Below are 66,910 nucleotides of genomic sequence, written 5' to 3' on the forward strand. Positions count from 1 at the left end.
GTCGAGGGAGCCAAGCCGCGTGCGTCTGCAATCCCTGCTTGGGCCGAGCCGAGTGTGCCTCCAGTACGGCAGAGCTCCAGCTCTGCTCAGGGGCCGGATCTAGTCAAGTGCCTTGCGCGAGGCTGCTCAGCCCTGGGCGAGCCTTGCCCAGACTTGCCTCGCTGCTAGGCTTGCTGCCCAGGAAGGAGCAGGCTGTGCGAGACAGGCAGACGCTCCTGGCGCCTTCCTGGCCTCAGCTCCACTCCTGCCTTGCCTTTGCCCCTACTCCCCAGGCGTCCTTGCGGAGGGCTTAGGGGCCGGTGGGTTGCACGCTGCCAAGCCCTCCAGCCTTGAGAGCTCTGTCATAGGTAAGGGAATGGCAAGTGCAGGGCTCCTCCAGCCGTCGCTTGGCCGCCCAGACTCAGCACAGCACGGAGAGCACCAGGCTCCCAGGGCCCCTGGCTCTGGTCTGCAGCCCCACACACCCGGAGGCTGACTCCGTGGCCGCCCAGAATGTCCCTGACAGACGTCATTTCCCTCGTGCCCTCCCAACCAGCAGAGACGTGTGCAGGTGGTTGGGGCCTGCGCCTGCGTGTCTGGGCTGCCGCCCACAGCCTCCGCTCAGGGGAAGCAGCCCCTGTGCCAAGACTTGCAGGAGGCGCGGGGCGTCCCTGCCTGGAAGCCAAGTGCACAGTACGCTTGGAAGCGAGCCTCCTTGGGAAGAGTCGAGGGAGCCAAGCCGCGTGCAGCTGCAATCCCTGCTTGGGCCGAGCCGAGTGTGCCTCCAGTACGGCAGAGCTCCAGCTCTGCTCAGAGGCCGGATCTAGTCAAGTGCCTTGCGCGAGGCTGCTCAGCCCTGGGCGAGCCTTGCCCAGGCTTGCCTCGCTGCTAGGCTTGCTGCCCAGGAAGGAGCAGGCTGTGCGATGCTGGGAGTGGCCACTGGCGCCTTCCTGGCCTCATCTCCACTCCTGCCTTGCCTTGGCATCTAGGCCCCAGGCGTCCTTGGGGAAAGCCCAGGATCCGGTGGCTTGCCCACTGCCAAGCCCTCCATCAGTGAGGCCTCTCTTTAGAGGGGAGGGAAGGGCAAGTGCAGGGCTCCTCCAGCGGTTGCTTGGCCGCCCAGACTCGGCGCCGCACGGAGAGCACCAGGCTCCCAGGTCCCCTGGCTGTGGTCTGCAGCCCCACACACCCGGAGGCTGACTCCGTGGGTGCCCAGAAGGTGCCTGACAGACGTCATGTCCCTAGCGCTCTCCTCCCCAGCAGAGACGTGTGCAGGTGGTGGGGCCTGCCCCTGCATGTCTGGGCTCCCACCGGCAGCCCCACCTCAAGGGAAGCAGCCCCTGAGGCAAGACCTGTAGGAGGCGCGGGGCGCCCCCGCCTGGAAGCCTAGTGCACAGCATGCGGGAAGCGGGCCTCCTCGGGAGAAGAGGAGGCAGCCCAGCTGCGTGCGTCTGCAATCACTCCTTGGGCGGAGCCCAGTGAGCCTCCAGTAGGGCAGAGCTCCAGCTCTGCTCAGAGGCCCGATCAGGCAGAGTTTCTGGCGTGAGGCTGCTCTGCCCTGGGCGAGCCTTGCCCAGACTTGCCTCGCTGCTAGGCTTCCTGCCCAGGAAGGAGCAGGCTGCGCGAGACAGGCAGACGCTCCTGGCGCCTTCCTGGCCTCAGCTCCACTCCTGCCTTGCCTTTGCACCTAGTCCCCAGGCGTCCTTGCGGAGGGCTTAGGGGCCGGTGGGTTGCACGCTGCCAAGCCCTCCAGCGTTGAGAACTCTGTCATAGGGAAGGGAATGGCAAGTGCAGGGCTCCTGCAGCGGTCGCTTGGCCGCCCAGACTCAGCACAGAACGGAGAGCACCAGGCTCCCAGGGCCCCTGGCTCTGGTCTGCAGCCCCACACACCCGGAGGCTGACTCCGTGGGCGCCCAGAAGGTGCCTGACAGACGTCATTTTCCTAGTGCTGTCTCCACCAGCAGAGACGTGTGCAGGTGGTTGGTGCCTGCCCCTGCGTGTCTGGGCTGCCGCCCACTGCCTCTGCTCAGGGAAAGCAGCTCCTGGGCCAAGACTTGCAGGAGGCGCGGGGCGTCCCTGCCTGGAAGCCAAGTGCACAGTCCGCTTGGAAGCGAGCCTCCTTGGGAAGAGTCGAGGGAGCCAAGCCGCGTGCATCTGCAATCCCTGCTTGGGCCGAGCCGAGTGTGCCTCCAGTACGGCAGAGCTCCAGCTCTGATCAGGGGCCGGATCTAGTCAAGTGCCTTGCGCGAGGCTGCTCAGCCTTGGGCGAGCCTTGCCCAGACTTGCCTCGCTGCTAGGCTTGCTGCCCAGGAAGGAGCAGGCTGTGCGAGACAGGCAGACGCTCCTGGCGCCTTCCTGTCCTCAGCTCCACTCCTGCCTTGCCTTTGCCCCTACTCCCCAGGCGTCCTTGCGGAGGGCTTAGGGGCCGGTGGGTTGCACGCTGCCAAGCCCTCCAGCCTTGAGAGCTCTGTCATAGGTAAGGGAATGGCAAGTGCAGGGCTCCTCCAGCCGTCGCTTGGCCGCCCAGACTCAGCACAGCACAGAGAGCACCAGGCTCCCAGGGCCCCTGGCTCTGGTCTGCAGCCCCACACACCCGGAGGCTGACTCCGTGGGCGCCCAGAAGGTGCCTGACAGACGTCATTTCCCTCGTGCTGTCTCCACCAGCAGAGACGTGTGCAGGTGGTTGGTGCCTGCCCCTGCGTGTCTGGGCTGCCGCCCACTGCCTCCGCTCAGGGAAAGCAGCTCCTGGGCCAAGACTTGCAGGAGGCGCGGGGTGTCCCTGCCTGGAAGCCAAGTGCACAGTCCGCTTGGAAGCGAGCCTCCTTGGGAAGAGTCGAGGGAGCCGAGCAGCGTGCAGCTGCAATCCCTGCTTGGGCCGAGCCGAGTGTGCCTCCAGTACGGCAGAGCTCCAGCTCTGCTCAGGGGCCGGATCTAGTCAAGTGCCTTGCGCGAGGCTGCTCAGCCCTGGGCGAGCCTTGCCCAGACTTGCCTCGCTGCTAGGCTTGCTGCCCAGGAAGGAGCAGGCTGTGCGAGACAGGCAGACGCTCCTGGCGCCTTCCTGGCCTCAGCTCCACTCCTGCCTTGCCTTTGCCCCTACTCCCCAGGCGTCCTTGCGGAGGGCTTAGGGGCCGGTGGGTTGCACGCTGCCAAGCCCTCCAGCCTTGAGAGCTCTGTCATAGGTAAGGGAATGGCAAGTGCAGGGCTCCTCCAGCCGTCGCTTGGCCACCCAGACTCAGCACAGCACGGAGAGCACCAGGCTCCCAGGGCCCCTGGCTCTGGTCTGCAGCCCCACACACCCGGAGGCTGACTCCGTGGGCGCCCAGAATGTCCCTGACAGACGTCATTTCCCTCGTGCCCTCCCAACCAGCAGAGACGTGTGCAGGTGGTTAGGGCCTGCGCCTGCGTGTCTGGGCTGCCGCCCACAGCCTCCGCTCAGGGGAAGCAGCCCCTGTGCCAAGACTTGCAGGAGGCGCGGGGCGTCCCTGCCTGGAAGCCAAGTGCACAGTACGCTTGGAAGCGAGCCTCCTTGGGAAGAGTCGAGGGAGCCAAGCCGCGTGCAGCTGCAATCCCTGCTTGGGCCGAGCCGAGTGTGCCTCCAGTACGGCAGAGCTCCAGCTCTGCTCAGAGGCCGGATCTAGTCAAGTGCCTTGCGCGAGGCTGCTCAGCCCTGGGCGAGCCTTGCCCAGGCTTGCCTCGCTGCTAGGCTTGCTGCCCAGGAAGGAGCAGGCTGTGCGATGCTGGGAGTGGCCACTGGCGCCTTCCTGGCCTCATCTCCACTCCTGCCTTGCCTTGGCATCTAGGCCCCAGGCGTCCTTGGGGAAAGCCCAGGATCCGGTGGCTTGCCCACTGCCAAGCCCTCCATCAGTGAGGCCTCTCTTTAGAGGGGAGGGAAGGGCAAGTGCAGGGCTCCTCCAGCGGTTGCTTGGCCGCCCAGACTCGGCGCCGCACGGAGAGCACCAGGCTCCCAGGTCCCCTGGCTGTGGTCTGCAGCCCCACACACCCGGAGGCTGACTCCGTGGGTGCCCAGAAGGTGCCTGACAGACGTCATGTCCCTAGCGCTCTCCTCCCCAGCAGAGACGTGTGCAGGTGGTGGGGCCTGCCCCTGCGTGTCTGGGCTCCCACCGGCAGCCCCACCTCAAGGGAAGCAGCCCCTGAGGCAAGACCTGTAGGAGGCGCGGGGCGCCCCCGCCTGGAAGCCTAGTGCACAGCATGCGGGAAGCGAGCCTCCTCGGGAGAAGAGGAGGCAGCCCAGCTGCGTGCGTCTGCAATCACTCCTTGGGCGGAGCCCAGTGAGCCTCCAGTAGGGCAGAGCTCCAGCTCTGCTCAGAGGCCCGATCAGGCAGAGTTTCTGGCGTGAGGCTGCTCTGCCCTGGGCGAGCCTTGCCCAGACTTGCCTCGCTGCTAGGCTTCCTGCCCAGGAAGGAGCAGGCTGCGCGAGACAGGCAGACGCTCCTGGCGCCTTCCTGGCCTCAGCTCCACTCCTGCCTTGCCTTTGCACCTAGTCCCCAGGCGTCCTTGCGGAGGGCTTAGGGGCCGGTGGGTTGCACGCTGCCAAGCCCTCCAGCGTTGAGAACTCTGTCATAGGGAAGGGAATGGCAAGTGCAGGGCTCCTGCAGCGGTCGCTTGGCCGCCCAGACTCAGCACAGAACGGAGAGCACCAGGCTCCCAGGGCCCCTGGCTCTGGTCTGCAGCCCCACACACCCGGAGGCTGACTCCGTGGGCGCCCAGAAGGTGCCTGACAGACGTCATTTTCCTAGTGCTGTCTCCACCAGCAGAGACGTGTGCAGGTGGTTGGTGCCTGCCCCTGCATGTCTGGGCTGCCGCCCACTGCCTCTGCTCAGGGAAAGCAGCTCCTGGGCCAAGACTTGCAGGAGGCGCGGGGCGTCCCTGCCTGGAAGCCAAGTGCACAGTCCGCTTGGAAGCGAGCCTCCTTGGGAAGAGTCGAGGGAGCCAAGCCGCGTGCGTCTGCAATCCCTGCTTGGGCCGAGCCGAGTGTGCCTCCAGTACGGCAGAGCTCCAGCTCTGCTCAGGGGCCGGATCTAGTCAAGTGCCTTGCGCGAGGCTGCTCAGCCCTGGGCGAGCCTTGCCCAGACTTGCCTCGCTGCTAGGCTTGCTGCCCAGGAAGGAGCAGGCTGTGCGAGACAGGCAGACGCTCCTGGCGCCTTCCTGGCCTCAGCTCCACTCCTGCCTTGCCTTTGCCCCTACTCCCCAGGCGTCCTTGCGGAGGGCTTAGGGGCCGGTGGGTTGCACGCTGCCAAGCCCTCCAGCCTTGAGAGCTCTGTCATAGGTAAGGGAATGGCAAGTGCAGGGCTCCTCCAGCCGTCGCTTGGCCGCCCAGACTCAGCACAGCACGGAGAGCACCAGGCTCCCAGGGCCCCTGGCTCTGGTCTGCAGCCCCACACACCCGGAGGCTGACTCCGTGGGCGCCCAGAATGTCCCTGACAGACGTCATTTCCCTCGTGCCCTCCCAACCAGCAGAGACGTGTGCAGGTGGTTGGGGCCTGCGCCTGCGTGTCTGGGCTGCCGCCCACAGCCTCCGCTCAGGGGAAGCAGCCCCTGTGCCAAGACTTGCAGGAGGCGCGGGGCGTCCCTGCCTGGAAGCCAAGTGCACAGTACGCTTGGAAGCGAGCCTCCTTGGGAAGAGTCGAGGGAGCCAAGCCGCGTGCAGCTGCAATCCCTGCTTGGGCCGAGCCGAGTGTGCCTCCAGTACGGCAGAGCTCCAGCTCTGCTCAGAGGCCGGATCTAGTCAAGTGCCTTGCGCGAGGCTGCTCAGCCCTGGGCGAGCCTTGCCCAGGCTTGCCTCGCTGCTAGGCTTGCTGCCCAGGAAGGAGCAGGCTGTGCGATGCTGGGAGTGGCCACTGGCGCCTTCCTGGCCTCATCTCCACTCCTGCCTTGCCTTGGCATCTAGGCCCCAGGCGTCCTTGGGGAAAGCCCAGGATCCGGTGGCTTGCCCACTGCCAAGCCCTCCATCAGTGAGGCCTCTCTTTAGAGGGGAGGGAAGGGCAAGTGCAGGGCTCCTCCAGCGGTTGCTTGGCCGCCCAGACTCGGCGCCGCACGGAGAGCACCAGGCTCCCAGGTCCCCTGGCTGTGGTCTGCAGCCCCACACACCCGGAGGCTGACTCCGTGGGTGCCCAGAAGGTGCCTGACAGACGTCATGTCCCTAGCGCTCTCCTCCCCAGCAGAGACGTGTGCAGGTGGTGGGGCCTGCCCCTGCGTGTCTGGGCTCCCACCGGCAGCCCCACCTCAAGGGAAGCAGCCCCTGAGGCAAGACCTGTAGGAGGCGCGGGGCGCCCCCGCCTGGAAGCCTAGTGCACAGCATGCGGGAAGCGAGCCTCCTCGGGAGAAGAGGAGGCAGCCCAGCTGCGTGCGTCTGCAATCACTCCTTGGGCGGAGCCCAGTGAGCCTCCAGTAGGGCAGAGCTCCAGCTCTGCTCAGAGGCCCGATCAGGCAGAGTTTCTGGCGTGAGGCTGCTCTGCCCTGGGCGAGCCTTGCCCAGACTTGCCTCGCTGCTAGGCTTCCTGCCCAGGAAGGAGCAGGCTGCGCGAGACAGGCAGACGCTCCTGGCGCCTTCCTGGCCTCAGCTCCACTCCTGCCTTGCCTTTGCACCTAGTCCCCAGGCGTCCTTGCGGAGGGCTTAGGGGCCGGTGGGTTGCACGCTGCCAAGCCCTCCAGCGTTGAGAACTCTGTCATAGGGAAGGGAATGGCAAGTGCAGGGCTCCTGCAGCGGTCGCTTGGCCGCCCAGACTCAGCACAGAACGGAGAGCACCAGGCTCCCAGGGCCCCTGGCTCTGGTCTGCAGCCCCACACACCCGGAGGCTGACTCCGTGGGCGCCCAGAAGGTGCCTGACAGACGTCATTTTCCTAGTGCTGTCTCCACCAGCAGAGACGTGTGCAGGTGGTTGGTGCCTGCCCCTGCGTGTCTGGGCTGCCGCCCACTGCCTCTGCTCAGGGAAAGCAGCTCCTGGGCCAAGACTTGCAGGAGGCGCGGGGCGTCCCTGCCTGGAAGCCAAGTGCACAGTCCGCTTGGAAGCGAGCCTCCTTGGGAAGAGTCGAGGGAGCCAAGCCGCGTGCGTCTGCAATCCCTGCTTGGGCCGAGCCGAGTGTGCCTCCAGTACGGCAGAGCTCCAGCTCTGCTCAGGGGCCGGATCTAGTCAAGTGCCTTGCGCGAGGCTGCTCAGCCCTGGGCGAGCCTTGCCCAGACTTGCCTCGCTGCTAGGCTTGCTGCCCAGGAAGGAGCAGGCTGTGCGAGACAGGCAGACGCTCCTGGCACCTTCCTGGCCTCAGCTCCACTCCTGCCTTGCCTTTGCCCCTACTCCCCAGGCGTCCTTGCAGAGGGCTTAGGGGCCGGTGGGTTGCACGCTGCCAAGCCCTCCAGCCTTGAGAGCTCTGTCATAGGTAAGGGAATGGCAAGTGCAGGGCTCCTCCAGCCGTCGCTTGGCCACCCAGACTCAGCACAGCACGGAGAGCACCAGGCTCCCAGGGCCCCTGGCTCTGGTCTGCAGCCCCACACACCCGGAGGCTGACTCCGTGGGCGCCCAGAATGTCCCTGACAGACGTCATTTCCCTCGTGCCCTCCCAACCAGCAGAGACGTGTGCAGGTGGTTGGGGCCTGCGCCTGCGTGTCTGGGCTGCCGCCCACAGCCTCCGCTCAGGGGAAGCAGCCCCTGTGCCAAGACTTGCAGGAGGCGCGGGGCGTCCCTGCCTGGAAGCCAAGTGCACAGTACGCTTGGAAGCGAGCCTCCTTGGGAAGAGTCGAGGGAGCCAAGCCGCGTGCAGCTGCAATCCCTGCTTGGGCCGAGCCGAGTGTGCCTCCAGTACGGCAGAGCTCCAGCTCTGCTCAGAGGCCGGATCTAGTCAAGTGCCTTGCGCGAGGCTGCTCAGCCCTGGGCGAGCCTTGCCCAGGCTTGCCTCGCTGCTAGGCTTGCTGCCCAGGAAGGAGCAGGCTGTGCGATGCTGGGAGTGGCCACTGGCGCCTTCCTGGCCTCATCTCCACTCCTGCCTTGCCTTGGCATCTAGGCCCCAGGCGTCCTTGGGGAAAGCCCAGGATCCGGTGGCTTGCCCACTGCCAAGCCCTCCATCAGTGAGGCCTCTCTTTAGAGGGGAGGGAAGGGCAAGTGCAGGGCTCCTCCAGCGGTTGCTTGGCCGCCCAGACTCGGCGCCGCACGGAGAGCACCAGGCTCCCAGGTCCCCTGGCTGTGGTCTGCAGCCCCACACACCCGGAGGCTGACTCCGTGGGTGCCCAGAAGGTGCCTGACAGACGTCATGTCCCTAGCGCTCTCCTCCCCAGCAGAGACGTGTGCAGGTGGTGGGGCCTGCCCCTGCGTGTCTGGGCTCCCACCGGCAGCCCCACCTCAAGGGAAGCAGCCCCTGAGGCAAGACCTGTAGGAGGCGCGGGGCGCCCCCGCCTGGAAGCCTAGTGCACAGCATGCGGGAAGCGAGCCTCCTCGGGAGAAGAGGAGGCAGCCCAGCTGCGTGCGTCTGCAATCACTCCTTGGGCGGAGCCCAGTGAGCCTCCAGTAGGGCAGAGCTCCAGCTCTGCTCAGAGGCCCGATCAGGCAGAGTTTCTGGCGTGAGGCTGCTCTGCCCTGGGCGAGCCTTGCCCAGACTTGCCTCGCTGCTAGGCTTCCTGCCCAGGAAGGAGCAGGCTGCGCGAGACAGGCAGACGCTCCTGGCGCCTTCCTGGCCTCAGCTCCACTCCTGCCTTGCCTTTGCACCTAGTCCCCAGGCGTCCTTGCGGAGGGCTTAGGGGCCGGTGGGTTGCACGCTGCCAAGCCCTCCAGCGTTGAGAACTCTGTCATAGGGAAGGGAATGGCAAGTGCAGGGCTCCTGCAGCGGTCGCTTGGCCGCCCAGACTCAGCACAGAACGGAGAGCACCAGGCTCCCAGGGACCCTGGCTCTGGTCTGCAGCCCCACACACCCGGAGGCTGACTCCGTGGGCGCCCAGAAGGTGCCTGACAGACGTCATTTTCCTAGTGCTGTCTCCACCAGCAGAGACGTGTGCAGGTGGTTGGTGCCTGCCCCTGCGTGTCTGGGCTGCCGCCCACTGCCTCTGCTCAGGGAAAGCAGCTCCTGGGCCAAGACTTGCAGGAGGCGCGGGGCGTCCCTGCCTGGAAGCCAAGTGCACAGTCCGCTTGGAAGCGAGCCTCCTTGGGAAGAGTCGAGGGAGCCAAGCCGCGTGCGTCTGCAATCCCTGCTTGGGCCGAGCCGAGTGTGCCTCCAGTACGGCAGAGCTCCAGCTCTGCTCAGGGGCCGGATCTAGTCAAGTGCCTTGCGCGAGGCTGCTCAGCCCTGGGCGAGCCTTGCCCAGACTTGCCTCGCTGCTAGGCTTGCTGCCCAGGAAGGAGCAGGCTGTGCGATGCTGGGAGTGGCCACTGGCGCCTTCCTGGCCTCATCTCCACTCCTGCCTTGCCTTGGCATCTAGGCCCCAGGCGTCCTTGGGGAAAGCCCAGGATCCGGTGGCTTGCCCACTGCCAAGCCCTCCATCAGTGAGGCCTCTCTTTAGAGGGGAGTGAAGGGCAAGTGCAGGGCTCCTCCAGCGGTTGCTTGGCCGCCCAGACTCGGCGCCGCACGGAGAGCACCAGGCTCCCAGGTCCCCTGGCTGTGGTCTGCAGCCCCACACACCCGGAGGCTGACTCCGTGGGTGCCCAGAAGGTGCCTGACAGACGTCATGTCCCTAGCGCTCTCCTCCCCAGCAGAGACGTGTGCAGGTGGTGGGGCCTGCCCCTGCGTGTCTGGGCTCCCACCGGCAGCCCCACCTCAAGGGAAGCAGCCCCTGAGGCAAGACCTGTAGGAGGCGCGGGGCGCCCCCGCCTGGAAGCCTAGTGCACAGCATGCGGGAAGCGAGCCTCCTCGGGAGAAGAGGAGGCAGCCCAGCTGCGTGCGTCTGCAATCACTCCTTGGGCGGAGCCCAGTGAGCCTCCAGTAGGGCAGAGCTCCAGCTCTGCTCAGAGGCCCGATCAGGCAGAGTTTCTGGCGTGAGGCTGCTCTGCCCTGGGCGAGCCTTGCCCAGACTTGCCTCGCTGCTAGGCTTCCTGCCCAGGAAGGAGCAGGCTGCGCGAGACAGGCAGACGCTCCTGGCGCCTTCCTGGCCTCAGCTCCACTCCTGCCTTGCCTTTGCACCTAGTCCCCAGGCGTCCTTGCGGAGGGCTTAGGGGCCGGTGGGTTGCACGCTGCCAAGCCCTCCAGCGTTGAGAACTCTGTCATAGGGAAGGGAATGGCAAGTGCAGGGCTCCTGCAGCGGTCGCTTGGCCGCCCAGACTCAGCACAGAACGGAGAGCACCAGGCTCCCAGGGCCCCTGGCTCTGGTCTGCAGCCCCACACACCCGGAGGCTGACTCCGTGGGCGCCCAGAAGGTGCCTGACAGACGTCATTTTCCTAGTGCTGTCTCCACCAGCAGAGACGTGTGCAGGTGGTTGGTGCCTGCCCCTGCGTGTCTGGGCTGCCGCCCACTGCCTCTGCTCAGGGAAAGCAGCTCCTGGGCCAAGACTTGCAGGAGGCGCGGGGCGTCCCTGCCTGGAAGCCAAGTGCACAGTCCGCTTGGAAGCGAGCCTCCTTGGGAAGAGTCGAGGGAGCCAAGCCGCGTGCGTCTGCAATCCCTGCTTGGGCCGAGCCGAGTGTGCCTCCAGTACGGCAGAGCTCCAGCTCTGCTCAGGGGCCGGATCTAGTCAAGTGCCTTGCGCGAGGCTGCTCAGCCCTGGGCGAGCCTTGCCCAGACTTGCCTCGCTGCTAGGCTTGCTGCCCAGGAAGGAGCAGGCTGTGCGAGACAGGCAGACGCTCCTGGCGCCTTCCTGGCCTCAGCTCCACTCCTGCCTTGCCTTTGCCCCTACTCCCCAGGCGTCCTTGCGGAGGGCTTAGGGGCCGGTGGGTTGCACGCTGCCAAGCCCTCCAGCCTTGAGAGCTCTGTCATAGGTAAGGGAATGGCAAGTGCAGGGCTCCTCCAGCCGTCGCTTGGCCGCCCAGACTCAGCACAGCACGGAGAGCACCAGGCTCCCAGGGCCCCTGGCTCTGGTCTGCAGCCCCACACACCCGGAGGCTGACTCCGTGGGCGCCCAGAATGTCCCTGACAGACGTCATTTCCCTCGTGCCCTCCCAACCAGCAGAGACGTGTGCAGGTGGTTGGGGCCTGCGCCTGCGTGTCTGGGCTGCCGCCCACAGCCTCCGCTCAGGGGAAGCAGCCCCTGTGCCAAGACTTGCAGGAGGCGCGGGGCGTCCCTGCCTGGAAGCCAAGTGCACAGTACGCTTGGAAGCGAGCCTCCTTGGGAAGAGTCGAGGGAGCCAAGCCGCGTGCAGCTGCAATCCCTGCTTGGGCCGAGCCGAGTGTGCCTCCAGTACGGCAGAGCTCCAGCTCTGCTCAGAGGCCGGATCTAGTCAAGTGCCTTGCGCGAGGCTGCTCAGCCCTGGGCGAGCCTTGCCCAGGCTTGCCTCGCTGCTAGGCTTGCTGCCCAGGAAGGAGCAGGCTGTGCGATGCTGGGAGTGGCCACTGGCGCCTTCCTGGCCTCATCTCCACTCCTGCCTTGCCTTGGCATCTAGGCCCCAGGCGTCCTTGGGGAAAGCCCAGGATCCGGTGGCTTGCCCACTGCCAAGCCCTCCATCAGTGAGGCCTCTCTTTAGAGGGGAGGGAAGGGCAAGTGCAGGGCTCCTCCAGCGGTTGCTTGGCCGCCCAGACTCGGCGCCGCACGGAGAGCACCAGGCTCCCAGGTCCCCTGGCTGTGGTCTGCAGCCCCACACACCCGGAGGCTGACTCCGTGGGTGCCCAGAAGGTGCCTGACAGACGTCATGTCCCTAGCGCTCTCCTCCCCAGCAGAGACGTGTGCAGGTGGTGGGGCCTGCCCCTGCATGTCTGGGCTCCCACCGGCAGCCCCACCTCAAGGGAAGCAGCCCCTGAGGCAAGACCTGTAGGAGGCGCGGGGCGCCCCCGCCTGGAAGCCTAGTGCACAGCATGCGGGAAGCGGGCCTCCTCGGGAGAAGAGGAGGCAGCCCAGCTGCGTGCGTCTGCAATCACTCCTTGGGCGGAGCCCAGTGAGCCTCCAGTAGGGCAGAGCTCCAGCTCTGCTCAGAGGCCCGATCAGGCAGAGTTTCTGGCGTGAGGCTGCTCTGCCCTGGGCGAGCCTTGCCCAGACTTGCCTCGCTGCTAGGCTTCCTGCCCAGGAAGGAGCAGGCTGCGCGAGACAGGCAGACGCTCCTGGCGCCTTCCTGGCCTCAGCTCCACTCCTGCCTTGCCTTTGCACCTAGTCCCCAGGCGTCCTTGCGGAGGGCTTAGGGGCCGCTGGGTTGCACGCTGCCAAGCCCTCCAGCGTTGAGAACTCTGTCATAGGGAAGGGAATGGCAAGTGCAGGGCTCCTGCAGCGGTCGCTTGGCCGCCCAGACTCAGCACAGAACGGAGAGCACCAGGCTCCCAGGGCCCCTGGCTCTGGTCTGCAGCCCCACACACCCGGAGGCTGACTCCGTGGGCGCCCAGAAGGTGCCTGACAGACGTCATTTTCCTAGTGCTGTCTCCACCAGCAGAGACGTGTGCAGGTGGTTGGTGCCTGCCCCTGCGTGTCTGGGCTGCCGCCCACTGCCTCTGCTCAGGGAAAGCAGCTCCTGGGCCAAGACTTGCAGGAGGCGCGGGGCGTCCCTGCCTGGAAGCCAAGTGCACAGTCCGCTTGGAAGCGAGCCTCCTTGGGAAGAGTCGAGGGAGCCAAGCCGCGTGCATCTGCAATCCCTGCTTGGGCCGAGCCGAGTGTGCCTCCAGTACGGCAGAGCTCCAGCTCTGCTCAGGGGCCGGATCTAGTCAAGTGCCTTGCGCGAGGCTGCTCAGCCCTGGGCGAGCCTTGCCCAGACTTGCCTCGCTGCTAGGCTTGCTGCCCAGGAAGGAGCAGGCTGTGCGAGACAGGCAGACGCTCCTGGCGCCTTCCTGTCCTCAGCTCCACTCCTGCCTTGCCTTTGCCCCTACTCCCCAGGCGTCCTTGCGGAGGGCTTAGGGGCCGGTGGGTTGCACGCTGCCAAGCCCTCCAGCCTTGAGAGCTCTGTCATAGGTAAGGGAATGGCAAGTGCAGGGCTCCTCCAGCCGTCGCTTGGCCGCCCAGACTCAGCACAGCACGGAGAGCACCAGGCTCCCAGGGCCCCTGGCTCTGGTCTGCAGCCCCACACACCCGGAGGCTGACTCCGTGGGCACCCAGAATGTCCCTGACAGACGTCATTTCCCTCGTGCCCTCCCAACCAGCAGAGACGTGTGCAGGTGGTTGGGGCCTGCGCCTGCGTGTCTGGGCTGCCGCCCACAGCCTCCGCTCAGGGGAAGCAGCCCCTGTGCCAAGACTTGCAGGAGGCGCGGGGCGTCCCTGCCTGGAAGCCAAGTGCACAGTACGCTTGGAAGCGAGCCTCCTTGGGAAGAGTCGAGGGAGCCAAGCCGCGTGCAGCTGCAATCCCTGCTTGGGCCGAGCCGAGTGTGCCTCCAGTACGGCAGAGCTCCAGCTCTGCTCAGAGGCCGGATCTAGTCAAGTGCCTTGCGCGAGGCTGCTCAGCCCTGGGCGAGCCTTGCCCAGGCTTGCCTCGCTGCTAGGCTTGCTGCCCAGGAAGGAGCAGGCTGTGCGATGCTGGGAGTGGCCACTGGCGCCTTCCTGGCCTCATCTCCACTCCTGCCTTGCCTTGGCATCTAGGCCCCAGGCGTCCTTGGGGAAAGCCCAGGATCCGGTGGCTTGCCCACTGCCAAGCCCTCCATCAGTGAGGCCTCTCTTTAGAGGGGAGGGAAGGGCAAGTGCAGGGCTCCTCCAGCGGTTGCTTGGCCGCCCAGACTCGGCGCCGCACGGAGAGCACCAGGCTCCCAGGTCCCCTGGCTGTGGTCTGCAGCCCCACACACCCGGAGGCTGACTCCGTGGGTGCCCAGAAGGTGCCTGACAGACGTCATGTCCCTAGCGCTCTCCTCCCCAGCAGAGACGTGTGCAGGTGGTGGGGCCTGCCCCTGCGTGTCTGGGCTCCCACCGGCAGCCCCACCTCAAGGGAAGCAGCCCCTGAGGCAAGACCTGTAGGAGGCGCGGGGCGCCCCCGCCTGGAAGCCTAGTGCACAGCATGCGGGAAGCGAGCCTCCTCGGGAGAAGAGGAGGCAGCCCAGCTGCGTGCGTCTGCAATCACTCCTTGGGCGGAGCCCAGTGAGCCTCCAGTAGGGCAGAGCTCCAGCTCTGCTCAGAGGCCCGATCAGGCAGAGTTTCTGGCGTGAGGCTGCTCTGCCCTGGGCGAGCCTTGCCCAGACTTGCCTCGCTGCTAGGCTTCCTGCCCAGGAAGGAGCAGGCTGCGCGAGACAGGCAGACGCTCCTGGCGCCTTCCTGGCCTCAGCTCCACTCCTGCCTTGCCTTTGCACCTAGTCCCCAGGCGTCCTTGCGGAGGGCTTAGGGGCCGGTGGGTTGCACGCTGCCAAGCCCTCCAGCGTTGAGAACTCTGTCATAGGGAAGGGAATGGCAAGTGCAGGGCTCCTGCAGCGGTCGCTTGGCCGCCCAGACTCAGCACAGAACGGAGAGCACCAGGCTCCCAGGGCCCCTGGCTCTGGTCTGCAGCCCCACACACCCGGAGGCTGACTCCGTGGGCGCCCAGAAGGTGCCTGACAGACGTCATTTTCCTAGTGCTGTCTCCACCAGCAGAGACGTGTGCAGGTGGTTGGTGCCTGCCCCTGCGTGTCTGGGCTGCCGCCCACTGCCTCTGCTCAGGGAAAGCAGCTCCTGGGCCAAGACTTGCAGGAGGCGCGGGGCGTCCCTGCCTGGAAGCCAAGTGCACAGTCCGCTTGGAAGCGAGCCTCCTTGGGAAGAGTCGAGGGAGCCAAGCCGCGTGCGTCTGCAATCCCTGCTTGGGCCGAGCCGAGTGTGCCTCCAGTACGGCAGAGCTCCAGCTCTGCTCAGGGGCCGGATCTAGTCAAGTGCCTTGCGCGAGGCTGCTCAGCCCTGGGCGAGCCTTGCCCAGACTTGCCTCGCTGCTAGGCTTGCTGCCCAGGAAGGAGCAGGCTGTGCGAGACAGGCAGACGCTCCTGGCGCCTTCCTGGCCTCAGCTCCACTCCTGCCTTGCCTTTGCCCCTACTCCCCAGGCGTCCTTGCGGAGGGCTTAGGGGCCGGTGGGTTGCACGCTGCCAAGCCCTCCAGCCTTGAGAGCTCTGTCATAGGTAAGGGAATGGCAAGTGCAGGGCTCCTCCAGCCGTCGCTTGGCCGCCCAGACTCAGCACAGCACGGAGAGCACCAGGCTCCCAGGGCCCCTGGCTCTGGTCTGCAGCCCCACACACCCAGAGGCTGACTCCGTGGGCGCCCAGAATGTCCCTGACAGACGTCATTTCCCTCGTGCCCTCCCAACCAGCAGAGACGTGTGCAGGTGGTTGGGGCCTGCGCCTGCGTGTCTGGGCTGCCGCCCACAGCCTCCGCTCAGGGGAAGCAGCCCCTGTGCCAAGACTTGCAGGAGGCGCGGGGCGTCCCTGCCTGGAAGCCAAGTGCACAGTACGCTTGGAAGCGAGCCTCCTTGGGAAGAGTCGAGGGAGCCAAGCCGCGTGCAGCTGCAATCCCTGCTTGGGCCGAGCCGAGTGTGCCTCCAGTACGGCAGAGCTCCAGCTCTGCTCAGAGGCCGGATCTAGTCAAGTGCCTTGCGCGAGGCTGCTCAGCCCTGGGCGAGCCTTGCCCAGGCTTGCCTCGCTGCTAGGCTTGCTGCCCAGGAAGGAGCAGGCTGTGCGATGCTGGGAGTGGCCACTGGCGCCTTCCTGGCCTCATCTCCACTCCTGCCTTGCCTTGGCATCTAGGCCCCAGGCGTCCTTGGGGAAAGCCCAGGATCCGGTGGCTTGCCCACTGCCAAGCCCTCCATCAGTGAGGCCTCTCTTTAGAGGGGAGGGAAGGGCAAGTGCAGGGCTCCTCCAGCGGTTGCTTGGCCGCCCAGACTCGGCGCCGCACGGAGAGCACCAGGCTCCCAGGTCCCCTGGCTGTGGTCTGCAGCCCCACACACCCGGAGGCTGACTCCGTGGGTGCCCAGAAGGTGCCTGACAGACGTCATGTCCCTAGCGCTCTCCTCCCCAGCAGAGACGTGTGCAGGTGGTGGGGCCTGCCCCTGCGTGTCTGGGCTCCCACCGGCAGCCCCACCTCAAGGGAAGCAGCCCCTGAGGCAAGACCTGTAGGAGGCGCGGGGCGCCCCCGCCTGGAAGCCTAGTGCACAGCATGCGGGAAGCGGGCCTCCTCGGGAGAAGAGGAGGCAGCCCAGCTGCGTGCGTCTGCAATCACTCCTTGGGCGGAGCCCAGTGAGCCTCCAGTAGGGCAGAGCTCCAGCTCTGCTCAGAGGCCCGATCAGGCAGAGTTTCTGGCGTGAGGCTGCTCTGCCCTGGGCGAGCCTTGCCCAGACTTGCCTCGCTGCTAGGCTTCCTGCCCAGGAAGGAGCAGGCTGCGCGAGACAGGCAGACGCTCCTGGCGCCTTCCTGGCCTCAGCTCCACTCCTGCCTTGCCTTTGCACCTAGTCCCCAGGCGTCCTTGCGGAGGGCTTAGGGGCCGCTGGGTTGCACGCTGCCAAGCCCTCCAGCGTTGAGAACTCTGTCATAGGGAAGGGAATGGCAAGTGCAGGGCTCCTGCAGCAGTCGCTTGGCCGCCCAGACTCAGCACAGAACGGAGAGCACCAGGCTCCCAGGGCCCCTGGCTCTGGTCTGCAGCCCCACACACCCGGAGGCTGACTCCGTGGGCGCCCAGAAGGTGCCTGACAGACGTCATTTTCCTAGTGCTGTCTCCACCAGCAGAGACGTGTGCAGGTGGTTGGTGCCTGCCCCTGCGTGTCTGGGCTGCCGCCCACTGCCTCTGCTCAGGGAAAGCAGCTCCTGGGCCAAGACTTGCAGGAGGCGCGGGGCGTCCCTGCCTGGAAGCCAAGTGCACAGTCCGCTTGGAAGCGAGCCTCCTTGGGAAGAGTCGAGGGAGCCAAGCCGCGTGCATCTGCAATCCCTGCTTGGGCCGAGCCGAGTGTGCCTCCAGTACGGCAGAGCTCCAGCTCTGCTCAGGGGCCGGATCTAGTCAAGTGCCTTGCGCGAGGCTGCTCAGCCCTGGGCGAGCCTTGCCCAGACTTGCCTCGCTGCTAGGCTTGCTGCCCAGGAAGGAGCAGGCTGTGCGAGACAGGCAGACGCTCCTGGCGCCTTCCTGTCCTCAGCTCCACTCCTGCCTTGCCTTTGCCCCTACTCCCCAGGCGTCCTTGCGGAGGGCTTAGGGGCCGGTGGGTTGCACGCTGCCAAGCCCTCCAGCCTTGAGAGCTCTGTCATAGGTAAGGGAATGGCAAGTGCAGGGCTCCTCCAGCCGTCGCTTGGCCGCCCAGACTCAGCACAGCACGGAGAGCACCAGGCTCCCAGGGCCCCTGGCTCTGGTCTGCAGCCCCACACACCCGGAGGCTGACTCCGTGGGCGCCCAGAATGTCCCTGACAGACGTCATTTCCCTCGTGCCCTCCCAACCAGCAGAGACGTGTGCAGGTGGTTGGGGCCTGCGCCTGCGTGTCTGGGCTGCCGCCCACAGCCTCCGCTCAGGGGAAGCAGCCCCTGTGCCAAGACTTGCAGGAGGCGCGGGGCGTCCCTGCCTGGAAGCCAAGTGCACAGTACGCTTGGAAGCGAGCCTCCTTGGGAAGAGTCGAGGGAGCCAAGCCGCGTGCAGCTGCAATCCCTGCTTGGGCCGAGCCGAGTGTGCCTCCAGTACGGCAGAGCTCCAGCTCTGCTCAGAGGCCGGATCTAGTCAAGTGCCTTGCGCGAGGCTGCTCAGCCCTGGGCGAGCCTTGCCCAGGCTTGCCTCGCTGCTAGGCTTGCTGCCCAGGAAGGAGCAGGCTGTGCGATGCTGGGAGTGGCCACTGGCGCCTTCCTGGCCTCATCTCCACTCCTGCCTTGCCTTGGCATCTAGGCCCCAGGCGTCCTTGGGGAAAGCCCAGGATCCGGTGGCTTGCCCACTGCCAAGCCCTCCATCAGTGAGGCCTCTCTTTAGAGGGGAGGGAAGGGCAAGTGCAGGGCTCCTCCAGCGGTTGCTTGGCCGCCCAGACTCGGCGCCGCACGGAGAGCACCAGGCTCCCAGGTCCCCTGGCTGTGGTCTGCAGCCCCACACACCCGGAGGCTGACTCCGTGGGTGCCCAGAAGGTGCCTGACAGACGTCATGTCCCTAGCGCTCTCCTCCCCAGCAGAGACGTGTGCAGGTGGTGGGGCCTGCCCCTGCGTGTCTGGGCTCCCACCGGCAGCCCCACCTCAAGGGAAGCAGCCCCTGAGGCAAGACCTGTAGGAGGCGCGGGGCGCCCCCGCCTGGAAGCCTAGTGCACAGCATGCGGGAAGCGAGCCTCCTCGGGAGAAGAGGAGGCAGCCCAGCTGCGTGCGTCTGCAATCACTCCTTGGGCGGAGCCCAGTGAGCCTCCAGTAGGGCAGAGCTCCAGCTCTGCTCAGAGGCCCGATCAGGCAGAGTTTCTGGCGTGAGGCTGCTCTGCCCTGGGCGAGCCTTGCCCAGACTTGCCTCGCTGCTAGGCTTCCTGCCCAGGAAGGAGCAGGCTGCGCGAGACAGGCAGACGCTCCTGGCGCCTTCCTGGCCTCAGCTCCACTCCTGCCTTGCCTTTGCACCTAGTCCCCAGGCGTCCTTGCGGAGGGCTTAGGGGCCGGTGGGTTGCACGCTGCCAAGCCCTCCAGCGTTGAGAACTCTGTCATAGGGAAGGGAATGGCAAGTGCAGGGCTCCTGCAGCGGTCGCTTGGCCGCCCAGACTCAGCACAGAACGGAGAGCACCAGGCTCCCAGGGCCCCTGGCTCTGGTCTGCAGCCCCACACACCCGGAGGCTGACTCCGTGGGCGCCCAGAAGGTGCCTGACAGACGTCATTTTCCTAGTGCTGTCTCCATCAGCAGAGGCGTGTGCAGGTGGTTGGTGCCTGCCCCTGCGTGTCTGGGCTGCCGCCCACTGCCTCTCCTCAGGGAAAGCAGCTCCTGGGCCAAGACTTGCAGGAGGCGCCGGGCGGCCCTGCCTGGAAGCCAAGTGCACAGTACGCTTGGAAGCGAGCCTCCTTGGGAAGAGTCGAGGGAGCCAAGCCGCGTGCGTCTGCAATCCCTGCTTGGGCCGAGCCGAGTGTGCCTCCAGTACGGCAGAGCTCCAGCTCTGCTCAGGGGCCGGATCTAGTCAAGTGCCTTGCGCGAGGCTGCTCAGCCCTGGGCGAGCCTTGCCCAGACTTGCCTCGCTGCTAGGCTTGCTGCCCAGGAAGGAGCAGGCTGTGCGAGACAGGCAGACGCTCCTGGCGCCTTCCTGGCCTCAGCTCCACTCCTGCCTTGCCTTTGCCCCTACTCCCCAGGCGTCCTTGCGGAGGGCTTAGGGGCCGGTGGGTTGCACGCTGCCAAGCCCTCCAGCCTTGAGAGCTCTGTCATAGGTAAGGGAATGGCAAGTGCAGGGCTCCTCCAGCCGTCGCTTGGCCGCCCAGACTCAGCACAGCACGGAGAGCACCAGGCTCCCAGGGCCCCTGGCTCTGGTCTGCAGCCCCACACACCCGGAGGCTGACTCCGTGGGCGCCCAGAATGTCCCTGACAGACGTCATTTCCCTCGTGCCCTCCCAACCAGCAGAGACGTGTGCAGGTGGTTGGGGCCTGCGCCTGCGTGTCTGGGCTGCCGCCCACAGCCTCCGCTCAGGGGAAGCAGCCCCTGTGCCAAGACTTGCAGGAGGCGCGGGGCGTCCCTGCCTGGAAGCCAAGTGCACAGTACGCTTGGAAGCGAGCCTCCTTGGGAAGAGTCGAGGGAGCCAAGCCGCGTGCAGCTGCAATCCCTGCTTGGGCCGAGCCGAGTGTGCCTCCAGTACGGCAGAGCTCCAGCTCTGCTCAGAGGCCGGATCTAGTCAAGTGCCTTGCGCGAGGCTGCTCAGCCCTGGGCGAGCCTTGCCCAGGCTTGCCTCGCTGCTAGGCTTGCTGCCCAGGAAGGAGCAGGCTGTGCGATGCTGGGAGTGGCCACTGGCGCCTTCCTGGCCTCATCTCCACTCCTGCCTTGCCTTGGCATCTAGGCCCCAGGCGTCCTTGGGGAAAGCCCAGGATCCGGTGGCTTGCCCACTGCCAAGCCCTCCATCAGTGAGGCCTCTCTTTAGAGGGGAGGGAAGGGCAAGTGCAGGGCTCCTCCAGCGGTTGCTTGGCCGCCCAGACTCGGCGCCGCACGGAGAGCACCAGGCTCCCAGGTCCCCTGGCTGTGGTCTGCAGCCCCACACACCCGGAGGCTGACTCCGTGGGTGCCCAGAAGGTGCCTGACAGACGTCATGTCCCTAGCGCTCTCCTCCCCAGCAGAGACGTGTGCAGGTGGTGGGGCCTGCCCCTGCGTGTCTGGGCTCCCACCGGCAGCCCCACCTCAAGGGAAGCAGCCCCTGAGGCAAGACCTGTAGGAGGCGCGGGGCGCCCCCGCCTGGAAGCCTAGTGCACAGCATGCGGGAAGCGAGCCTCCTCGGGAGAAGAGGAGGCAGCCCAGCTGCGTGCGTCTGCAATCACTCCTTGGGCGGAGCCCAGTGAGCCTCCAGTAGGGCAGAGCTCCAGCTCTGCTCAGAGGCCCGATCAGGCAGAGTTTCTGGCGTGAGGCTGCTCTGCCCTGGGCGAGCCTTGCCCAGACTTGCCTCGCTGCTAGGCTTCCTGCCCAGGAAGGAGCAGGCTGCGCGAGACAGGCAGACGCTCCTGGCGCCTTCCTGGCCTCAGCTCCACTCCTGCCTTGCCTTTGCACCTAGTCCCCAGGCGTCCTTGCGGAGGGCTTAGGGGCCGGTGGGTTGCACGCTGCCAAGCCCTCCAGCGTTGAGAACTCTGTCATAGGGAAGGGAATGGCAAGTGCAGGGCTCCTGCAGCGGTCGCTTGGCCGCCCAGACTCAGCACAGAACGGAGAGCACCAGGCTCCCAGGGCCCCTGGCTCTGGTCTGCAGCCCCACACACCCGGAGGCTGACTCCGTGGGCGCCCAGAAGGTGCCTGACAGACGTCATTTTCCTAGTGCTGTCTCCACCAGCAGAGACGTGTGCAGGTGGTTGGTGCCTGCCCCTGCGTGTCTGGGCTGCCGCCCACTGCCTCTGCTCAGGGAAAGCAGCTCCTGGGCCAAGACTTGCAGGAGGCGCGGGGCGTCCCTGCCTGGAAGCCAAGTGCACAGTCCGCTTGGAAGCGAGCCTCCTTGGGAAGAGTCGAGGGAGCCAAGCCGCGTGCGTCTGCAATCCCTGCTTGGGCCGAGCCGAGTGTGCCTCCAGTACGGCAGAGCTCCAGCTCTGCTCAGGGGCCGGATCTAGTCAAGTGCCTTGCGCGAGGCTGCTCAGCCCTGGGCGAGCCTTGCCCAGACTTGCCTCGCTGCTAGGCTTGCTGCCCAGGAAGGAGCAGGCTGTGCGATGCTGGGAGTGGCCACTGGCGCCTTCCTGGCCTCATCTCCACTCCTGCCTTGCCTTGGCATCTAGGCCCCAGGCGTCCTTGGGGAAAGCCCAGGATCCGGTGGCTTGCCCACTGCCAAGCCCTCCATCAGTGAGGCCTCTCTTTAGAGGGGAGTGAAGGGCAAGTGCAGGGCTCCTCCAGCGGTTGCTTGGCCGCCCAGACTCGGCGCCGCACGGAGAGCACCAGGCTCCCAGGTCCCCTGGCTGTGGTCTGCAGCCCCACACACCCGGAGGCTGACTCCGTGGGTGCCCAGAAGGTGCCTGACAGACGTCATGTCCCTAGCGCTCTCCTCCCCAGCAGAGACGTGTGCAGGTGGTGGGGCCTGCCCCTGCGTGTCTGGGCTCCCACCGGCAGCCCCACCTCAAGGGAAGCAGCCCCTGAGGCAAGACCTGTAGGAGGCGCGGGGCGCCCCCGCCTGGAAGCCTAGTGCACAGCATGCGGGAAGCGAGCCTCCTCGGGAGAAGAGGAGGCAGCCCAGCTGCGTGCGTCTGCAATCACTCCTTGGGCGGAGCCCAGTGAGCCTCCAGTAGGGCAGAGCTCCAGCTCTGCTCAGAGGCCCGATCAGGCAGAGTTTCTGGCGTGAGGCTGCTCTGCCCTGGGCGAGCCTTGCCCAGACTTGCCTCGCTGCTAGGCTTCCTGCCCAGGAAGGAGCAGGCTGCGCGAGACAGGCAGACGCTCCTGGCGCCTTCCTGGCCTCAGCTCCACTCCTGCCTTGCCTTTGCACCTAGTCCCCAGGCGTCCTTGCGGAGGGCTTAGGGGCCGGTGGGTTGCACGCTGCCAAGCCCTCCAGCGTTGAGAACTCTGTCATAGGGAAGGGAATGGCAAGTGCAGGGCTCCTGCAGCGGTCGCTTGGCCGCCCAGACTCAGCACAGAACGGAGAGCACCAGGCTCCCAGGGCCCCTGGCTCTGGTCTGCAGCCCCACACACCCGGAGGCTGACTCCGTGGGCGCCCAGAAGGTGCCTGACAGACGTCATTTTCCTAGTGCTGTCTCCACCAGCAGAGACGTGTGCAGGTGGTTGGTGCCTGCCCCTGCGTGTCTGGGCTGCCGCCCACTGCCTCTGCTCAGGGAAAGCAGCTCCTGGGCCAAGACTTGCAGGAGGCGCGGGGCGTCCCTGCCTGGAAGCCAAGTGCACAGTCCGCTTGGAAGCGAGCCTCCTTGGGAAGAGTCGAGGGAGCCAAGCCGCGTGCGTCTGCAATCCCTGCTTGGGCCGAGCCGAGTGTGCCTCCAGTACGGCAGAGCTCCAGCTCTGCTCAGGGGCCGGATCTAGTCAAGTGCCTTGCGCGAGGCTGCTCAGCCCTGGGCGAGCCTTGCCCAGACTTGCCTCGCTGCTAGGCTTGCTGCCCAGGAAGGAGCAGGCTGTGCGAGACAGGCAGACGCTCCTGGCGCCTTCCTGGCCTCAGCTCCACTCCTGCCTTGCCTTTGCCCCTACTCCCCAGGCGTCCTTGCGGAGGGCTTAGGGGCCGGTGGGTTGCACGCTGCCAAGCCCTCCAGCCTTGAGAGCTCTGTCATAGGTAAGGGAATGGCAAGTGCAGGGCTCCTCCAGCCGTCGCTTGGCCGCCCAGACTCAGCACAGCACGGAGAGCACCAGGCTCCCAGGGCCCCTGGCTCTGGTCTGCAGCCCCACACACCCGGAGGCTGACTCCGTGGGCGCCCAGAATGTCCCTGACAGACGTCATTTCCCTCGTGCCCTCCCAACCAGCAGAGACGTGTGCAGGTGGTTGGGGCCTGCGCCTGCGTGTCTGGGCTGCCGCCCACAGCCTCCGCTCAGGGGAAGCAGCCCCTGTGCCAAGACTTGCAGGAGGCGCGGGGCGTCCCTGCCTGGAAGCCAAGTGCACAGTACGCTTGGAAGCGAGCCTCCTTGGGAAGAGTCGAGGGAGCCAAGCCGCGTGCAGCTGCAATCCCTGCTTGGGCCGAGCCGAGTGTGCCTCCAGTACGGCAGAGCTCCAGCTCTGCTCAGAGGCCGGATCTAGTCAAGTGCCTTGCGCGAGGCTGCTCAGCCCTGGGCGAGCCTTGCCCAGGCTTGCCTCGCTGCTGGGCTTGCTGCCCAGGAAGGAGCAGGCTGTGCGATGCTGGGAGTGGCCACTGGCGCCTTCCTGGCCTCATCTCCACTCCTGCCTTGCCTTGGCATCTAGGCCCCAGGCGTCCTTGGGGAAAGCCCAGGATCCGGTGGCTTGCCCACTGCCAAGCCCTCCATCAGTGAGGCCTCTCTTTAGAGGGGAGGGAAGGGCAAGTGCAGGGCTCCTCCAGCGGTTGCTTGGCCGCCCAGACTCGGCGCCGCACGGAGAGCACCAGGCTCCCAGGTCCCCTGGCTGTGGTCTGCAGCCCCACACACCCGGAGGCTGACTCCGTGGGTGCCCAGAAGGTGCCTGACAGACGTCATGTCCCTAGCGCTCTCCTCCCCAGCAGAGACGTGTGCAGGTGGTGGGGCCTGCCCCTGCATGTCTGGGCTCCCACCGGCAGCCCCACCTCAAGGGAAGCAGCCCCTGAGGCAAGACCTGTAGGAGGCGCGGGGCGCCCCCGCCTGGAAGCCTAGTGCACAGCATGCGGGAAGCGGGCCTCCTCGGGAGAAGAGGAGGCAGCCCAGCTGCGTGCGTCTGCAATCACTCCTTGGGCGGAGCCCAGTGAGCCTCCAGTAGGGCAGAGCTCCAGCTCTGCTCAGAGGCCCGATCAGGCAGAGTTTCTGGCGTGAGGCTGCTCTGCCCTGGGCGAGCCTTGCCCAGACTTGCCTCGCTGCTAGGCTTCCTGCCCAGGAAGGAGCAGGCTGCGCGAGACAGGCAGACGCTCCTGGCGCCTTCCTGGCCTCAGCTCCACTCCTGCCTTGCCTTTGCACCTAGTCCCCAGGCGTCCTTGCGGAGGGCTTAGGGGCCGCTGGGTTGCACGCTGCCAAGCCCTCCAGCGTTGAGAACTCTGTCATAGGGAAGGGAATGGCAAGTGCAGGGCTCCTGCAGCGGTCGCTTGGCCGCCCAGACTCAGCACAGAACGGAGAGCACCAGGCTCCCAGGGCCCCTGGCTCTGGTCTGCAGCCCCACACACCCGGAGGCTGACTCCGTGGGCGCCCAGAAGGTGCCTGACAGACGTCATTTTCCTAGTGCTGTCTCCACCAGCAGAGACGTGTGCAGGTGGTTGGTGCCTGCCCCTGCGTGTCTGGGCTGCCGCCCACTGCCTCTGCTCAGGGAAAGCAGCTCCTGGGCCAAGACTTGCAGGAGGCGCGGGGCGTCCCTGCCTGGAAGCCAAGTGCACAGTCCGCTTGGAAGCGAGCCTCCTTGGGAAGAGTCGAGGGAGCCAAGCCGCGTGCATCTGCAATCCCTGCTTGGGCCGAGCCGAGTGTGCCTCCAGTACGGCAGAGCTCCAGCTCTGCTCAGGGGCCGGATCTAGTCAAGTGCCTTGCGCGAGGCTGCTCAGCCCTGGGCGAGCCTTGCCCAGACTTGCCTCGCTGCTAGGCTTGCTGCCCAGGAAGGAGCAGGCTGTGCGAGACAGGCAGACGCTCCTGGCGCCTTCCTGTCCTCAGCTCCACTCCTGCCTTGCCTTTGCCCCTACTCCCCAGGCGTCCTTGCGGAGGGCTTAGGGGCCGGTGGGTTGCACGCTGCCAAGCCCTCCAGCCTTGAGAGCTCTGTCATAGGTAAGGGAATGGCAAGTGCAGGGCTCCTCCAGCCGTCGCTTGGCCGCCCAGACTCAGCACAGCACAGAGAGCACCAGGCTCCCAGGGCCCCTGGCTCTGGTCTGCAGCCCCACACACCCGGAGGCTGACTCCGTGGGCGCCCAGAAGGTGCCTGACAGACGTCATTTCCCTCGTGCTGTCTCCACCAGCAGAGACGTGTGCAGGTGGTTGGTGCCTGCCCCTGCGTGTCTGGGCTGCCGCCCACTGCCTCCGCTCAGGGAAAGCAGCTCCTGGGCCAAGACTTGCAGGAGGCGCGGGGTGTCCCTGCCTGGAAGCCAAGTGCACAGTCCGCTTGGAAGCGAGCCTCCTTGGGAAGAGTCGAGGGAGCCGAGCCGCGTGCAGCTGCAATCCCTGCTTGGGCCGAGCCGAGTGTGCCTCCAGTACGGCAGAGCTCCAGCTCTGCTCAGGGGCCGGATCTAGTCAAGTGCCTTGCGCGAGGCTGCTCAGCCCTGGGCGAGCCTTGCCCAGACTTGCCTCGCTGCTAGGCTTGCTGCCCAGGAAGGAGCAGGCTGTGCGAGACAGGCAGACGCTCCTGGCGCCTTCCTGGCCTCAGCTCCACTCCTGCCTTGCCTTTGCCCCTACTCCCCAGGCGTCCTTGCGGAGGGCTTAGGGGCCGGTGGGTTGCACGCTGCCAAGCCCTCCAGCCTTGAGAGCTCTGTCATAGGTAAGGGAATGGCAAGTGCAGGGCTCCTCCAGCCGTCGCTTGGCCACCCAGACTCAGCACAGCACGGAGAACACCAGGCTCCCAGGGCCCCTGGCTCTGGTCTGCAGCCCCACACACCCGGAGGCTGACTCCATGGGCGCCCAGAATGTCCCTGACAGACGTCATTTCCCTCGTGCCCTCCCAACCAGCAGAGACGTGTGCAGGTGGTTGGGGCCTGCGCCTGCGTGTCTGGGCTGCCGCCCACAGCCTCCGCTCAGGGGAAGCAGCCCCTGTGCCAAGACTTGCAGGAGGCGCGGGGCGTCCCTGCCTGGAAGCCAAGTGCACAGTACGCTTGGAAGCGAGCCTCCTTGGGAAGAGTCGAGGGAGCCAAGCCGCGTGCAGCTGCAATCCCTGCTTGGGCCGAGCCGAGTGTGCCTCCAGTACGGCAGAGCTCCAGCTCTGCTCAGAGGCCGGATCTAGTCAAGTGCCTTGCGCGAGGCTGCTCAGCCCTGGGCGAGCCTTGCCCAGGCTTGCCTCGCTGCTAGGCTTGCTGCCCAGGAAGGAGCAGGCTGTGCGATGCTGGGAGTGGCCACTGGCGCCTTCCTGGCCTCATCTCCACTCCTGCCTTGCCTTGGCATCTAGGCCCCAGGCGTCCTTGGGGAAAGCCCAGGATCCGGTGGCTTGCCCACTGCCAAGCCCTCCATCAGTGAGGCCTCTCTTTAGAGGGGAGGGAAGGGCAAGTGCAGGGCTCCTCCAGCGGTTGCTTGGCCGCCCAGACTCGGCGCCGCACGGAGAGCACCAGGCTCCCAGGTCCCCTGGCTGTGGTCTGCAGCCCCACACACCCGGAGGCTGACTCCGTGGGTGCCCAGAAGGTGCCTGACAGACGTCATGTCCCTAGCGCTCTCCTCCCCAGCAGAGACGTGTGCAGGTGGTGGGGCCTGCCCCTGCGTGTCTGGGCTCCCACCGGCAGCCCCACCTCAAGGGAAGCAGCCCCTGAGGCAAGACCTGTAGGAGGCGCGGGGCGCCCCCGCCTGGAAGCCTAGTGCACAGCATGCGGGAAGCGAGCCTCCTCGGGAGAAGAGGAGGCAGCCCAGCTGCGTGCGTCTGCAATCACTCCTTGGGCGGAGCCCAGTGAGCCTCCAGTAGGGCAGAGCTCCAGCTCTGCTCAGAGGCCCGATCAGGCAGAGTTTCTGGCGTGAGGCTGCTCTGCCCTGGGCGAGCCTTGCCCAGACTTGCCTCGCTGCTAGGCTTCCTGCCCAGGAAGGAGCAGGCTGCGCGAGACAGGCAGACGCTCCTGGCGCCTTCCTGGCCTCAGCTCCACTCCTGCCTTGCCTTTGCACCTAGTCCCCAGGCGTCCTTGCGGAGGGCTTAGGGGCCGGTGGGTTGCACGCTGCCAAGCCCTCCAGCGTTGAGAACTCTGTCATAGGGAAGGGAATGGCAAGTGCAGGGCTCCTGCGGCGGTCGCTTGGCCGCCCAGACTCAGCACAGAACGGAGAGCACCAGGCTCCCAGGGCCCCTGGCTCTGGTCTGCAGCCCCACACACCCGGAGGCTGACTCCGTGGGCGCCCAGAAGGTGCCTGACAGACGTCATTTTCCTAGTGCTGTCTCCACCAGCAGAGACGTGTGCAGGTGGTTGGTGCCTGCCCCTGCGTGTCTGGGCTGCCGCCCACTGCCTCTGCTCAGGGAAAGCAGCTCCTGGGCCAAGACTTGCAGGAGGCGCGGGGCGTCCCTGCCTGGAAGCCAAGTGCACAGTCCGCTTGGAAGCGAGCCTCCTTGGGAAGAGTCGAGGGAGCCAAGCCGCGTTCGTCTGCAATCCCTGCTTGGGCCGAGCCGAGTGTGCCTCCAGTACGGCAGAGCTCCAGCTCTGCTCAGGGGCCGGATCTAGTCAAGTGCCTTGCGCGAGGCTGCTCAGCCCTGGGCGAGCCTTGCCCAGACTTGCCTCGCTGCTAGGCTTGCTGCCCAGGAAGGAGCAGGCTGTGCGAGACAGGCAGACGCTCCTGGCGCCTTCCTGGCCTCAGCTCCACTCCTGCCTTGCCTTTGCCCCTACTCCCCAGGCGTCCTTGCGGAGGGCTTAGGGGCCGGTGGGTTGCACGCTGCCAAGCCCTCCAGCCTTGAGAGCTCTGTCATAGGTAAGGGAATGGCAAGTGCAGGGCTCCTCCAGCCGTCGCTTGGCCGCCCAGACTCAGCACAGCACGGAGAGCACCAGGCTCCCAGGGCCCCTGGCTCTGGTCTGCAGCCCCACACACCCGGAGGCTGACTCCGTGGGCACCCAGAATGTCCCTGACAGACGTCATTTCCCTCGTGCCCTCCCAACCAGCAGAGACGTGTGCAGGTGGTTGGGGCCTGCGCCTGCGTGTCTGGGCTGCCGCCCACAGCCTCCGCTCAGGGGAAGCAGCCCCTGTGCCAAGACTTGCAGGAGGCGCGGGGCGTCCCTGCCTGGAAGCCAAGTGCACAGTACGCTTGGAAGCGAGCCTCCTTGGGAAGAGTCGAGGGAGCCAAGCCGCGTGCAGCTGCAATCCCTGCTTGGGCCGAGCCGAGTGTGCCTCCAGTACGGCAGAGCTCCAGCTCTGCTCAGAGGCCGGATCTAGTCAAGTGCCTTGCGCGAGGCTGCTCAGCCCTGGGCGAGCCTTGCCCAGGCTTGCCTCGCTGCTAGGCTTGCTGCCCAGGAAGGAGCAGGCTGTGCGATGCTGGGAGTGGCCACTGGCGCCTTCCTGGCCTCATCTCCACTCCTGCCTTGCCTTGGCATCTAGGCCCCAGGCGTCCTTGGGGAAAGCCCAGGATCCGGTGGCTTGCCCACTGCCAAGCCCTCCATCAGTGAGGCCTCTCTTTAGAGGGGAGGGAAGGGCAAGTGCAGGGCTCCTCCAGCGGTTGCTTGGCCGCCCAGACTCGGCGCCGCACGGAGAGCACCAGGCTCCCAGGTCCCCTGGCTGTGGTCTGCAGCCCCACACACCCGGAGGCTGACTCCGTGGGTGCCCAGAAGGTGCCTGACAGACGTCATGTCCCTAGCGCTCTCCTCCCCAGCAGAGACGTGTGCAGGTGGTGGGGCCTGCCCCTGCGTGTCTGGGCTCCCACCGGCAGCCCCACCTCAAGGGAAGCAGCCCCTGAGGCAAGACCTGTAGGAGGCGCGGGGCGCCCCCGCCTGGAAGCCTAGTGCACAGCATGCGGGAAGCGAGCCTCCTCGGGAGAAGAGGAGGCAGCCCAGCTGCGTGCGTCTGCAATCACTCCTTGGGCGGAGCCCAGTGAGCCTCCAGTAGGGCAGAGCTCCAGCTCTGCTCAGAGGCCCGATCAGGCAGAGTTTCTGGCGTGAGGCTGCTCTGCCCTGGGCGAGCCTTGCCCAGACTTGCCTCGCTGCTAGGCTTCCTGCCCAGGAAGGAGCAGGCTGCGCGAGACAGGCAGACGCTCCTGGCGCCTTCCTGGCCTCAGCTCCACTCCTGCCTTGCCTTTGCACCTAGTCCCCAGGCGTCCTTGCGGAGGGCTTAGGGGCCGGTGGGTTGCACGCTGCCAAGCCCTCCAGCGTTGAGAACTCTGTCATAGGGAAGGGAATGGCAAGTGCAGGGCTCCTGCAGCGGTCGCTTGGCCGCCCAGACTCAGCACAGAACGGAGAGCACCAGGCTCCCAGGGCCCCTGGCTCTGGTCTGCAGCCCCACACACCCGGAGGCTGACTCCGTGGGCGCCCAGAAGGTGCCTGACAGACGTCATTTTCCTAGTGCTGTCTCCATCAGCAGAGGCGTGTGCAGGTGGTTGGTGCCTGCCCCTGCGTGTCTGGGCTGCCGCCCACTGCCTCTCCTCAGGGAAAGCAGCTCCTGGGCCAAGACTTGCAGGAGGCGCCGGGCGGCCCTGCCTGGAAGCCAAGTGCACAGTCCGCTTGGAAGCGAGCCTCCTTGGGAAGAGTCGAGGGAGCCAAGCCGCGTGCATCTGCAATCCCTGCTTGGGCCGAGCCGAGTGTGCCTCCAGTACGGCAGAGCTCCAGCTCTGCTCAGGGGCCGGATCTAGTCAAGTGCCTTGCGCGAGGCTGCTCAGCCCTGGGCGAGCCTTGCCCAGACTTGCCTCGCTGCTAGGCTTGCTGCCCAGGAAGGAGCAGGCTGTGCGAGACAGGCAGACGCTCCTGGCGCCTTCCTGGCCTCAGCTCCACTCCTGCCTTGCCTTTGCCCCTACTCCCCAGGCGTCCTTGCGGAGGGCTTAGGGGCCGGTGGGTTGCACGCTGCCAAGCCCTCCAGCCTTGAGAGCTCTGTCATAGGTAAGGGAATGGCAAGTGCAGGGCTCCTCCAGCCGTCGCTTGGCCGCCCAGACTCAGCACAGCACAGAGAGCACCAGGCTCCCAGGGCCCCTGGCTCTGGTCTGCAGCCCCACACACCCGGAGGCTGACTCCGTGGGCGCCCAGAAGGTGCCTGACAGACGTCATTTCCCTCGTGCTGTCTCCACCAGCAGAGACGTGTGCAGGTGGTTGGTGCCTGCCCCTGCGTGTCTGGGCTGCCGCCCACTGCCTCCGCTCAGGGAAAGCAGCTCCTGGGCCAAGACTTGCAGGAGGCGCGGGGTGTCCCTGCCTGGAAGCCAAGTGCACAGTCCGCTTGGAAGCGAGCCTCCTTGGGAAGAGTCGAGGGAGCCGAGCCGCGTGCAGCTGCAATCCCTGCTTGGGCCGAGCCGAGTGTGCCTCCAGTACGGCAGAGCTCCAGCTCTGCTCAGGGGCCGGATCTAGTCAAGTGCCTTGCGCGAGGCTGCTCAGCCCTGGGCGAGCCTTGCCCAGACTTGCCTCGCTGCTAGGCTTGCTGCCCAGGAAGGAGCAGGCTGTGCGAGACAGGCAGACGCTCCTGGCGCCTTCCTGGCCTCAGCTCCACTCCTGCCTTGCCTTTGCCCCTACTCCCCAGGCGTCCTTGCGGAGGGCTTAGGGGCCGGTGGGTTGCACGCTGCCAAGCCCTCCAGCCTTGAGAGCTCTGTCATAGGTAAGGGAATGGCAAGTGCAGGGCTCCTCCAGCCGTCGCTTGGCCACCCAGACTCAGCACAGCACGGAGAACACCAGGCTCCCAGGGCCCCTGGCTCTGGTCTGCAGCCCCACACACCCGGAGGCTGACTCCATGGGCGCCCAGAATGTCCCTGACAGACGTCATTTCCCTCGTGCCCTCCCAACCAGCAGAGACGTGTGCAGGTGGTTGGGGCCTGCGCCTGCGTGTCTGGGCTGCCGCCCACAGCCTCCGCTCAGGGGAAGCAGCCCCTGTGCCAAGACTTGCAGGAGGCGCGGGGCGTCCCTGCCTGGAAGCCAAGTGCACAGTACGCTTGGAAGCGAGCCTCCTTGGGAAGAGTCGAGGGAGCCAAGCCGCGTGCAGCTGCAATCCCTGCTTGGGCCGAGCCGAGTGTGCCTCCAGTACGGCAGAGCTCCAGCTCTGCTCAGAGGCCGGATCTAGTCAAGTGCCTTGCGCGAGGCTGCTCAGCCCTGGGCGAGCCTTGCCCAGGCTTGCCTCGCTGCTAGGCTTGCTGCCCAGGAAGGAGCAGGCTGTGCGATGCTGGGAGTGGCCACTGGCGCCTTCCTGGCCTCATCTCCACTCCTGCCTTGCCTTGGCATCTAGGCCCCAGGCGTCCTTGGGGAAAGCCCAGGATCCGGTGGCTTGCCCACTGCCAAGCCCTCCATCAGTGAGGCCTCTCTTTAGAGGGGAGGGAAGGGCAAGTGCAGGGCTCCTCCAGCGGTTGCTTGGCCGCCCAGACTCGGCGCCGCACGGAGAGCACCAGGCTCCCAGGTCCCCTGGCTGTGGTCTGCAGCCCCACACACCCGGAGGCTGACTCCGTGGGTGCCCAGAAGGTGCCTGACAGACGTCATGTCCCTAGCGCTCTCCTCCCCAGCAGAGACGTGTGCAGGTGGTGGGGCCTGCCCCTGCGTGTCTGGGCTCCCACCGGCAGCCCCACCTCAAGGGAAGCAGCCCCTGAGGCAAGACCTGTAGGAGGCGCGGGGCGCCCCCGCCTGGAAGCCTAGTGCACAGCATGCGGGAAGCGAGCCTCCTCGGGAGAAGAGGAGGCAGCCCAGCTGCGTGCGTCTGCAATCACTCCTTGGGCGGAGCCCAGTGAGCCTCCAGTAGGGCAGAGCTCCAGCTCTGCTCAGAGGCCCGATCAGGCAGAGTTTCTGGCGTGAGGCTGCTCTGCCCTGGGCGAGCCTTGCCCAGACTTGCCTCGCTGCTAGGCTTCCTGCCCAGGAAGGAGCAGGCTGCGCGAGACAGGCAGACGCTCCTGGCGCCTTCCTGGCCTCAGCTCCACTCCTGCCTTGCCTTTGCACCTAGTCCCCAGGCGTCCTTGCGGAGGGCTTAGGGGCCGGTGGGTTGCACGCTGCCAAGCCCTCCAGCGTTGAGAACTCTGTCATAGGGAAGGGAATGGCAAGTGCAGGGCTCCTGCGGCGGTCGCTTGGCCGCCCAGACTCAGCACAGAACGGAGAGCACCAGGCTCCCAGGGCCCCTGGCTCTGGTCTGCAGCCCCACACACCCGGAGGCTGACTCCGTGGGCGCCCAGAAGGTGCCTGACAGACGTCATTTTCCTAGTGCTGTCTCCACCAGCAGAGACGTGTGCAGGTGGTTGGTGCCTGCCCCTGCGTGTCTGGGCTGCCGCCCACTGCCTCTGCTCAGGGAAAGCAGCTCCTGGGCCAAGACTTGCAGGAGGCGCGGGGCGTCCCTGCCTGGAAGCCAAGTGCACAGTCCGCTTGGAAGCGAGCCTCCTTGGGAAGAGTCGAGGGAGCCAAGCCGCGTGCGTCTGCAATCCCTGCTTGGGCCGAGCCGAGTGTGCCTCCAGTACGGCAGAGCTCCAGCTCTGCTCAGGGGCCGGATCTAGTCAAGTGCCTTGCGCGAGGCTGCTCAGCCCTGGGCGAGCCTTGCCCAGACTTGCCTCGCTGCTAGGCTTGCTGCCCAGGAAGGAGCAGGCTGTGCGAGACAGGCAGACGCTCCTGGCGCCTTCCTGGCCTCAGCTCCACTCCTGCCTTGCCTTTGCCCCTACTCCCCAGGCGTCCTTGCGGAGGGCTTAGGGGCCGGTGGGTTGCACGCTGCCAAGCCCTCCAGCCTTGAGAGCTCTGTCATAGGTAAGGGAATGGCAAGTGCAGGGCTCCTCCAGCCGTCGCTTGGCCGCCCAGACTCAGCACAGCACGGAGAGCACCAGGCTCCCAGGGCCCCTGGCTCTGGTCTGCAGCCCCACACACCCGGAGGCTGACTCCGTGGGCACCCAGAATGTCCCTGACAGACGTCATTTCCCTCGTGCCCTCCCAACCAGCAGAGACGTGTGCAGGTGGTTGGGGCCTGCGCCTGCGTGTCTGGGCTGCCGCCCACAGCCTCCGCTCAGGGGAAGCAGCCCCTGTGCCAAGACTTGCAGGAGGCGCGGGGCGTCCCTGCCTGGAAGCCAAGTGCACAGTACGCTTGGAAGCGAGCCTCCTTGGGAAGAGTCGAGGGAGCCAAGCCGCGTGCAGCTGCAATCCCTGCTTGGGCCGAGCCGAGTGTGCCTCCAGTACGGCAGAGCTCCAGCTCTGCTCAGAGGCCGGATCTAGTCAAGTGCCTTGCGCGAGGCTGCTCAGCCCTGGGCGAGCCTTGCCCAGGCTTGCCTCGCTGCTAGGCTTGCTGCCCAGGAAGGAGCAGGCTGTGCGATGCTGGGAGTGGCCACTGGCGCCTTCCTGGCCTCATCTCCACTCCTGCCTTGCCTTGGCATCTAGGCCCCAGGCGTCCTTGGGGAAAGCCCAGGATCCGGTGGCTTGCCCACTGCCAAGCCCTCCATCAGTGAGGCCTCTCTTTAGAGGGGAGGGAAGGGCAAGTGCAGGGCTCCTCCAGCGGTTGCTTGGCCGCCCAGACTCGGCGCCGCACGGAGAGCACCAGGCTCCCAGGTCCCCTGGCTGTGGTCTGCAGCCCCACACACCCGGAGGCTGACTCCGTGGGTGCCCAGAAGGTGCCTGACAGACGTCATGTCCCTAGCGCTCTCCTCCCCAGCAGAGACGTGTGCAGGTGGTGGGGCCTGCCCCTGCGTGTCTGGGCTCCCACCGGCAGCCCCACCTCAAGGGAAGCAGCCCCTGAGGCAAGACCTGTAGGAGGCGCGGGGCGCCCCCGCCTGGAAGCCTAGTGCACAGCATGCGGGAAGCGAGCCTCCTCGGGAGAAGAGGAGGCAGCCCAGCTGCGTGCGTCTGCAATCACTCCTTGGGCGGAGCCCAGTGAGCCTCCAGTAGGGCAGAGCTCCAGCTCTGCTCAGAGGCCCGATCAGGCAGAGTTTCTGGCGTGAGGCTGCTCTGCCCTGGGCGAGCCTTGCCCAGACTTGCCTCGCTGCTAGGCTTCCTGCCCAGGAAGGAGCAGGCTGCGCGAGACAGGCAGACGCTCCTGGCGCCTTCCTGGCCTCAGCTCCACTCCTGCCTTGCCTTTGCACCTAGTCCCCAGGCGTCCTTGCGGAGGGCTTAGGGGCCGGTGGGTTGCACGCTGCCAAGCCCTCCAGCGTTGAGAACTCTGTCATAGGGAAGGGAATGGCAAGTGCAGGGCTCCTGCAGCGGTCGCTTGGCCGCCCAGACTCAGCACAGAACGGAGAGCACCAGGCTCCCAGGGCCCCTGGCTCTGGTCTGCAGCCCCACACACCCGGAGGCTGACTCCGTGGGCGCCCAGAAGGTGCCTGACAGACGTCATTTTCCTAGTGCTGTCTCCATCAGCAGAGGCGTGTGCAGGTGGTTGGTGCCTGCCCCTGCGTGTCTGGGCTGCCGCCCACTGCCTCTCCTCAGGGAAAGCAGCTCCTGGGCCAAGACTTGCAGGAGGCGCCGGGCGGCCCTGCCTGGAAGCCAAGTGCACAGTCCGCTTGGAAGCGAGCCTCCTTGGGAAGAGTCGAGGGAGCCAAGCCGCGTGCATCTGCAATCCCTGCTTGGGCCGAGCCGAGTGTGCCTCCAGTACGGCAGAGCTCCAGCTCTGCTCAGGGGCCGGATCTAGTCAAGTGCCTTGCGCGAGGCTGCTCAGCCCTGGGCGAGCCTTGCCCAGACTTGCCTCGCTGCTAGGCTTGCTGCCCAGGAAGGAGCAGGCTGTGCGAGACAGGCAGACGCTCCTGGCGCCTTCCTGGCCTCAGCTCCACTCCTGCCTTGCCTTTGCCCCTACTCCCCAGGCGTCCTTGCGGAGGGCTTAGGGGCCGGTGGGTTGCACGCTGCCAAGCCCTCCAGCCTTGAGAGCTCTGTCATAGGTAAGGGAATGGCAAGTGCAGGGCTCCTCCAGCCGTCGCTTGGCCGCCCAGACTCAGCACAGCACAGAGAGCACCAGGCTCCCAGGGCCCCTGGCTCTGGTCTGCAGCCCCACACACCCGGAGGCTGACTCCGTGGGCGCCCAGAAGGTGCCTGACAGACGTCATTTCCCTCGTGCTGTCTCCACCAGCAGAGACGTGTGCAGGTGGTTGGTGCCTGCCCCTGCGTGTCTGGGCTGCCGCCCACTGCCTCCGCTCAGGGAAAGCAGCTCCTGGGCCAAGACTTGCAGGAGGCGCGGGGTGTCCCTGCCTGGAAGCCAAGTGCACAGTCCGCTTGGAAGCGAGCCTCCTTGGGAAGAGTCGAGGGAGCCGAGCCGCGTGCAGCTGCAATCCCTGCTTGGGCCGAGCCGAGTGTGCCTCCAGTACGGCAGAGCTCCAGCTCTGCTCAGGGGCCGGATCTAGTCAAGTGCCTTGCGCGAGGCTGCTCAGCCCTGGGCGAGCCTTGCCCAGACTTGCCTCGCTGCTAGGCTTGCTGCCCAGGAAGGAGCAGGCTGTGCGAGACAGGCAGACGCTCCTGGCGCCTTCCTGGCCTCAGCTCCACTCCTGCCTTGCCTTTGCCCCTACTCCCCAGGCGTCCTTGCGGAGGGCTTAGGGGCCGGTGGGTTGCACGCTGCCAAGCCCTCCAGCCTTGAGAGCTCTGTCATAGGTAAGGGAATGGCAAGTGCAGGGCTCCTCCAGCCGTCGCTTGGCCACCCAGACTCAGCACAGCACGGAGAACACCAGGCTCCCAGGGCCCCTGGCTCTGGTCTGCAGCCCCACACACCCGGAGGCTGACTCCATGGGCGCCCAGAATGTCCCTGACAGACGTCATTTCCCTCGTGCCCTCCCAACCAGCAGAGACGTGTGCAGGTGGTTGGGGCCTGCGCCTGCGTGTCTGGGCTGCCGCCCACAGCCTCCGCTCAGGGGAAGCAGCCCCTGTGCCAAGACTTGCAGGAGGCGCGGGGCATCCCTGCCTGGAAGCCAAGTGCACAGTACGCTTGGAAGCGAGCCTCCTTGGGAAGAGTCGAGGGAGCCAAGCCGCGTGCAGCTGCAATCCCTGCTTGGGCCGAGCCGAGTGTGCCTCCAGTACGGCAGAGCTCCAGCTCTGCTCAGAGGCCGGATCTAGTCAAGTGCCTTGCGCGAGGCTGCTCAGCCCTGGGCGAGCCTTGCCCAGGCTTGCCTCGCTGCTAGGCTTGCTGCCCAGGAAGGAGCAGGCTGTGCGATGCTGGGAGTGGCCACTGGCGCCTTCCTGGCCTCATCTCCACTCCTGCCTTGCCTTGGCATCTAGGCCCCAGGCGTCCTTGGGGAAAGCCCAGGATCCGGTGGCTTGCCCACTGCCAAGCCCTCCATCAGTGAGGCCTCTCTTTAGAGGGGAGGGAAGGGCAAGTGCAGGGCTCCTCCAGCGGTTGCTTGGCCGCCCAGACTCGGCGCCGCACGGAGAGCACCAGGCTCCCAGGTCCCCTGGCTGTGGTCTGCAGCCCCACACACCCGGAGGCTGACTCCGTGGGTGCCCAGAAGGTGCCTGACAGACGTCATGTCCCTAGCGCTCTCCTCCCCAGCAGAGACGTGTGCAGGTGGTGGGGCCTGCCCCTGCGTGTCTGGGCTCCCACCGGCAGCCCCACCTCAAGGGAAGCAGCCCCTGAGGCAAGACCTGTAGGAGGCGCGGGGCGCCCCCGCCTGGAAGCTTAGTGCACAGCATGCGGGAAGCGAGCCTCCTCGGGAGAAGAGGAGGCAGCCCAGCTGCGTGCGTCTGCAATCACTCCTTGGGCGGAGCCCAGTGAGCCTCCAGTAGGGCAGAGCTCCAGCTCTGCTCAGAGGCCCGATCAGGCAGAGTTTCTGGCGTGAGGCTGCTCTGCCCTGGGCGAGCCTTGCCCAGACTTGCCTCGCTGCTAGGCTTCCTGCCCAGGAAGGAGCAGGCTGCGCGAGACAGGCAGACGCTCCTGGCGCCTTCCTGGCCTCAGCTCCACTCCTGCCTTGCCTTTGCACCTAGTCCCCAGGCGTCCTTGCGGAGGGCTTAGGGGCCGGTGGGTTGCACGCTGCCAAGCCCTCCAGCGTTGAGAACTCTGTCATAGGGAAGGGAATGGCAAGTGCAGGGCTCCTGCGGCGGTCGCTTGGCCGCCCAGACTCAGCACAGAACGGAGAGCACCAGGCTCCCAGGGCCCCTGGCTCTGGTCTGCAGCCCCACACACCCGGAGGCTGACTCCGTGGGCGCCCAGAAGGTGCCTGACAGACGTCATTTTCCTAGTGCTGTCTCCACCAGCAGAGACGTGTGCAGGTGGTTGGTGCCTGCCCCTGCGTGTCTGGGCTGCCGCCCACTGCCTCTGCTCAGGGAAAGCAGCTCCTGGGCCAAGACTTGCAGGAGGCGCGGGGCGTCCCTGCCTGGAAGCCAAGTGCACAGTCCGCTTGGAAGCGAGCCTCCTTGGGAAGAGTCGAGGGAGCCAAGCCGCGTGCGTCTGCAATCCCTGCTTGGGCCGAGCCGAGTGTGCCTCCAGTACGGCAGAGCTCCAGCTCTGCTCAGGGGCCGGATCTAGTCAAGTGCCTTGCGCGAGGCTGCTCAGCCCTGGGCGAGCCTTGCCCAGACTTGCCTCGCTGCTAGGCTTGCTGCCCAGGAAGGAGCAGGCTGTGCGAGACAGGCAGACGCTCCTGGCGCCTTCCTGGCCTCAGCTCCACTCCTGCCTTGCCTTTGCCCCTACTCCCCAGGCGTCCTTGCGGAGGGCTTAGGGGCCGGTGGGTTGCACGCTGCCAAGCCCTCCAGCCTTGAGAGCTCTGTCATAGGTAAGGGAATGGCAAGTGCAGGGCTCCTCCAGCCGTCGCTTGGCCGCCCAGACTCAGCACAGCACGGAGAGCACCAGGCTCCCAGGGCCCCTGGCTCTGGTCTGCAGCCCCACACACCCGGAGGCTGACTCCGTGGGCACCCAGAATGTCCCTGACAGACGTCATTTCCCTCGTGCCCTCCCAACCAGCAGAGACGTGTGCAGGTGGTTGGGGCCTGCGCCTGCGTGTCTGGGCTGCCGCCCACAGCCTCCGCTCAGGGGAAGCAGCCCCTGTGCCAAGACTTGCAGGAGGCGCGGGGCGTCCCTGCCTGGAAGCCAAGTGCACAGTACGCTTGGAAGCGAGCCTCCTTGGGAAGAGTCGAGGGAGCCAAGCCGCGTGCAGCTGCAATCCCTGCTTGGGCCGAGCCGAGTGTGCCTCCAGTACGGCAGAGCTCCAGCTCTGCTCAGAGGCCGGATCTAGTCAAGTGCCTTGCGCGAGGCTGCTCAGCCCTGGGCGAGCCTTGCCCAGGCTTGCCTCGCTGCTAGGCTTGCTGCCCAGGAAGGAGCAGGCTGTGCGATGCTGGGAGTGGCCACTGGCGCCTTCCTGGCCTCATCTCCACTCCTGCCTTGCCTTGGCATCTAGGCCCCAGGCGTCCTTGGGGAAAGCCCAGGATCCGGTGGCTTGCCCACTGCCAAGCCCTCCATCAGTGAGGCCTCTCTTTAGAGGGGAGGGAAGGGCAAGTGCAGGGCTCCTCCAGCGGTTGCTTGGCCGCCCAGACTCGGCGCCGCACGGAGAGCACCAGGCTCCCAGGTCCCCTGGCTGTGGTCTGCAGCCCCACACACCCGGAGGCTGACTCCGTGGGTGCCCAGAAGGTGCCTGACAGACGTCATGTCCCTAGCGCTCTCCTCCCCAGCAGAGACGTGTGCAGGTGGTGGGGCCTGCCCCTGCGTGTCTGGGCTCCCACCGGCAGCCCCACCTCAAGGGAAGCAGCCCCTGAGGCAAGACCTGTAGGAGGCGCGGGGCGCCCCCGCCTGGAAGCCTAGTGCACAGCATGCGGGAAGCGAGCCTCCTCGGGAGAAGAGGAGGCAGCCCAGCTGCGTGCGTCTGCAATCACTCCTTGGGCGGAGCCCAGTGAGCCTCCAGTAGGGCAGAGCTCCAGCTCTGCTCAGAGGCCCGATCAGGCAGAGTTTCTGGCGTGAGGCTGCTCTGCCCTGGGCGAGCCTTGCCCAGACTTGCCTCGCTGCTAGGCTTCCTGCCCAGGAAGGAGCAGGCTGCGCGAGACAGGCAGACGCTCCTGGCGCCTTCCTGGCCTCAGCTCCACTCCTGCCTTGCCTTTGCACCTAGTCCCCAGGCGTCCTTGCGGAGGGCTTAGGGGCCGGTGGGTTGCACGCTGCCAAGCCCTCCAGCGTTGAGAACTCTGTCATAGGGAAGGGAATGGCAAGTGCAGGGCTCCTGCAGCGGTCGCTTGGCCGCCCAGACTCAGCACAGAACGGAGAGCACCAGGCTCCCAGGGCCCCTGGCTCTGGTCTGCAGCCCCACACACCCGGAGGCTGACTCCGTGGGCGCCCAGAAGGTGCCTGACAGACGTCATTTTCCTAGTGCTGTCTCCATCAGCAGAGGCGTGTGCAGGTGGTTGGTGCCTGCCCCTGCGTGTCTGGGCTGCCGCCCACTGCCTCTCCTCAGGGAAAGCAGCTCCTGGGCCAAGACTTGCAGGAGGCGCCGGGCGGCCCTGCCTGGAAGCCAAGTGCACAGTACGCTTGGAAGCGAGCCTCCTTGGGAAGAGTCGAGGGAGCCAAGCCGCGTGCGTCTGCAATCCCTGCTTGGGCCGAGCCGAGTGTGCCTCCAGTACGGCAGAGCTCCAGCTCTGCTCAGGGGCCGGATCTAGTCAAGTGCCTTGCGCGAGGCTGCTCAGCCCTGGGCGAGCCTTGCCCAGACTTGCCTCGCTGCTAGGCTTGCTGCCCAGGAAGGAGCAGGCTGTGCGAGACAGGCAGACGCTCCTGGCGCCTTCCTGGCCTCAGCTCCACTCCTGCCTTGCCTTTGCCCCTACTCCCCAGGCGTCCTTGCGGAGGGCTTAGGGGCCGCTGGGTTGCACGCTGCCAAGCCCTCCAGCCTTGAGAGCTCTGTCATAGGTAAGGGAATGGCAAGTGCAGGGCTCCTCCAGCCGTCGCTTGGCCGCCCAGACTCAGCACAGCACGGAGAGCACCAGGCTCCCAGGGCCCCTGGCTCTGGTCTGCAGCCCCACACACCCGGAGGCTGACTCCGTGGGCACCCAGAATGTCCCTGACAGACGTCATTTCCCTCGTGCCCTCCCAACCAGCAGAGACGTGTGCAGGTGGTTGGGGCCTGCGCCTGCGTGTCTGGGCTGCCGCCCACAGCCTCCGCTCAGGGGAAGCAGCCCCTGTGCCAAGACTTGCAGGAGGCGCGGGGCGTCCCTGCCTGGAAGCCAAGTGCACAGTACGCTTGGAAGCGAGCCTCCTTGGGAAGAGTCGAGGGAGCCAAGCCGCGTGCAGCTGCAATCCCTGCTTGGGCCGAGCCGAGTGTGCCTCCAGTACGGCAGAGCTCCAGCTCTGCTCAGAGGCCGGATCTAGTCAAGTGCCTTGCGCGAGGCTGCTCAGCCCTGGGCGAGCCTTGCCCAGGCTTGCCTCGCTGCTAGGCTTGCTGCCCAGGAAGGAGCAGGCTGTGCGATGCTGGGAGTGGCCACTGGCGCCTTCCTGGCCTCATCTCCACTCCTGCCTTGCCTTGGCATCTAGGCCCCAGGCGTCCTTGGGGAAAGCCCAGGATCCGGTGGCTTGCCCACTGCCAAGCCCTCCATCAGTGAGGCCTCTCTTTAGAGGGGAGGGAAGGGCAAGTGCAGGGCTCCTCCAGCGGTTGCTTGGCCGCCCAGACTCGGCGCCGCACGGAGAGCACCAGGCTCCCAGGTCCCCTGGCTGTGGTCTGCAGCCCCACACACCCGGAGGCTGACTCCGTGGGTGCCCAGAAGGTGCCTGACAGACGTCATGTCCCTAGCGCTCTCCTCCCCAGCAGAGACGTGTGCAGGTGGTGGGGCCTGCCCCTGCGTGTCTGGGCTCCCACCGGCAGCCCCACCTCAAGGGAAGCAGCCCCTGAGGCAAGACCTGTAGGAGGCGCGGGGCGCCCCCGCCTGGAAGCCTAGTGCACAGCATGCGGGAAGCGAGCCTCCTCGGGAGAAGAGGAGGCAGCCCAGCTGCGTGCGTCTGCAATCACTCCTTGGGCGGAGCCCAGTGAGCCTCCAGTAGGGCAGAGCTCCAGCTCTGCTCAGAGGCCCGATCAGGCAGAGTTTCTGGCGTGAGGCTGCTCTGCCCTGGGCGAGCCTTGCCCAGACTTGCCTCGCTGCTAGGCTTCCTGCCCAGGAAGGAGCAGGCTGCGCGAGACAGGCAGACGCTCCTGGCGCCTTCCTGGCCTCAGCTCCACTCCTGCCTTGCCTTTGCACCTAGTCCCCAGGCGTCCTTGCGGAGGGCTTAGGGGCCGCTGGGTTGCACGCTGCCAAGCCCTCCAGCGTTGAGAACTCTGTCATAGGGAAGGGAATGGCAAGTGCAGGGCTCCTGCAGCGGTCGCTTGGCCGCCCAGACTCAGCACAGAACGGAGAGCACCAGGCTCCCAGGGCCCCTGGCTCTGGTCTGCAGCCCCACACACCCGGAGGCTGACTCCGTGGGCGCCCAGAAGGTGCCTGACAGACGTCATTTTCCTAGTGCTGTCTCCATCAGCAGAGGCGTGTGCAGGTGGTTGGTGCCTGCCCCTGCGTGTCTGGGCTGCCGCCCACTGCCTCTCCTCAGGGAAAGCAGCTCCTGGGCCAAGACTTGCAGGAGGCGCCGGGCGGCCCTGCCTGGAAGCCAAGTGCACAGTACGCTTGGAAGCGAGCCTCCTTGGGAAGAGTCGAGGGAGCCAAGCCGCGTGCGTCTGCAATCCCTGCTTGGGCCGAGCCGAGTGTGCCTCCAGTACGGCAGAGCTCCAGCTCTGCTCAGGGGCCGGATCTAGTCAAGTGCCTTGCGCGAGGCTGCTCAGCCCTGGGCGAGCCTTGCCCAGACTTGCCTCGCTGCTAGGCTTGCTGCCCAGGAAGGAGCAGGCTGTGCGAGACAGGCAGACGCTCCTGGCGCCTTCCTGGCCTCAGCTCCACTCCTGCCTTGCCTTTGCCCCTACTCCCCAGGCGTCCTTGCGGAGGGCTTAGGGGCCGGTGGGTTGCACGCTGCCAAGCCCTCCAGCCTTGAGAGCTCTGTCATAGGTAAGGGAATGGCAAGTGCAGGGCTCCTCCAGCCGTCGCTTGGCCGCCCAGACTCAGCACAGCACGGAGAGCACCAGGCTCCCAGGGCCCCTGGCTCTGGTCTGCAGCCCCACACACCCGGAGGCTGACTCCGTGGGCACCCAGAATGTCCCTGACAGACGTCATTTCCCTCGTGCCCTCCCAACCAGCAGAGACGTGTGCAGGTGGTTGGGGCCTGCGCCTGCGTGTCTGGGCTGCCGCCCACAGCCTCCGCTCAGGGGAAGCAGCCCCTGTGCCAAGACTTGCAGGAGGCGCGGGGCGTCCCTGCCTGGAAGCCAAGTGCACAGTACGCTTGGAAGCGAGCCTCCTTGGGAAGAGTCGAGGGAGCCAAGCCGCGTGCAGCTGCAATCCCTGCTTGGGCCGAGCCGAGTGTGCCTCCAGTACGGCAGAGCTCCAGCTCTGCTCAGAGGCCGGATCTAGTCAAGTGCCTTGCGCGAGGCTGCTCAGCCCTGGGCGAGCCTTGCCCAGGCTTGCCTCGCTGCTAGGCTTGCTGCCCAGGAAGGAGCAGGCTGTGCGATGCTGGGAGTGGCCACTGGCGCCTTCCTGGCCTCATCTCCACTCCTGCCTTGCCTTGGCATCTAGGCCCCAGGCGTCCTTGGGGAAAGCCCAGGATCCGGTGGCTTGCCCACTGCCAAGCCCTCCATCAGTGAGGCCTCTCTTTAGAGGGGAGGGAAGGGCAAGTGCAGGGCTCCTCCAGCGGTTGCTTGGCCGCCCAGACTCGGCGCCGCACGGAGAGCACCAGGCTCCCAGGTCCCCTGGCTGTGGTCTGCAGCCCCACACACCCGGAGGCTGACTCCGTGGGTGCCCAGAAGGTGCCTGACAGACGTCATGTCCCTAGCGCTCTCCTCCCCAGCAGAGACGTGTGCAGGTGGTGGGGCCTGCCCCTGCGTGTCTGGGCTCCCACCGGCAGCCCCACCTCAAGGGAAGCAGCCCCTGAGGCAAGACCTGTAGGAGGCGCGGGGCGCCCCCGCCTGGAAGCCTAGTGCACAGCATGCGGGAAGCGAGCCTCCTCGGGAGAAGAGGAGGCAGCCCAGCTGCGTGCGTCTGCAATCACTCCTTGGGCGGAGCCCAGTGAGCCTCCAGTAGGGCAGAGCTCCAGCTCTGCTCAGAGGCCCGATCAGGCAGAGTTTCTGGCGTGAGGCTGCTCTGCCCTGGGCGAGCCTTGCCCAGACTTGCCTCGCTGCTAGGCTTCCTGCCCAGGAAGGAGCAGGCTGCGCGAGACAGGCAGACGCTCCTGGCGCCTTCCTGGCCTCAGCTCCACTCCTGCCTTGCCTTTGCACCTAGTCCCCAGGCGTCCTTGCGGAGGGCTTAGGGGCCGGTGGGTTGCACGCTGCCAAGCCCTCCAGCGTTGAGAACTCTGTCATAGGGAAGGGAATGGCAAGTGCAGGGCTCCTGCAGCGGTCGCTTGGCCGCCCAGACTCAGCACAGAACGGAGAGCACCAGGCTCCCAGGGCCCCTGGCTCTGGTCTGCAGCCCCACACACCCGGAGGCTGACTCCGTGGGCGCCCAGAAGGTGCCTGACAGACGTCATTTTCCTAGTGCTGTCTCCATCAGCAGAGGCGTGTGCAGGTGGTTGGTGCCTGCCCCTGCGTGTCTGGGCTGCCGCCCACTGCCTCTCCTCAGGGAAAGCAGCTCCTGGGCCAAGACTTGCAGGAGGCGCCGGGCGGCCCTGCCTGGAAGCCAAGTGCACAGTACGCTTGGAAGCGAGCCTCCTTGGGAAGAGTCGAGGGAGCCAAGCCGCGTGCGTCTGCAATCCCTGCTTGGGCCGAGCCGAGTGTGCCTCCAGTACGGCAGAGCTCCAGCTCTGCTCAGGGGCCGGATCTAGTCAAGTGCCTTGCGCGAGGCTGCTCAGCCCTGGGCGAGCCTTGCCCAGACTTGCCTCGCTGCTAGGCTTGCTGCCCAGGAAGGAGCAGGCTGTGCGAGACAGGCAGACGCTCCTGGCGCCTTCCTGGCCTCAGCTCCACTCCTGCCTTGCCTTTGCCCCTACTCCCCAGGCGTCCTTGCGGAGGGCTTAGGGGCCGCTGGGTTGCACGCTGCCAAGCCCTCCAGCCTTGAGAGCTCTGTCATAGGTAAGGGAATGGCAAGTGCAGGGCTCCTCCAGCCGTCGCTTGGCCGCCCAGACTCAGCACAGCACGGAGAGCACCAGGCTCCCAGGGCCCCTGGCTCTGGTCTGCAGCCCCACACACCCGGAGGCTGACTCCGTGGGCACCCAGAATGTCCCTGACAGACGTCATTTCCCTCGTGCCCTCCCAACCAGCAGAGACGTGTGCAGGTGGTTGGGGCCTGCGCCTGCGTGTCTGGGCTGCCGCCCACAGCCTCCGCTCAGGGGAAGCAGCCCCTGTGCCAAGACTTGCAGGAGGCGCGGGGCGTCCCTGCCTGGAAGCCAAGTGCACAGTACGCTTGGAAGCGAGCCTCCTTGGGAAGAGTCGAGGGAGCCAAGCCGCGTGCAGCTGCAATCCCTGCTTGGGCCGAGCCGAGTGTGCCTCCAGTACGGCAGAGCTCCAGCTCTGCTCAGAGGCCGGATCTAGTCAAGTGCCTTGCGCGAGGCTGCTCAGCCCTGGGCGAGCCTTGCCCAGGCTTGCCTCGCTGCTAGGCTTGCTGCCCAGGAAGGAGCAGGCTGTGCGATGCTGGGAGTGGCCACTGGCGCCTTCCTGGCCTCATCTCCACTCCTGCCTTGCCTTGGCATCTAAGCCCCAGGCGTCCTTGGGGAAAGCCCAGGATCCGGTGGCTTGCCCACTGCCAAGCCCTCCATCAGTGAGGCCTCTCTTTAGAGGGGAGGGAAGGGCAAGTGCAGGGCTCCTCCAGCGGTTGCTTGGCCGCCCAGACTCGGCGCCGCACGGAGAGCACCAGGCTCCCAGGTCCCCTGGCTGTGGTCTGCAGCCCCACACACCCGGAGGCTGACTCCGTGGGTGCCCAGAAGGTGCCTGACAGACGTCATGTCCCTAGCGCTCTCCTCCCCAGCAGAGACGTGTGCAGGTGGTGGGGCCTGCCCCTGCGTGTCTGGGCTCCCACCGGCAGCCCCACCTCAAGGGAAGCAGCCCCTGAGGCAAGACCTGTAGGAGGCGCGGGGCGCCCCCGCCTGGAAGCCTAGTGCACAGCATGCGGGAAGCGAGCCTCCTCGGGAGAAGAGGAGGCAGCCCAGCTGCGTGCGTCTGCAATCACTCCTTGGGCGGAGCCCAGTGAGCCTCCAGTAGGGCAGAGCTCCAGCTCTGCTCAGAGGCCCGATCAGGCAGAGTTTCTGGCGTGAGGCTGCTCTGCCCTGGGCGAGCCTTGCCCAGACTTGCCTCGCTGCTAGGCTTCCTGCCCAGGAAGGAGCAGGCTGCGCGAGACAGGCAGACGCTCCTGGCGCCTTCCTGGCCTCAGCTCCACTCCTGCCTTGCCTTTGCACCTAGTCCCCAGGCGTCCTTGCGGAGGGCTTAGGGGCCGCTGGGTTGCACGCTGCCAAGCCCTCCAGCGTTGAGAACTCTGTCATAGGGAAGGGAATGGCAAGTGCAGGGCTCCTGCAGCGGTCGCTTGGCCGCCCAGACTCAGCACAGAACGGAGAGCACCAGGCTCCCAGGGCCCCTGGCTCTGGTCTGCAGCCCCACACACCCGGAGGCTGACTCCGTGGGCGCCCAGAAGGTGCCTGACAGACGTCATTTTCCTAGTGCTGTCTCCATCAGCAGAGGCGTGTGCAGGTGGTTGGTGCCTGCCCCTGCGTGTCTGGGCTGCCGCCCACTGCCTCTCCTCAGGGAAAGCAGCTCCTGGGCCAAGACTTGCAGGAGGCGCCGGGCGGCCCTGCCTGGAAGCCAAGTGCACAGTACGCTTGGAAGCGAGCCTCCTTGGGAAGAGTCGAGGGAGCCAAGCCGCGTGCGTCTGCAATCCCTGCTTGGGCCGAGCCGAGTGTGCCTCCAGTACGGCAGAGCTCCAGCTCTGCTCAGGGGCCGGATCTAGTCAAGTGCCTTGCGCGAGGCTGCTCAGCCCTGGGCGAGCCTTGCCCAGACTTGCCTCGCTGCTAGGCTTGCTGCCCAGGAAGGAGCAGGCTGTGCGAGACAGGCAGACGCTCCTGGCGCCTTCCTGGCCTCAGCTCCACTCCTGCCTTGCCTTTGCCCCTACTCCCCAGGCGTCCTTGCGGAGGGCTTAGGGGCCGGTGGGTTGCACGCTGCCAAGCCCTCCAGCCTTGAGAGCTCTGTCATAGGTAAGGGAATGGCAAGTGCAGGGCTCCTCCAGCCGTCGCTTGGCCGCCCAGACTCAGCACAGCACGGAGAGCACCAGGCTCCCAGGGCCCCTGGCTCTGGTCTGCAGCCCCACACACCCGGAGGCTGACTCCGTGGGCGCCCAGAATGTCCCTGACAGACGTCATTTCCCTCGTGCCCTCCCAACCAGCAGAGACGTGTGCAGGTGGTTGGGGCCTGCGCCTGCGTGTCTGGGCTGCCGCCCACAGCCTCCGCTCAGGGGAAGCAGCCCCTGTGCCAAGACTTGCAGGAGGCGCGGGGCGTCCCTGCCTGGAAGCCAAGTGCACAGTACGCTTGGAAGCGAGCCTCCTTGGGAAGAGTCGAGGGAGCCAAGCCGCGTGCAGCTGCAATCCCTGCTTGGGCCGAGCCGAGTGTGCCTCCAGTACGGCAGAGCTCCAGCTCTGCTCAGAGGCCGGATCTAGTCAAGTGCCTTGCGCGAGGCTGCTCAGCCCTGGGCGAGCCTTGCCCAGGCTTGCCTCGCTGCTAGGCTTGCTGCCCAGGAAGGAGCAGGCTGTGCGATGCTGGGAGTGGCCACTGGCGCCTTCCTGGCCTCATCTCCACTCCTGCCTTGCCTTGGCATCTAGGCCCCAGGCGTCCTTGGGGAAAGCCCAGGATCCGGTGGCTTGCCCACTGCCAAGCCCTCCATCAGTGAGGCCTCTCTTTAGAGGGGAGGGAAGGGCAAGTGCAGGGCTCCTCCAGCGGTTGCTTGGCCGCCCAGACTCGGCGCCGCACGGAGAGCACCAGGCTCCCAGGTCCCCTGGCTGTGGTCTGCAGCCCCACACACCCGGAGGCTGACTCCGTGGGTGCCCAGAAGGTGCCTGACAGACGTCATGTCCCTAGCGCTCTCCTCCCCAGCAGAGACGTGTGCAGGTGGTGGGGCCTGCCCCTGCGTGTCTGGGCTCCCACCGGTAGCCCCACCTCAAGGGAAGCAGCCCCTGAGGCAAGACCTGTAGGAGGCGCGGGGCGCCCCCGCCTGGAAGCCTAGTGCACAGCATGCGGGAAGCGAGCCTCCTCGGGAGAAGAGGAGGCAGCCCAGCTGCGTGCGTCTGCAATCACTCCTTGGGCGGAGCCCAGTGAGCCTCCAGTAGGGCAGAGCTCCAGCTCTGCTCAGAGGCCCGATCAGGCAGAGTTTCTGGCGTGAGGCTGCTCTGCCCTGGGCGAGCCTTGCCCAGACTTGCCTCGCTGCTAGGCTTCCTGCCCAGGAAGGAGCAGGCTGCGCGAGACAGGCAGACGCTCCTGGCGCCTTCCTGGCCTCAGCTCCACTCCTGCCTTGCCTTTGCACCTAGTCCCCAGGCGTCCTTGCGGAGGGCTTAGGGGCCGCTGGGTTGCACGCTGCCAAGCCCTCCAGCGTTGAGAACTCTGTCATAGGGAAGGGAATGGCAAGTGCAGGGCTCCTGCAGCGGTCGCTTGGCCGCCCAGACTCAGCACAGAACGGAGAGCACCAGGCTCCCAGGGCCCCTGGCTCTGGTCTGCAGCCCCACACACCCGGAGGCTGACTCCGTGGGCGCCCAGAAGGTGCCTGACAGACGTCATTTTCCTAGTGCTGTCTCCACCAGCAGAGACGTGTGCAGGTGGTTGGTGCCTGCCCCTGCGTGTCTGGGCTGCCGCCCACTGCCTCTGCTCAGGGAAAGCAGCTCCTGGGCCAAGACTTGCAGGAGGCGCGGGGCGTCCCTGCCTGGAAGCCAAGTGCACAGTCCGCTTGGAAGCGAGCCTCCTTGGGAAGAGTGGAGGGAGCCAAGCCGCGTGCAGCTGCAATCCCTGCTTGGGCCGAGCCGAGTGTGCCTCCAGTACGGCAGAGCTCCAGCTCTGCTCAGGGGCCGGATCTAGTCAAGTGCCTTGCGCGAGGCTGCTCAGCCCTGGGCGAGCCTTGCCCAGACTTGCCTCGCTGCTAGGCTTGCTGCCCAGGAAGGAGCAGGCTGTGCGAGACAGGCAGACGCTCCTGGCGCCTTCCTGGCCTCAGCTCCACTCCTGCCTTGCCTTTGCCCCTACTCCCCAGGCGTCCTTGCGGAGGGCTTAGGGGCCGGTGGGTTGCACGCTGCCAAGCCCTCCAGCCTTGAGAGCTCTGTCATAGGTAAGGGAATGGCAAGTGCAGGGCTCCTCCAGCCGTCGCTTGGCCGCCCAGACTCAGCACAGCACGGAGAGCACCAGGCTCCCAGGGCCCCTGGCTCTGGTCTGCAGCCCCACACACCCGGAGGCTGACTCCGTGGGCGCCCAGAATGTCCCTGACAGACGTCATTTCCCTCGTGCCCTCCCAACCAGCAGAGACGTGTGCAGGTGGTTGGGGCCTGCGCCTGCGTGTCTGGGCTGCCGCCCACAGCCTCCGCTCAGGGGAAGCAGCCCCTGTGCCAAGACTTGCAGGAGGCGCGGGGCGTCCCTGCCTGGAAGCCAAGTGCACAGTACGCTTGGAAGCGAGCCTCCTTGGGAAGAGTCGAGGGAGCCAAGCCGCGTGCAGCTGCAATCCCTGCTTGGGCCGAGCCGAGTGTGCCTCCAGTACGGCAGAGCTCCAGCTCTGCTCAGAGGCCGGATCTAGTCAAGTGCCTTGCGCGAGGCTGCTCAGCCCTGGGCGAGCCTTGCCCAGGCTTGCCTCGCTGCTAGGCTTGCTGCCCAGGAAGGAGCAGGCTGTGCGATGCTGGGAGTGGCCACTGGCGCCTTCCTGGCCTCATCTCCACTCCTGCCTTGCCTTGGCATCTAGGCCCCAGGCGTCCTTGGGGAAAGCCCAGGATCCGGTGGCTTGCCCACTGCCAAGCCCTCCATCAGTGAGGCCTCTCTTTAGAGGGGAGGGAAGGGCAAGTGCAGGGCTCCTCCAGCGGTTGCTTGGCCGCCCAGACTCGGCGCCGCACGGAGAGCACCAGGCTCCCAGGTCCCCTGGCTGTGGTCTGCAGCCCCACACACCCGGAGGCTGACTCCGTGGGTGCCCAGAAGGTGCCTGACAGACGTCATGTCCCTAGCGCTCTCCTCCCCAGCAGAGACGTGTGCAGGTGGTGGGGCCTGCCCCTGCATGTCTGGGCTCCCACCGGCAGCCCCACCTCAAGGGAAGTAGCCCCTGAGGCAAGACCTGTAGGAGGCGCGGGGCGCCCCCGCCTGGAAGCCTAGTGCACAGCATGCGGGAAGCGGGCCTCCTCGGGAGAAGAGGAGGCAGCCCAGCTGCGTGCGTCTGCAATCACTCCTTGGGCGGAGCCCAGTGAGCCTCCAGTAGGGCAGAGCTCCAGCTCTGCTCAGAGGCCCGATCAGGCAGAGTTTCTGGCGTGAGGCTGCTCTGCCCTGGGCGAGCCTTGCCCAGAGTTGCCTCGCTGCTAGGCTTCCTGCCCCGGAAGGAGCAGGCTGCGCGAGACAGGCAGACGCTCCTGGCGCCTTCCTGGCCTCAGCTCCACTCCTGCCTTGCCTTTGCACCTAGTCCCCAGGCGTCCTTGCGGAGGGCTTAGGGGCCGCTGGGTTGCACGCTGCCAAGCCCTCCAGCGTTGAGAACTCTGTCATAGGGAAGGGAATGGCAAGTGCAGGGCTCCTGCAGCGGTCGCTTGGCCGCCCAGACTCAGCACAGAACGGAGAGCACCAGGCTCCCAGGGCCCCTGGCTCTGGTCTGCAGCCCCACACACCCGGAGGCTGACTCCGTGGGCGCCCAGAAGGTGTCTGACAGACGTCATTTTCCTAGTGCTGTCTCCACCAGCAGAGACGTGTGCAGGTGGTTGGTGCCTGCCCCTGCGTGTCTGGGCTGCCGCCCACTGCCTCTGCTCAGGGAAAGCAGCTCGTGGGCCAAGACTTGCAGGAGGCGCGGGGCGTCCCTGCCTGGAAGCCAAGTGCACAGTCCGCTTGGAAGCGAGCCTCCTTGGGAAGAGTCGAGGGAGCCAAGCCGCTTGCATCTGCAATCCCTGCTTGGGCCGAGCCGAGTGTGCCTCCAGTACGGCAGAGCTCCAGCTCTGCTCAGGGGCCGGATCTAGTCAAGTGCCTTGCGCGAGGCTGCTCAGCCCTGGGCGAGCCTTGCCCAGACTTGCCTCGCTGCTAGGCTTGCTGCCCAGGAAGGAGCAGGCTGTGCGAGACAGGCAGACGCTCCTGGCGCCTTCCTGGCCTCAGCTCCACTCCTGCCTTGCCTTTGCCCCTACTCCCCAGGCGTCCTTGCGGAGGGCTTAGGGGCCGGTGGGTTGCACGCTGCCAAGCCCTCCAGCCTTGAGAGCTCTGTCATAGGTAAGGGAATGGCAAGTGCAGGGCTCCTCCAGCCGTCGCTTGGCCGCCCAGACTCAGCACAGCACAGAGAGCACCAGGCTCCCAGGGCCCCTGGCTCTGGTCTGCAGCCCCACACACCCGGAGGCTGACTCCGTGGGCGCCCAGAAGGTGCCTGACAGACGTCATTTCCCTCGTGCTGTCTCCACCAGCAGAGACGTGTGCAGGTGGTTGGTGCCTGCCCCTGCGTGTCTGGGCTGCCGCCCACTGCTTCCGCTCAGGGAAAGCAGCTCCTGGGCCAAGACTTGCAGGAGGCGCGGGGCGTCCCTGCCTGGAAGCCAAGTGCACAGTCCGCTTGGAAGCGAGCCTCCTTGGGAAGAGTCGAGGGAGCCGAGCCGCGTGCAGCTGCAATCCCTGCTTGGGCCGAGCCGAGTGTGCCTCCAGTACGGCAGAGCTCCAGCTCTGCTCAGGGGCCGGATCTAGTCAAGTGCCTTGCACGAGGCTGCTCAGCCCTGGGCGAGCCTTGCCCAGACTTGCCTCGCTGCTAGGCTTGCTGCCCAGGAAGGAGCAGGCTGTGCGAGACAGGCAGACGCTCCTGGCGCCTTCCTGGCCTCAGCTCCACTCCTGCCTTGCCTTTGCCCCTACTCCCCAGGCGTCCTTGCGGAGGGCTTAGGGGCCGGTGGGTTGCACGCTGCCAAGCCCTCCAGCCTTGAGAGCTCTGTCATAGGTAAGGGAATGGCAAGTGCAGGGCTCCTCCAGCCGTCGCTTGGCCACCCAGACTCAGCACAGCACGGAGAACACCAGGCTCCCAGGGCCCCTGGCTCTGGTCTGCAGCCCCACACACCCGGAGGCTGACTCCATGGGCGCCCAGAATGTCCCTGACAGACGTCATTTCCCTCGTGCCCTCCCAACCAGCAGAGACGTGTGCAGGTGGTTGGGGCCTGCGCCTGCGTGTCTGGGCTGCCGCCCACAGCCTCCGCTCAGGGGAAGCAGCCCCTGTGCCAAGACTTGCAGGAGGCGCGGGGCGTCCCTGCCTGGAAGCCAAGTGCACAGTACGCTTGGAAGCGAGCCTCCTTGGGAAGAGTCGAGGGAGCCAAGCCGCGTGCAGCTGCAATCCCTGCTTGGGCCGAGCCGAGTGTGCCTCCAGTACGGCAGAGCTCCAGCTCTGCTCAGAGGCCGGATCTAGTCAAGTGCCTTGCGCGAGGCTGCTCAGCCCTGGGCGAGCCTTGCCCAGGCTTGCCTCGCTGCTAGGCTTGCTGCCCAGGAAGGAGCAGGCTGTGCGATGCTGGGAGTGGCCACTGGCGCCTTCCTGGCCTCATCTCCACTCCTGCCTTGCCTTGGCATCTAGGCCCCAGGCGTCCTTGGGGAAAGCCCAGGATCCGGTGGCTTGCCCACTGCCAAGCCCTCCATCAGTGAGGCCTCTCTTTAGAGGGGAGGGAAGGGCAAGTGCAGGGCTCCTCCAGCGGTTGCTTGGCCGCCCAGACTCGGCGCCGCACGGAGAGCACCAGGCTCCCAGGTCCCCTGGCTGTGGTCTGCAGCCCCACACACCCGGAGGCTGACTCCGTGGGTGCCCAGAAGGTGCCTGACAGACGTCATGTCCCTAGCGCTCTCCTCCCCAGCAGAGACGTGTGCAGGTGGTGGGGCCTGCCCCTGCGTGTCTGGGCTCCCACCGGCAGCCCCACCTCAAGGGAAGCAGCCCCTGAGGCAAGACCTGTAGGAGGCGCGGGGCGCCCCCGCCTGGAAGCCTAGTGCACAGCATGCGGGAAGCGAGCCTCCTCGGGAGAAGAGGAGGCAGCCCAGCTGCGTGCGTCTGCAATCACTCCTTGGGCGGAGCCCAGTGAGCCTCCAGTAGGGCAGAGCTCCAGCTCTGCTCAGAGGCCCGATCAGGCAGAGTTTCTGGCGTGAGGCTGCTCTGCCCTGGGCGAGCCTTGCCCAGACTTGCCTCGCTGCTAGGCTTCCTGCCCAGGAAGGAGCAGGCTGCGCGAGACAGGCAGACGCTCCTGGCGCCTTCCTGGCCTCAGCTCCACTCCTGCCTTGCCTTTGCACCTAGTCCCCAGGCGTCCTTGCGGAGGGCTTAGGGGCCGGTGGGTTGCACGCTGCCAAGCCCTCCAGCGTTGAGAACTCTGTCATAGGGAAGGGAATGGCAAGTGCAGGGCTCCTGCGGCGGTCGCTTGGCCGCCCAGACTCAGCACAGAACGGAGAGCACCAGGCTCCCAGGGCCCCTGGCTCTGGTCTGCAGCCTCACACACCCGGAGGCTGACTCCGTGGGCGCCCAGAAGGTGCCTGACAGACGTCATTTTCCTAGTGCTGTCTCCACCAGCAGAGACGTGTGCAGGTGGTTGGTGCCTGCCCCTGCGTGTCTGGGCTGCCGCCCACTGCCTCTGCTCAGGGAAAGCAGCTCCTGGGCCAAGACTTGCAGGAGGCGCGGGGCGTCCCTGCCTGGAAGCCAAGTGCACAGTCCGCTTGGAAGCGAGCCTCCTTGGGAAGAGTCGAGGGAGCCAAGCCGCGTGCGTCTGCAATCCCTGCTTGGGCCGAGCCGAGTGTGCCTCCAGTACGGCAGAGCTCCAGCTCTGCTCAGGGGCCGGATCTAGTCAAGTGCCTTGCGCGAGGCTGCTCAGCCCTGGGCGAGCCTTGCCCAGACTTGCCTCGCTGCTAGGCTTGCTGCCCAGGAAGGAGCAGGCTGTGCGAGACAGGCAGACGCTCCTGGCGCCTTCCTGGCCTCAGCTCCACTCCTGCCTTGCCTTTGCCCCTACTCCCCAGGCGTCCTTGCGGAGGGCTTAGGGGCCGGTGGGTTGCACGCTGCCAAGCCCTCCAGCCTTGAGAGCTCTGTCATAGGTAAGGGAATGGCAAGTGCAGGGCTCCTCCAGCCGTCGCTTGGCCGCCCAGACTCAGCACAGCACGGAGAGCACCAGGCTCCCAGGGCCCCTGGCTCTGGTCTGCAGCCCCACACACCCGGAGGCTGACTCCGTGGGCGCCCAGAATGTCCCTGACAGACGTCATTTCCCTCGTGCCCTCCCAACCAGCAGAGACGTGTGCAGGTGGTTGGGGCCTGCCCCTGCGTGTCTGGGCTGCCGCCCACAGCCTCCGCTCAGGGGAAGCAGCCCCTGTGCCAAGACTTGCAGGAGGCGCGGGGCGTCCCTGCCTGGAAGCCAAGTGCACAGTACGCTTGGAAGCGAGCCTCCTTGGGAAGAGTCGAGGGAGCCAAGCCGCGTGCAGCTGCAATCCCTGCTTGGGCCGAGCCGAGTGTGCCTCCAGTACGGCAGAGCTCCAGCTCTGCTCAGAGGCCGGATCTAGTCAAGTGCCTTGCGCGAGGCTGCTCAGCCCTGGGCGAGCCTTGCCCAGGCTTGCCTCGCTGCTAGGCTTGCTGCCCAGGAAGGAGCAGGCTGTGCGATGCTGGGAGTGGCCACTGGCGCCTTCCTGGCCTCATCTCCACTCCTGCCTTGCCTTGGCATCTAGGCCCCAGGCGTCCTTGGGGAAAGCCCAGGATCCGGTGGCTTGCCCACTGCCAAGCCCTCCATCAGTGAGGCCTCTCTTTAGAGGGGAGGGAAGGGCAAGTGCAGGGCTCCTCCAGCGGTTGCTTGGCCGCCCAGACTCGGCGCCGCACGGAGAGCACCAGGCTCCCAGGTCCCCTGGCTGTGGTCTGCAGCCCCACACACCCGGAGGCTGACTCCGTGGGTGCCCAGAAGGTGCCTGACAGACGTCATGTCCCTAGCGCTCTCCTCCCCAGCAGAGACGTGTGCAGGTGGTGGGGCCTGCCCCTGCGTGTCTGGGCTCCCACCGGCAGCCCCACCTCAAGGGAAGCAGCCCCTGAGGCAAGACCTGTAGGAGGCGCGGGGCGCCCCCGCCTGGAAGCCTAGTGCACAGCATGCGGGAAGCGAGCCTCCTCGGGAGAAGAGGAGGCAGCCCAGCTGCGTGCGTCTGCAATCACTCCTTGGGCGGAGCCCAGTGAGCCTCCAGTAGGGCAGAGCTCCAGCTCTGCTCAGAGGCCCGATCAGGCAGAGTTTCTGGCGTGAGGCTGCTCTGCCCTGGGCGAGCCTTGCCCAGACTTGCCTCGCTGCTAGGCTTCCTGCCCAGGAAGGAGCAGGCTGCGCGAGACAGGCAGACGCTCCTGGCGCCTTCCTGGCCTCAGCTCCACTCCTGCCTTGCCTTTGCACCTAGTCCCCAGGCGTCCTTGCGGAGGGCTTAGGGGCCGGTGGGTTGCACGCTGCCAAGCCCTCCAGCGTTGAGAACTCTGTCATAGGGAAGGGAATGGCAAGTGCAGGGCTCCTGCGGCGGTCGCTTGGCCGCCCAGACTCAGCACAGAACGGAGAGCACCAGGCTCCCAGGGCCCCTGGCTCTGGTCTGCAGCCCCACACACCCGGAGGCTGACTCCGTGGGCGCCCAGAAGGTGCCTGACAGACGTCATTTTCCTAGTGCTGTCTCCACCAGCAGAGACGTGTGCAGGTGGTTGGTGCCTGCCCCTGCGTGTCTGGGCTGCCGCCCACTGCCTCTGCTCAGGGAAAGCAGCTCCTGGGCCAAGACTTGCAGGAGGCGCGGGGCGTCCCTGCCTGGAAGCCAAGTGCACAGTCCGCTTGGAAGCGAGCCTCCTTGGGAAGAGTCGAGGGAGCCAAGCCGCGTGCGTCTGCAATCCCTGCTTGGGCCGAGCCGAGTGTGCCTCCAGTACGGCAGAGCTCCAGCTCTGCTCAGGGGCCGGATCTAGTCAAGTGCCTTGCGCGAGGCTGCTCAGCCCTGGGCGAGCCTTGCCCAGACTTGCCTCGCTGCTAGGCTTGCTGCCCAGGAAGGAGCAGGCTGTGCGAGACAGGCAGACGCTCCTGGCGCCTTCCTGGCCTCAGCTCCACTCCTGCCTTGCCTTTGCCCCTACTCCCCAGGCGTCCTTGCGGAGGGCTTAGGGGCCGGTGGGTTGCACGCTGCCAAGCCCTCCAGCCTTGAGAGCTCTGTCATAGGTAAGGGAATGGCAAGTGCAGGGCTCCTCCAGCCGTCGCTTGGCCGCCCAGACTCAGCACAGCACGGAGAGCACCAGGCTCCCAGGGCCCCTGGCTCTGGTCTGCAGCCCCACACACCCGGAGGCTGACTCCGTGGGCGCCCAGAATGTCCCTGACAGACGTCATTTCCCTCGTGCCCTCCCAACCAGCAGAGACGTGTGCAGTTGGTTGGGGCCTGCCCCTGCGTGTCTGGGCTGCCGCCCACAGCCTCCGCTCAGGGGAAGCAGCCCCTGTGCCAAGACTTGCAGGAGGCGCGGGGCGTCCCTGCCTGGAAGCCAAGTGCACAGTACGCTTGGAAGCGAGCCTCCTTGGGAAGAGTCGAGGGAGCCAAGCCGCGTGCAGCTGCAATCCCTGCTTGGGCCGAGCCGAGTGTGCCTCCAGTACGGCAGAGCTCCAGCTCTGCTCAGAGGCCGGATCTAGTCAAGTGCCTTGCGCGAGGCTGCTCAGCCCTGGGCGAGCCTTGCCCAGGCTTGCCTCGCTGCTAGGCTTGCTGCCCAGGAAGGAGCAGGCTGTGCGATGCTGGGAGTGGCCACTGGCGCCTTCCTGGCCTCATCTCCACTCCTGCCTTGCCTTGGCATCTAGGCCCCAGGCGTCCTTGGGGAAAGCCCAGGATCCGGTGGCTTGCCCACTGCCAAGCCCTCCATCAGTGAGGCCTCTCTTTAGAGGGGAGGGAAGGGCAAGTGCAGGGCTCCTCCAGCGGTTGCTTGGCCGCCCAGACTCGGCGCCGCACGGAGAGCACCAGGCTCCCAGGTCCCCTGGCTGTGGTCTGCAGCCCCACACACCCGGAGGCTGACTCCGTGGGTGCCCAGAAGGTGCCTGACAGACGTCATGTCCCTAGCGCTCTCCTCCCCAGCAGAGACGTGTGCAGGTGGTGGGGCCTGCCCCTGCGTGTCTGGGCTCCCACCGGCAGCCCCACCTCAAGGGAAGCAGCCCCTGAGGCAAGACCTGTAGGAGGCGCGGGGCGCCCCCGCCTGGAAGCCTAGTGCACAGCATGCGGGAAGCGAGCCTCCTCGGGAGAAGAGGAGGCAGCCCAGCTGCGTGCGTCTGCAATCACTCCTTGGGCGGAGCCCAGTGAGCCTCCAGTAGGGCAGAGCTCCAGCTCTGCTCAGAGGCCCGATCAGGCAGAGTTTCTGGCGTGAGGCTGCTCTGCCCTGGGCGAGCCTTGCCCAGACTTGCCTCGCTGCTAGGCTTCCTGCCCAGGAAGGAGCAGGCTGCGCGAGACAGGCAGACGCTCCTGGCGCCTTCCTGGCCTCAGCTCCACTCCTGCCTTGCCTTTGCACCTAGTCCCCAGGCGTCCTTGCGGAGGGCTTAGGGGCCGGTGGGTTGCACGCTGCCAAGCCCTCCAGCGTTGAGAACTCTGTCATAGGGAAGGGAATGGCAAGTGCAGGGCTCCTGCAGCGGTCGCTTGGCCGCCCAGACTCAGCACAGAACGGAGAGCACCAGGCTCCCAGGGCCCCTGGCTCTGGTCTGCAGCCCCACACACCCGGAGGCTGACTCCGTGGGCGCCCAGAAGGTGCCTGACAGACGTCATTTTCCTAGTGCTGTCTCCATCAGCAGAGGCGTGTGCAGGTGGTTGGTGCCTGCCCCTGCGTGTCTGGGCTGCCGCCCACTGCCTCTCCTCAGGGAAAGCAGCTCCTGGGCCAAGACTTGCAGGAGGCGCCGGGCGGCCCTGCCTGGAAGCCAAGTGCACAGTCCGCTTGGAAGCGAGCCTCCTTGGGAAGAGTCGAGGGAGCCAAGCCGCGTGCGTCTGCAATCCCTGCTTGGGCCGAGCCGAGTGTGCCTCCAGTACGGCAGAGCTCCAGCTCTGCTCAGGGGCCGGATCTAGTCAAGTGCCTTGCGCGAGGCTGCTCAGCCCTGGGCGAGCCTTGCCCAGACTTGCCTCGCTGCTAGGCTTGCTGCCCAGGAAGGAGCAGGCTGTGCGAGACAGGCAGACGCTCCTGGCGCCTTCCTGGCCTCAGCTCCACTCCTGCCTTGCCTTTGCCCCTACTCCCCAGGCGTCCTTGCGGAGGGCTTAGGGGCCGCTGGGTTGCACGCTGCCAGGCCCTCCAGCCTTGAGAGCTCTGTCATAGGTAAGGGAATGGCAAGTGCAGGGCTCCTCCAGCCGTCGCTTGGCCGCCCAGACTCAGCACAGCACGGAGAGCACCAGGCTCCCAGGGCCCCTGGCTCTGGTCTGCAGCCCCACACACCCGGAGGCTGACTCCGTGGGCACCCAGAATGTCCCTGACAGACGTCATTTCCCTCGTGCCCTCCCAACCAGCAGAGACGTGTGCAGTTGGTTGGGGCCTGCCCCTGCGTGTCTGGGCTGCCGCCCACAGCCTCCGCTCAGGGGAAGCAGCCCCTGTGCCAAGACTTGCAGGAGGCGCGGGGCGTCCCTGCCTGGAAGCCAAGTGCACAGTACGCTTGGAAGCGAGCCTCCTTGGGAAGAGTCGAGGGAGCCAAGCCGCGTGCAGCTGCAATCCCTGCTTGGGCCGAGCCGAGTGTGCCTCCAGTACGGCAGAGCTCCAGCTCTGCTCAGAGGCCGGATCTAGTCAAGTGCCTTGCGCGAGGCTGCTCAGCCCTGGGCGAGCCTTGCCCAGGCTTGCCTCGCTGCTAGGCTTGCTGCCCAGGAAGGAGCAGGCTGTGCGATGCTGGGAGTGGCCACTGGCGCCTTCCTGGCCTCATCTCCACTCCTGCCTTGCCTTGGCATCTAGGCCCCAGGCGTCCTTGGGGAAAGCCCAGGATCCGGTGGCTTGCCCACTGCCAAGCCCTCCATCAGTGAGGCCTCTCTTTAGAGGGGAGGGAAGGGCAAGTGCAGGGCTCCTCCAGCGGTTGCTTGGCCGCCCAGACTCGGCGCCGCACGGAGAGCACCAGGCTCCCAGGTCCCCTGGCTGTGGTCTGCAGCCCCACACACCCGGAGGCTGACTCCGTGGGTGCCCAGAAGGTGCCTGACAGACGTCATGTCCCTAGCGCTCTCCTCCCCAGCAGAGACGTGTGCAGGTGGTGGGGCCTGCCCCTGCGTGTCTGGGCTCCCACCGGCAGCCCCACCTCAAGGGAAGCAGCCCCTGAGGCAAGACCTGTAGGAGGCGCGGGGCGCCCCCGCCTGGAAGCCTAGTGCACAGCATGCGGGAAGCGAGCCTCCTCGGGAGAAGAGGAGGCAGCCCAGCTGCGTGCGTCTGCAATCACTCCTTGGGCGGAGCCCAGTGAGCCTCCAGTAGGGCAGAGCTCCAGCTCTGCTCAGAGGCCCGATCAGGCAGAGTTTCTGGCGTGAGGCTGCTCTGCCCTGGGCGAGCCTTGCCCAGACTTGCCTCGCTGCTAGGCTTCCTGCCCAGGAAGGAGCAGGCTGCGCGAGACAGGCAGACGCTCCTGGCGCCTTCCTGGCCTCAGCTCCACTCCTGCCTTGCCTTTGCACCTAGTCCCCAGGCGTCCTTGCGGAGGGCTTAGGGGCCGGTGGGTTGCACGCTGCCAAGCCCTCCAGCGTTGAGAACTCTGTCATAGGGAAGGGAATGGCAAGTGCAGGGCTCCTGCAGCGGTCGCTTGGCCGCCCAGACTCAGCACAGAACGGAGAGCACCAGGCTCCCAGGGCCCCTGGCTCTGGTCTGCAGCCCCACACACCCGGAGGCTGACTCCGTGGGCGCCCAGAAGGTGCCTGACAGACGTCATTTTCCTAGTGCTGTCTCCATCAGCAGAGGCGTGTGCAGGTGGTTGGTGCCTGCCCCTGCGTGTCTGGGCTGCCGCCCACTGCCTCTCCTCAGGGAAAGCAGCTCCTGGGCCAAGACTTGCAGGAGGCGCCGGGCGGCCCTGCCTGGAAGCCAAGTGCACAGTACGCTTGGAAGCGAGCCTCCTTGGGAAGAGTCGAGGGAGCCAAGCCGCGTGCGTCTGCAATCCCTGCTTGGGCCGAGCCGAGTGTGCCTCCAGTACGGCAGAGCTCCAGCTCTGCTCAGGGGCCGGATCTAGTCAAGTGCCTTGCGCGAGGCTGCTCAGCCCTGGGCGAGCCTTGCCCAGACTTGCCTCGCTGCTAGGCTTGCTGCCCAGGAAGGAGCAGGCTGTGCGAGACAGGCAGACGCTCCTGGCGCCTTCCTGGCCTCAGCTCCACTCCTGCCTTGCCTTTGCCCCTACTCCCCAGGCGTCCTTGCGGAGGGCTTAGGGGCCGCTGGGTTGCACGCTGCCAGGCCCTCCAGCCTTGAGAGCTCTGTCATAGGTAAGGGAATGGCAAGTGCAGGGCTCCTCCAGCCGTCGCTTGGCCGCCCAGACTCAGCACAGCACGGAGAGCACCAGGCTCCCAGGGCCCCTGGCTCTGGTCTGCAGCCCCACACACCCGGAGGCTGACTCCGTGGGCACCCAGAATGTCCCTGACAGACGTCATTTCCCTCGTGCCCTCCCAACCAGCAGAGACGTATGCAGGTGGTTGGGGCCTGCGCCTGCGTGTCTGGGCTGCCGCCCACAGCCTCCGCTCAGGGGAAGCAGCCCCTGTGCCAAGACTTGCAGGAGGCGCGGGGCGTCCCTGCCTGGAAGCCAAGTGCACAGTACGCTTGGAAGCGAGCCTCCTTGGGAAGAGTCGAGGGAGCCAAGCCGCGTGCAGCTGCAATCCCTGCTTGGGCCGAGCCGAGTGTGCCTCCAGTACGGCAGAGCTCCAGCTCTGCTCAGAGGCCGGATCTAGTCAAGTGCCTTGCGCGAGGCTGCTCAGCCCTGGGCGAGCCTTGCCCAGGCTTGCCTCGCTGCTAGGCTTGCTGCCCAGGAAGGAGCAGGCTGTGCGATGCTGGGAGTGGCCACTGGCGCCTTCCTGGCCTCATCTCCACTCCTGCCTTGCCTTGGCATCTAGGCCCCAGGCGTCCTTGGGGAAAGCCCAGGATCCGGTGGCTTGCCCACTGCCAAGCCCTCCATCAGTGAGGCCTCTCTTTAGAGGGGAGGGAAGGGCAAGTGCAGGGCTCCTCCAGCGGTTGCTTGGCCGCCCAGACTCGGCGCCGCACGGAGAGCACCAGGCTCCCAGGTCCCCTGGCTGTGGTCTGCAGCCCCACACACCCGGAGGCTGACTCCGTGGGTGCCCAGAAGGTGCCTGACAGACGTCATGTCCCTAGCGCTCTCCTCCCCAGCAGAGACGTGTGCAGGTGGTGGGGCCTGCCCCTGCGTGTCTGGGCTCCCACCGGCAGCCCCACCTCAAGGGAAGCAGCCCCTGAGGCAAGACCTGTAGGAGGCGCGGGGCGCCCCCGCCTGGAAGCCTAGTGCACAGCATGCGGGAAGCGAGCCTCCTCGGGAGAAGAGGAGGCAGCCCAGCTGCGTGCGTCTGCAATCACTCCTTGGGCGGAGCCCAGTGAGCCTCCAGTAGGGCAGAGCTCCAGCTCTGCTCAGAGGCCCGATCAGGCAGAGTTTCTGGCGTGAGGCTGCTCTGCCCTGGGCGAGCCTTGCCCAGACTTGCCTCGCTGCTAGGCTTGCTGCCCAGGAAGGAGCAGGCTGTGCGAGACAGGCAGACGCTCCTGGCGCCTTCCTGGCCTCAGCTCCACTCCTGCCTTGCCTTTGCCCCTACTCCCCAGGCGTCCTTGCGGAGGGCTTAGGGGCCGCTGGGTTGCACGCTGCCAGGCCCTCCAGCCTTGAGAGCTCTGTCATAGGTAAGGGAATGGCAAGTGCAGGGCTCCTCCAGCCGTCGCTTGGCCGCCCAGACTCAGCACAGCACGGAGAGCACCAGGCTCCCAGGGCCCCTGGCTCTGGTCTGCAGCCCCACACACCCGGAGGCTGACTCCGTGGGCACCCAGAATGTCCCTGACAGACGTCATTTCCCTCGTGCCCTCCCAACCAGCAGAGACGTGTGCAGGTGGTTGGGGCCTGCGCCTGCGTGTCTGGGCTGCCGCCCACAGCCTCCGCTCAGGGGAAGCAGCCCCTGTGCCAAGACTTGCAGGAGGCGCGGGGCGTCCCTGCCTGGAAGCCAAGTGCACAGTACGCTTGGAAGCGAGCCTCCTTGGGAAGAGTCGAGGGAGCCAAGCCGCGTGCAGCTGCAATCCCTGCTTGGGCCGAGCCGAGTGTGCCTCCAGTACGGCAGAGCTCCAGCTCTGCTCAGAGGCCGGATCTAGTCAAGTGCCTTGCGCGAGGCTGCTCAGCCCTGGGCGAGCCTTGCCCAGGCTTGCCTCGCTGCTAGGCTTGCTGCCCAGGAAGGAGCAGGCTGTGCGATGCTGGGAGTGGCCACTGGCGCCTTCCTGGCCTCATCTCCACTCCTGCCTTGCCTTGGCATCTAGGCCCCAGGCGTCCTTGGGGAAAGCCCAGGATCCGGTGGCTTGCCCACTGCCAAGCCCTCCATCAGTGAGGCCTCTCTTTAGAGGGGAGGGAAGGGCAAGTGCAGGGCTCCTCCAGCGGTTGCTTGGCCGCCCAGACTCGGCGCCGCACGGAGAGCACCAGGCTCCCAGGTCCCCTGGCTGTGGTCTGCAGCCCCACACACCCGGAGGCTGACTCCGTGGGTGCCCAGAAGGTGCCTGACAGACGTCATGTCCCTAGCGCTCTCCTCCCCAGCAGAGACGTGTGCAGGTGGTGGGGCCTGCCCCTGCGTGTCTGGGCTCCCACCGGCAGCCCCACCTCAAGGGAAGCAGCCCCTGAGGCAAGACCTGTAGGAGGCGCGGGGCGCCCCCGCCTGGAAGCCTAGTGCACAGCATGCGGGAAGCGAGCCTCCTCGGGAGAAGAGGAGGCAGCCCAGCTGCGTGCGTCTGCAATCACTCCTTGGGCGGAGCCCAGTGAGCCTCCAGTAGGGCAGAGCTCCAGCTCTGCTCAGAGGCCCGATCAGGCAGAGTTTCTGGCGTGAGGCTGCTCTGCCCTGGGCGAGCCTTGTCCAGACTTGCCTCGCTGCTAGGCTTCCTGCCCAGGAAGGAGCAGGCTGCGCGAGACAGGCAGACGCTCCTGGCGCCTTCCTGGCCTCAGCTCCACTCCTGCCTTGCCTTTGCACCTAGTCCCCAGGCGTCCTTGCGGAGGGCTTAGGGGCCGCTGGGTTGCACGCTGCCAAGCCCTCCAGCGTTGAGAACTCTGTCATAGGGAAGGGAATGGCAAGTGCAGGGCTCCTGCAGCGGTCGCTTGGCCGCCCAGACTCAGCACAGAACGGAGAGCACCAGGCTCCCAGGGCCCCTGGCTCTGGTCTGCAGCCCCACACACCCGGAGGCTGACTCCGTGGGCGCCCAGAAGGTGCCTGACAGACGTCATTTTCCTAGTGCTGTCTCCACCAGCAGAGACGTGTGCAGGTGGTTGGTGCCTGCCCCTGCGTGTCTGGGCTGCCGCCCACTGCCTCTGCTCAGGGAAAGCAGCTCCTGGGCCAAGACTTGCAGGAGGCGCGGGGCGTCCCTGCCTGGAAGCCAAGTGCACAGTCCGCTTGGAAGCGAGCCTCCTTGGGAAGAGTCGAGGGAGCCAAGCCGCGTGCATCTGCAATCCCTGCTTGGGCCGAGCCGAGTGTGCCTCCAGTACGGCAGAGCTCCAGCTCTGCTCAGGGGCCGGATCTAGTCAAGTGCCTTGCGCGAGGCTGCTCAGCCCTGGGCGAGCCTTGCCCAGACTTGCCTCGCTGCTAGGCTTGCTGCCCAGGAAGGAGCAGGCTGTGCGAGACAGGCAGACGCTCCTGGCGCCTTCCTGTCCTCAGCTCCACTCCTGCCTTGCCTTTGCCCCTACTCCCCAGGCGTCCTTGCGGAGGGCTTAGGGGCCGGTGGGTTGCACGCTGCCAAGCCCTCCAGCCTTGAGAGCTCTGTCATAGGTAAGGGAATGGCAAGTGCAGGGCTCCTCCAGCCGTCGCTTGGCCGCCCAGACTCAGCACAGCACAGAGAGCACCAGGCTCCCAGGGCCCCTGGCTCTGGTCTGCAGCCCCACACACCCGGAGGCTGACTCCGTGGGCGCCCAGAAGGTGCCTGACAGACGTCATTTCCCTTGTGCTGTCTCCACCAGCAGAGACGTGTGCAGGTGGTTGGTGCCTGCCCCTGCGTGTCTGGGCTGCCGCCCACTGCCTCCGCTCAGGGAAAGCAGCTCCTGGGCCAAGACTTGCAGGAGGCGCGGGGTGTCCCTGCCTGGAAGCCAAGTGCACAGTCCGCTTGGAAGCGAGCCTCCTTGGGAAGAGTCGAGGGAGCCGAGCCGCGTGCAGCTGCAATCCCTGCTTGGGCCGAGCCGAGTGTGCCTCCAGTACGGCAGAGCTCCAGCTCTGCTCAGGGGCCGGATCTAGTCAAGTGCCTTGCGCGAGGCTGCTCAGCCCTGGGCGAGCCTTGCCCAGACTTGCCTCGCTGCTAGGCTTGCTGCCCAGGAAGGAGCAGGCTGTGCGAGACAGGCAGACGCTCCTGGCGCCTTCCTGGCCTCAGCTCCACTCCTGCCTTGCCTTTGCCCCTACTCCCCAGGCGTCCTTGCGGAGGGCTTAGGGGCCGGTGGGTTGCACGCTGCCAAGCCCTCCAGCCTTGAGAGCTCTGTCATAGGTAAGGGAATGGCAAGTGCAGGGCTCCTCCAGCCGTCGCTTGGCCACCCAGACTCAGCACAGCACGGAGAACACCAGGCTCCCAGGGCCCCTGGCTCTGGTCTGCAGCCCCACACACCCGGAGGCTGACTCCATGGGCGCCCAGAATGTCCCTGACAGACGTCATTTCCCTCGTGCCCTCCCAACCAGCAGAGACGTGTGCAGGTGGTTGGGGCCTGCGCCTGCGTGTCTGGGCTGCCGCCCACAGCCTCCGCTCAGGGGAAGCAGCCCCTGTGCCAAGACTTGCAGGAGGCGCGGGGCGTCCCTGCCTGGAAGCCAAGTGCACAGTACGCTTGGAAGCGAGCCTCCTTGGGAAGAGTCGAGGGAGCCAAGCCGCGTGCAGCTGCAATCCCTGCTTGGGCCGAGCCGAGTGTGCCTCCAGTACGGCAGAGCTCCAGCTCTGCTCAGAGGCCGGATCTAGTCAAGTGCCTTGCGCGAGGCTGCTCAGCCCTGGGCGAGCCTTGCCCAGGCTTGCCTCGCTGCTAGGCTTGCTGCCCAGGAAGGAGCAGGCTGTGCGATGCTGGGAGTGGCCACTGGCGCCTTCCTGGCCTCATCTCCACTCCTGCCTTGCCTTGGCATCTAGGCCCCAGGCGTCCTTGGGGAAAGCCCAGGATCCGGTGGCTTGCCCACTGCCAAGCCCTCCATCAGTGAGGCCTCTCTTTAGAGGGGAGGGAAGGGCAAGTGCAGGGCTCCTCCAGCGGTTGCTTGGCCGCCCAGACTCGGCGCCGCACGGAGAGCACCAGGCTCCCAGGTCCCCTGGCTGTGGTCTGCAGCCCCACACACCCGGAGGCTGACTCCGTGGGTGCCCAGAAGGTGCCTGACAGACGTCATGTCCCTAGCGCTCTCCTCCCCAGCAGAGACGTGTGCAGGTGGTGGGGCCTGCCCCTGCGTGTCTGGGCTCCCACCGGCAGCCCCACCTCAAGGGAAGCAGCCCCTGAGGCAAGACCTGTAGGAGGCGCGGGGCGCCCCCGCCTGGAAGCCTAGTGCACAGCATGCGGGAAGCGAGCCTCCTCGGGAGAAGAGGAGGCAGCCCAGCTGCGTGCGTCTGCAATCACTCCTTGGGCGGAGCCCAGTGAGCCTCCAGTAGGGCAGAGCTCCAGCTCTGCTCAGAGGCCCGATCAGGCAGAGTTTCTGGCGTGAGGCTGCTCTGCCCTGGGCGAGCCTTGCCCAGACTTGCCTCGCTGCTAGGCTTCCTGCCCAGGAAGGAGCAGGCTGCGCGAGACAGGCAGACGCTCCTGGCGCCTTCCTGGCCTCAGCTCCACTCCTGCCTTGCCTTTGCACCTAGTCCCCAGGCGTCCTTGCGGAGGGCTTAGGGGCCGGTGGGTTGCACGCTGCCAAGCCCTCCAGCGTTGAGAACTCTGTCATAGGGAAGGGAATGGCAAGTGCAGGGCTCCTGCGGCGGTCGCTTGGCCGCCCAGACTCAGCACAGAACGGAGAGCACCAGGCTCCCAGGGCCCCTGGCTCTGGTCTGCAGCCCCACACACCCGGAGGCTGACTCCGTGGGCGCCCAGAAGGTGCCTGACAGACGTCATTTTCCTAGTGCTGTCTCCACCAGCAGAGACGTGTGCAGGTGGTTGGTGCCTGCCCCTGCGTGTCTGGGCTGCCGCCCACTGCCTCTGCTCAGGGAAAGCAGCTCCTGGGCCAAGACTTGCAGGAGGCGCGGGGCGTCCCTGCCTGGAAGCCAAGTGCACAGTCCGCTTGGAAGCGAGCCTCCTTGGGAAGAGTCGAGGGAGCCAAGCCGCGTGCGTCTGCAATCCCTGCTTGGGCCGAGCCGAGTGTGCCTCCAGTACGGCAGAGCTCCAGCTCTGCTCAGGGGCCGGATCTAGTCAAGTGCCTTGCGCGAGGCTGCTCAGCCCTGGGCGAGCCTTGCCCAGACTTGCCTCGCTGCTAGGCTTGCTGCCCAGGAAGGAGCAGGCTGTGCGAGACAGGCAGACGCTCCTGGCGCCTTCCTGGCCTCAGCTCCACTCCTGCCTTGCCTTTGCCCCTACTCCCCAGGCGTCCTTGCGGAGGGCTTAGGGGCCGGTGGGTTGCACGCTGCCAAGCCCTCCAGCCTTGAGAGCTCTGTCATAGGTAAGGGAATGGCAAGTGCAGGGCTCCTCCAGCCGTCGCTTGGCCGCCCAGACTCAGCACAGCACGGAGAGCACCAGGCTCCCAGGGCCCCTGGCTCTGGTCTGCAGCCCCACACACCCGGAGGCTGACTCCGTGGGCACCCAGAATGTCCCTGACAGACGTCATTTCCCTCGTGCCCTCCCAACCAGCAGAGACGTGTGCAGGTGGTTGGGGCCTGCGCCTGCGTGTCTGGGCTGCCGCCCACAGCCTCCGCTCAGGGGAAGCAGCCCCTGTGCCAAGACTTGCAGGAGGCGCGGGGCGTCCCTGCCTGGAAGCCAAGTGCACAGTACGCTTGGAAGCGAGCCTCCTTGGGAAGAGTCGAGGGAGCCAAGCCGCGTGCAGCTGCAATCCCTGCTTGGGCCGAGCCGAGTGTGCCTCCAGTACGGCAGAGCTCCAGCTCTGCTCAGAGGCCGGATCTAGTCAAGTGCCTTGCGCGAGGCTGCTCAGCCCTGGGCGAGCCTTGCCCAGGCTTGCCTCGCTGCTAGGCTTGCTGCCCAGGAAGGAGCAGGCTGTGCGATGCTGGGAGTGGCCACTGGCGCCTTCCTGGCCTCATCTCCACTCCTGCCTTGCCTTGGCATCTAGGCCCCAGGCGTCCTTGGGGAAAGCCCAGGATCCGGTGGCTTGCCCACTGCCAAGCCCTCCATCAGTGAGGCCTCTCTTTAGAGGGGAGGGAAGGGCAAGTGCAGGGCTCCTCCAGCGGTTGCTTGGCCGCCCAGACTCGGCGCCGCACGGAGAGCACCAGGCTCCCAGGTCGCCTGGCTGTGGTCTGCAGCCCCACACACCCGGAGGCTGACTCCGTGGGTGCCCAGAAGGTGCCTGACAGACGTCATGTCCCTAGCGCTCTGCTCCCCAGCAGAGACGTGTGCAGGTGGTGGGGCCTGCCCCTGCGTGTCTGGGCTCCCACCGGCAGCCCCACCTCAAGGGAAGCAGCCCCTGAGGCAAGACCTGTAGGAGGCGCGGGGCGCCCCCGCCTGGAAGCCTAGTGCACAGCATGCGGGAAGCGAGCCTCCTCGGGAGAAGAGGAGGCAGCCCAGCTGCGTGCGTCTGCAATCACTCCTTGGGCGGAGCCCAGTGAGCCTCCAGTAGGGCAGAGCTCCAGCTCTGCTCAGAGGCCCGATCAGGCAGAGTTTCTGGCGTGAGGCTGCTCTGCCCTGGGCGAGCCTTGCCCAGACTTG

This window comes from Budorcas taxicolor, chromosome 11 (assembly GCF_023091745.1).
Source record: "Budorcas taxicolor isolate Tak-1 chromosome 11, Takin1.1, whole genome shotgun sequence".
In the NCBI taxonomy this organism is placed as follows: Eukaryota; Metazoa; Chordata; class Mammalia; order Artiodactyla; family Bovidae; genus Budorcas; species Budorcas taxicolor.